This window comes from Chanodichthys erythropterus, chromosome 6 (genome assembly GCF_024489055.1).
Source record: "Chanodichthys erythropterus isolate Z2021 chromosome 6, ASM2448905v1, whole genome shotgun sequence".
Lineage (NCBI taxonomy): Eukaryota > Metazoa > Chordata > Actinopteri > Cypriniformes > Xenocyprididae > Chanodichthys > Chanodichthys erythropterus.
The window spans coordinates 28,882,207-28,954,295 of NC_090226.1; the positions used below are offsets into that span (position 1 = coordinate 28,882,207).

Here is a 72,089-nt window from a genome sequence, read left to right on the forward strand (position 1 = left end):
TTAACGATGTAAAAAGATTTGTGCTAACATTTTAAAAATATTATTAAAGAGCTGATAATTTTGAACAAAGTTTGTATTAATGTTGGATGAACATTTGTTCATAGCTTTGAGAGAACCTTGCCAGAATGTTAGCCAAAGTTCTTAATGTTCCCTGGAAGCTGCTGGGTCAGTAACTGGAACCCTTTGCATTTACATCTACACCAATAGGTGCCAGTATAAACCTGTAGACAACTTCCAAACCGGCCTGTGTAACATAAACAATTAAAGCCTGAGAGCATTTTGTTTGTAGAATGTCTGTGACAAAGCCGTATGTCGATGTTGTAAGGTTAGCGTCACTTTTTTCACATTCACATTCAGGGCGGTTGGACATTTTCAGGACAATATGTCATCAACGTATGCTTGTTCCACCAACAACTCTAAACTTGTTATTTGCGTCGTTCATGACTAAGGTGATAAGCAGGTTTTGTTGGCCTGTAGCCATGAGAACTTTTGCAAGTGCTCGGAAATGAATATTTAATAGTGTCGGCCAATGGCATGGACTATTACGATTCAGACTGCAACTTCTTGTGTGTGCAAGTTTCATTTTGGAAGAAAACTAACTTTGACCGATCTGCTCATTAATTATGTGTTCACTGAAGGGAGCAATCCCATGAGATAATTTCGCATTCAAGGGAGATTATAATTTTCTGAGTAATGATTGGTATATTTTCTCACGTTTTGCAGATTAGGTCATCCATATGACACACTGACACACACTGAGGATGAACAATCTCTCTTTGATAACAATGTTAATGAAACTAAAGGCCACTTAAGTGTACTTCAAGAGAGTATACTTTCATGACTTTGTTACTTGGCACACTTAAAATATAAAAAGTATATATATATATATATGCTATCTATACAACAGTTCTTTCTGGTTCTCAAATCTGATTGGCTGAGAGCCATGTGATATTTTAGTGATAACAGCACTCCTACATTTTCACCGTTTGTATCACTCCGCTTGAAGTGACTGCCATGGCAGCCGGGCAAATCCTGAAATTTTTAAAAAATACTACACTTGTACCAGGAACTGTAGTTTTAAGAGTTTTTTAGGAGAGAATGTAGTTGTTTAGACCTCAAATATATGACTCATATTTAATCATAGCGCCTATTTTACAATTTGTTTAGACATTTTCGGAGATGCAAGCTCCAGGCCGTCAGCGGCCGTTCAGTGCTCGTGTACCCGCATAGAACAGCTTCATCTCGGCCAGTGCTTCAGGGATTTGTCGCTGGCTCTTATAGTGATTAAACATGAGATATAATTAATTTTGGGTACATAAAACAGGCAATCTTTGGTGCTATTAATCTGTTACTTGTTCCTGAGCAAATCAAATTGGGCTATGTTAAATTTAATACTTTAATATTAGGCTATTCAATTTACATCCTGTAGAGCGCTGCTTTTGTACTTTTGACTGAATTGTGCAATTGTGTTTATTTCCTGTTGTCATTTATTATGGCTATTGTGAATTATGAATTTAAATATTGTTGTTCAATAAATATTTTATATAAATAATATGTTGTATTTGGTATTGAGAAAGGGTCCATTAGTGCATAATATGGAGTGAGTGAAAGTTACATAAATACGCCATTAGATGGCGGCAAACCTTACGAGTGAATGAGTCAGTCGCAAGAGACTTTTAAATTGAAAGGGACTTTGAAAACAAAGGATGTTGTTTTAGCGCTGTTATGGAAAATGTGTGGAGAATCATGGTATATCCATGATATTACCCACCCCATTCTAAAGGTCGCCAACATCATGGCCTGCTCTGTCCATGAGGAGCTGTGAAGGCTGGATTCAGGATGTCGTCTCGAACAACCAACAATCTTTCTGCAGGTGCCCATAGCCTTCGACAAGGTACTTGAGATGACCCCTACGGCACCAGGTAAAAAAAAAACTTGTAAAATCCTCTAGTCAAGTCAAGTCAAGTCAAATTTATTTATGTAGAGCTTTTACAATTGGTAATTGTTTCAAAGCAGCTTTACATATTAGAAGCACAGAAAAAAGGGAAGTGGTTGAAAATAAGCAGTACAAACAAGCTTGGTAATATGTAACATATACAAGATGGTGCTACATTAAGCCAATGTCGGCTGACTCCCAGGGGTGGAAAAAAAACCCTAGGAGAAAAACCCAGCATGCTAGCACTGGGAAAAAAGTCCTAGGAGGGAAAAAACCCCTTGGAAGATATATATAATATATGTAAATGGATATGGAGATCAAAATCTAAATTATGCATTTTTATTATAGAGATTAAAAATAGATTATATATAAATATATGCAAGCGGATACGGGGATTAAAAATCTGAATGATAGATGCAGCCAGAACTGGATCTGTAGGCCCATTGTCTCCTGAGCTACGTTGTAGTCAGGTCCAGACACAGGTTCTCCATCTGATCTGGATACGGCCTGGATCCAGCACCCGGCAAACCTCAGGTTAAGCAGAGAGACAGATATTAGCGTAGATGCCATTCTTATTCTGATGTACAGGTATATCTAGTGTTATAGGAAATGTTCTTGGTTCCGGCCGACCTAACTATTGCAGCGTAACAATCCTTTAACGGATTTGAAAAAATGTTAATGTATTGATAATGTGTTATGTGTATGCAAGAGCAACTCTAGGACCAGTGGCAAAGACTCGGCAGAGAGAGAGAGGAGACAGGAGGATGGTGAGGTTTGAACAGTGAGACACAGAAGGTAGGGTGAATACGGTAAAGTGAGACAATTTGTAACTGATACTTAAACAGGTTGACCTGCTTGACAGTGGTGAAGGGACCAATGTATCTGGGACTCAATTTCTTGATAGTTGAGTTGAGAGCCATACCTTCTGCCTGGATCTGATAGGTGGAGATCTCCAGGCATTGGCATGGCTGTTCTGATGGATCTCTGTTGCTGCAGACGGTGATGTGCAGCTTCCCAGACCCTCTTGCTCACTCAGAAACAATTATCTAACGCCACACTAAAACAGGGTCAAACCAGTGGCTGGCTGTTGCAGAGAGTTTTGCGTGTACTCGGCCTATGCAAGGAAGTGGAGGCTGTGAGAGAAGGTTCTCAGGAAGTGACTAATCTCTTGAATCTTTGTCTCCTTCTGCCCATTGCTCTGTGGGTGGTAACTAGAGGAGAGGCTTAAAGTTACACCTAGAAGAGATAAGAATTCTTTCCATATCCTGGAGATAAACTGTGGGCCTCTATCCCAAACTATGTCCTCGGGTAGACCAAAGTTTCTGGACATATGGTTGAATAGTAATTCTGCGATCTCCATGGCAGTTGGGAGATCTTTAAGTGGGACCAGATAACAGGCCTAGGAGAACCGGTCCACTACTACTAGGACACAGGTGAAGCCATCAAGAAGGGAAGGTGTTTAAGTCATGGCACATTCCTGACATCCTAGGACAAACCTTCTGACATTGTTGGTCATCTGGGGACACCAGAATCATTTCCTGGAGGAGTGAGAGAGTTAGACTGATGACCGGTGCCAAGAAGAATGAGTTGGCTCCATAATTAGGACTCTTTAGGAGGTGGTACATAACCGCCCAACTGTTAACCAAGTTAAAGCTGCAGTCCGTGAGTTGCCTCTTTGTCACCATCTCTGTTTTAAACCTGCAATTGCAGTCGTTTGTGGAATTATCATCTTAATGTGGGTTGTGCATCAGCATGACTCCTCAGCACGGATGAATCTAATGTTTGCTGTCGCGCCGATGGTGATTATATCGAACAATAGCTTAGCTCGGATCACGTCAAACCATGCAAATTATTATTACTATTATACTTTGTTCTCAAATTGTTAATGTTAACAACATCAGCATTGCGTGACTGTGTATTTAGTGTGTATTAGTGTTACCTGTAGATTTCAATTTCTTTAAGTGCAATCTCTAACGTTAATTTGTTATACCATACAATCCGCCATCAAAATGATAAGTTTGATTATTGCCTTATTATCCGCCTCACTACTACCTACTAGCTGGGACTCCTTTTTTATGTAAACAGACGTGACGCAATGACAAACGACAACATGCTCGAATTTCCTGCGAAAACCCAGCAGTACCACCCGAATTAGAAAACATTAAACAAGCTTACCGTTGTGAATCGCGCTACGGTAAGGAGATGGCTATATGTACTTGCTCAAAAACCGAAAAAGGTTACACACAGCAGCTTTAAAAAAAATAAATTCAAAATTAAGAATATGAGCTGCTAAGGAAGTTTATAAATATAAGGATTTTTTGTTGTTGTTGTTGTTGTTTATTTGCATCATAGCAATTCTGTTTGGCTGATGGCCTCACAGAGAGCCCAGAGTATACACAATATATATATATATATATATATATATATATATATATATATATATATATATATATATATATATATATATATATATATATATATATATATATATATATAATAAATACAGGAAACTATGTAAAGGTAAAATCTTCCAATTTTAGAGAGGGCGCCCTGTGTCAGTGAGGTGGTGGAACTACGGGTTCTGATGATACACATGTATTTGAACTTTCTTATTTTATGTTTTAAGATGTCCTATAATTTAGAAAAGCAGCTTATAAACGTTACTTTAAAGGGTGTATCTAAATGGGAAATGACAGACTACATAGCTGTTACTATTGTGAAATATACAGGTAGCATTTGGTATCAAAGTACATCAGTGATCTTGTGTGATCTTCACTAGTCATCGATTGTACACTTTGGTGCTAACACATGTGTGAACAAGTCTGGATTTATGGGACCAAGTGGAGTATTGCAAAATCCATATCAGTTTGTAAACTGACAGTCATTTTGAAGAAACTGTAAAGGCTGCAAGCAGGAACTAGTAGCACACAGGAAGAGCACAAGTATTGTGAAATTGTGGCCAAATGAAGTCACATGGGGATAAAAAGAAACAGTTCGTTCTGAGGACAGTAAATCTCTGCCATGCTTTGCACGTCTAAGAAGGATTTGAACAAATGTTTTCTCAAGCGTTCTGTTGCTGAATATTCATCAGGATAGGTTGTAATGGGAGATGTTTATGTTGAGTCTAAACCTTAAGTGCTTAGCAATAGCAGGAGAATTTTCAAAAATACAATAGATCTGTATTTTTGTGGTTCACTATGTCAATATATTAGTTGGCTTGAAAATTTTAGTACAGTTAATCCAGTCCCACAATTGTTTGCACTGGCTATCTTATTCAAATTGAGCAATTCTCAGGCTCCAGTAAAAAGAATAAACTTCTTTAATTTGTCATTTAACTGGATTCACTAATATACATATTTACTATTAATTTTGTCCGATTTCAAAATTTATAAGAAAAATATGTACTGGATTACATAAGAAAATAAATGACTCTGTGATCAAGTTTTTTGATCAGATGTTGCACAATGAGATGAAAAAAAAAATCATGGGTCTCAGGGAGGTTTTGTAATCTTCACAGCACTGAATCTGAAGCACGTTGATTTTTATGATACGCCTGTTTTCTGCATGCATTTTAAAGAGTATTAAAGCTTATAAACTTCAAAAATGAAAATGAAAGTCAAAATGAAAAGGTATATGTACTGTTTTCTTTTTTGTTTGTTTTTTACATTAGTCTATTATTATCTCGATCACAATTACACACATTTCCCTAAATTCTCATTATCATAATGCATTGGAACATTTTTTTTTTTCTGCTATGTAATAACAAAAAAATACACTGATGTATACTTTTTTTGTATAAATACTTAAATTATTTTTAGCATGAGAATGTCATTTTTTGCATTACAGTAATGAGAATTTGGGAGGAAAAATGATTTAATTTTCATTAAAATATACAAAAAATACAATACAATGTATTTGTCATGTTGTATCTGTAATTCATGTGACAAAGTGACATGAAATGTGATGAATCATATTAGCAAAGTACAATTTATTTGCCATGAATAAAAGCTTAAACACAAAACTGTTAATATTAACACACAATCATGCAACAATAAATCACATGCATTCCTTGACTGTAAGTTGATCATTAAAGCTGCAAATGATGCATAATAACAATTTCACATCTACAATATGATGCCAATAAGTAATATAAGGTTTAGCTATCTGAAAAGTTTTTCTAGGTATAATTTACAAGGTCAAAGGCATATGTGTGCAACTACAAAACTCTATCATGCCTGTAAAAACAGCGTCTTGGCAGATCTCCTCCATTCCTGATATGAATGTGCCAAGGCTCGTTTCCCTTTTCAGGGATAATTAAGGTGATTAATTCTATAGAATACAATGTCATGCCTGATACCACAAGCTTTTTATAAAGCACCACACTAATTAGGATTAACAGCTGATCAGAGATTAATCCTTTACGTCATTCGCAGTGTAAACCCTGCCTGAGAGTTCAGCGATTCAGCTAATTTAATGGAGACAGATGGCAGTTGAGGCCACCAAATCAGCATCAAATCCATCAGGCTTTTGTAAAGCTACATGTGAACTTTGTTACATAAGGCCAGAACAGCCAGTAACCCGTTTATTGCAAACATTTACTGTGTGACACTCAACACTCAGCCCAAAGCTGCGGCTCAGACTGTCAAACAAAAAACATTCAACCTTTCAGTGATACTAAAATGTATCAAATGTTTGCCTGACCACTCAGTACTGGGCACATTTCCATTTTCAACTTGGCAAAAGTAGCTGTCCACTTATGGATCGACTGCAAAACAATGTTTTAGTACAAACAGAAACATCCTTCTTTAGAATTACATGTATATGTTAAATCCAGTTGTGCATGCTAATTGTTCTGCTTATAAAAGATTGTTAAATGTAAAGCACCTGTATTAACATACGTCATTGAGGCCTGAAAGTCTGAGACCTCTTTGAAAGGACTTTATTGTTGTTAAACAAGTGACATAAAACCTAAGCATTTTCACTAGTCTCAGACCTTTGGACGCCACTGGACCCTATAGATTTTGTCAAATAGAATTTTAAAAAAACCTGTGCAATACAAATGATTCATTCTGATTCATTTGATTATATTTCGATTATAATGATTCAATCCAGTTATTCAATCAAGCTATTCAGACGTCATTAATTTCAGGAATCAAGCTACGCTGCTTGCGCAGTGTGTTATTGATGTGCTAAAAAGAACTGGCTCATAAGAGTAATTCATTTTGTCAATTGAACTACATGAACGCTCTACATGTTATTGATTCAACTGACTCATTAGAATCATTCGTTTCAAGAATCGGGCTACTTTTGTCGTGCTGTATGTTTTTGATTCACTAAAAAGAAATGGCTAGTAAGAGTTATTCATTTCAGGAATCAGGCTACACTGGTCGCCCTGTATGTTTTTGATTCACAAAAAAGAACCAGCTCATAAGAGCCATTAGTTTTGGGAATCGGGCTACACCAATCGCAATGTATAATTTTGATTAACTAAAGAACCAGATCTTAAACGGTTAGTTCACCCAGAATTACTACACCCGTACGACCTTTGTTCATCTTCAGAACACAAATTAAGATATTTTTGATAAAATCTGATGGCTCAGTGCCAGCAAGATAACGCTTTCAGATGCTAAAAACATATTTAAAACAGTTCATGTGACTACAGTGGTTCAACCTTAATGTTATGAAGTGACGAGAATACTTTTTGTGCACCAAAAAAAAAAAAAAATAACAACTTTATTCAACAATATCTAGTGATGGGCGATTTCAAAACACTGCTCCATGAAGCTTCGAAGCTTTATGAATCTTTTGTTCCGAATCAGTGGTTCGGAGCGTGTATCAAACTGCTAAAGTTTGAACATGAACGAAGGTCTTACAGGTGTGGAACGACGTGAGGGTGAGTAATTAATGACAAAATGTTCATTTTTGGGTGAACTAACCATTTAAGATAATCCGTTTCGGGAATGGAGCTACACTAGACACTAAAAAGAACCGGCTCATAAGACTCACACTTCATGTGCACTGAAGGTCTTAAGCCCAAAGTATACTTTAGCCCTCGCACCACCCGCATAGCATAATTTTCGCCATCGGGAGGGTCCGCGGACATCCGCACACCCCGTTGGCATGCAGCCCAATTTTTGTGCAAGTGACTTGAGCGCGAAACCAAAGTCCATTAGTGCGCACACTCCGAACGCATCTTTCACAGCCAAAGAAGTATACTGTGAAAAGCTTGCATGCTCAACTGTGCATGAGAATGTGAAAAATGTAGTATACCCAGGCTCGCGCGTACAGAAATTAGGCTGCATGCAGACGGGGTGTGCGGACGGCCGCGGACCCTCTGATGACAAAAATTACGTCGTGTGGACGGTGCGTGGACATGGACAGCCAAAGCATACTTTTAGGCCCAGTTATGCTTCATTTTTCACGTACCTCTCCGTCTCGCGCACAGTTCAAAGTATACTCCTTTGGAAGTGAGCGCGGAAAGATGCGTTCTGCGCATGCGCATGACATCATTTTCATCAATATGAGGGTCTGGGGACGTCCACACACCCTGTCATGATGTCGAAAATTACATTATGCCGACAGCCGAAGTATACTTTTTGTCTCATTTGTCATTTTAGGTTTTGAGTTGGTTGCTCACGAGCGCCACCTTTGTGGCGGATATGCAACTTCAATTTGCGCTTTACCAAGCCAGTACTGTAATTGAGCTCCACAGCAGATTTCTACCTGACTGTCAAAGTAGCGTTACATCACGAAATGTGAACTCATAGGAAGACCACAAAGTGCAATTAGGGACAGGCCCATTTGTCACGCTGTATGTTTTTAATTCACTAGAAAAAAACGGCTCTTAAGATTCATTCATTTCAGGAATCATGCTACACTGCTGTATGTTTTTGATTCGCTACAAAGAACCAACTCACGAGAGCAATTCATTGTATGTTTTTGCACTGTATGTTTTTGATTTGCTTAAGCTTTAAAGAACTGACTCTTGAGAGTATTTCATTTTGGGAATCAGCTACACTGGTCACGCTGCATGTTATTGACTCACTAAAAAGAATTGACCCTTCACCGGGAGTTTGATTGACAAGCGTTCTAACCAATCATAACGCCGAATCCGCCATTTTGTCTGACAAAGCAGTCAGGAGTTAGAAGATTAACCTTGGTGGACTTGAACTTGAAAAATGGTGTGTATTGACATCTTTCCGCATTTTAAACAACATTCCTTTTCATGTTCATTTATGTTTATTTGATGCTATAAATTAACTAGTAGTGACAATCAGTTCACGAGCCGCTTGAGCTGAGGCGCTACAGCAATCTGTCACAACACAGTAAAGAGCCACAAAATGTTTTTCATTGTTGTAATTTCTTAAAAAATTACACAGTTTGAAAGCTGGGACGTTGTTTAATAATCTGCTCTGTCTTGTCTGTCGACTTATTGTCGACTTTTTCACTGCGTGTGGCGTGTCAGAGCCATGACTTGTCGGACAAAGCAACAGTAACTAAGGGGGGCGGGTCTTTGCGAAGGGTCAAATTGACTCATAAGAGTCATTCATTTCAGGAATCAGGCTGTACTGGTTATCCTGTACTATATGTTTTTGATTCACTAAAAGAACCGGCTCGTAAGAGTCATTCATTTTGGGAATCAGGCTACACTTATTGCACTGTATGTTTTTTGATTTGCTAAAAAGAATCGGAAGAGTCATTTGTTTGTAAAACATTGAATCATTTATGAATCATTAAATCATCATTGATTTAGCAGCAGGTGAGAACCAAAGCACAGATAAAGGGAACTTTCTAGCTTGGTATATTATGAAAATATTAATGAAAGTAAAAGCTTAATTTTGGGATTGATGCTGGGATGCTATAGGTTTGCGATTAGAATTTCATACATGTAAATTCATTACTTCCTGAAGCATGGCATCAGACATATTATCCACACATGGACCATACAAATATGATCACAATTGTCTTCATAGAACATTACACACTGCAGAGGGATTGTGTTTAGCTGTTGCGCTGTTAGCCCAGTATTTCTTGTTACCAAAATCCTCTGGGCCGATCGCAGAATATCCCACTGCCTCCACAGATCTCCTCTTCTGGATGCGGTGCAGCAGGATACGATAAGTTCCGGTTATTGGGCTACGACAGTCAGTGCAGGTGTTATTCTGCAGATGTGTGGCACTGATACCCAGCTCACTCAGAGCTGACTTTACTTCCTGTTCCTCCACGCACAGGCTCTTTGCAGGGTCAGCTAGGAAATTGGGCGTCATGCTGAAAGCAGGATAGGGTTTGGGGTATTCGATGTTCTTCAGCCAGGAGCATATCATCAGCTGTGACACCGTGGTGCGGTCCACAGGTACGGGTCTCAGCATGCCTTTGATAGCCAGTTGGCAGGAGTCAGGGACATAGGGCGGGATGCTGTACGCCCCCTGCAGGATGCAACGTTTCAGTCTGCCTAAGTTGTCGCCATAGAAAGGCATGGTGGCGGTCACCATGAAGTAGAGCAGGACACCCAGCGCCCAGATGTCCACATAACGGCCCACGTAGCTTTTGTCTCTGAAGAGCTCAGGGGCCGCATACGGCGGGGAGCCACAAAACGTGGTCAGAGTTTCCATCGGCTCACTGACGCTACTGAAGCCGAAGTCGCCCACTTTGATGCAGTAGCATGTGGTGTAAAAAATATTTTCTGCTTTCAGGTCACGATGGATAATGTTATTTTCATGCTGAAAAATAAACAGATCCGTTATAGTTACACCAATTAAAAAAGATTATATAAATTATAAGTGTAATAAAAGGAAACTAACAAACTACTAAATAACAACTGAAAAAAAAAAATATATCATTTCACATAATTCATGGTGAATATTGCTGGTCAGTATTAATTAACAATAACAATATTTATGTTATAACAATATTTGTCTTTACTGCCAATATAATGCATAAAAATATTTTCAAAATAAATCTTACTGAGCCCAAACCTTTCATTTTCAGTTAAATTTCAGTTAAAAACAGTAAAAAAAAATAAAAAATAAAATTGTAATTCTCAACTAGATAAAAAAGTTTGTTGAGACAAACTTTAAGTTGGTTTAAAAAAGCTGAACCAGAAAGTTTAAAGTAGTTTTAAAAGCTTGAAGTTTGAAGGTTTTCAGTTTGAAAATTTTAGTTCAGTAGTTTTGATGATAGAGTGAGTGAGTGAGTTAGGGTACTCTGAGTGGTTACAGGAGTTTAAGTGGTTGCTAAGGTGTTGCTATGTGATTGCTAAGGTATTCTGGGTGGTTGCTAGGGTGTTGCTTTGTGGTTGCTAAGGTACTTGAGGTGGTTGCTAGGGTACTCAGGATGGTTGCTGGGTGTTGCTAGGGTGTTCTGGGTGGTTGCTAGGGTGTTGCTATGCGGTTGTTAAGATACTCACAATGGTTGCTATGGTATTGCCATGCACTTGCTAAGGTATTCTGGGTGGTTGCTAGGTGTTGCTATGCAGTTGCTAGGGTATTTTGGGGGTTTGTTATGGTGTTCTGGATGGATGCTATGCAGTTGCTAGGGTGTTCTAGGTGGTTGCTATGAGATAGATAGATAGATAGATAGATAGATAGATAGATAGATAGATAGATAGATAGATAGATAGATAGATAGATAGATAGATAGATAGATAGATAGATAGATAGATAGATAGATAGATAGATAGATGGATGGATGGATAGATCTGTAATTAATTTCTGTAATTACATTTATAATTACACTGTTATAATTACACATTAACCCACCCTTAAACCTACACCACCACCAAACTTTTCCCTAACTTTACACATATCCCACCTCAATAGCAGCATACAGTATGAACACAATAAGTATTTTTGGATGTAAGTACATAGTAGGTAAGGCCACCTAATATAAAATTCCTAAGTATGAGCAATATAAATAGTGACTCTTGCTGTTGGGGGACAAAGCCCTGCTGCTCTCACCATGTATTTGATGGCTGAGATGATCTGGGCAAATACAAGCTTGCTTTCCAGGTCTGACAGGCGCCCCCTGGTGGTGATGCGTGAGAACAGGTCTCCTCCACTGCCATACTCCATAGCGATGTACAAATGCTTACTGGTCTCAAGCACCTCATACAGACGCACAATGTTTGGATGGGAGAGTCTTTCCATACAGATGATCTCTGAGGCAAATATGTTCTGAGACTTCTTGTCGAGACGCGCCTTATTAAGAATCTTTACTGCAACACGCTCTGTGTGTGAGAGAAAGAGAGAAATCAAAGTGAGTTATATTTGGGAAAATCCATGTTATACAAACTTCGTGGGGGTGCTAGTGACATTTAAGTGACCTTGTTAACTTAACCCTAAAAAGCCTATACTGTATCATATTTAATGTGCACATTTACGGCCTCACATTCAAAACTGTGCTGAAATAGTACATATCTTCTGTCATACAATTGATAGTTTATACTTTTTTAGAAAGTAAAAGACCCTTTAGTATAGTTCTAAAAATGACTTGTGCCTTTTTGCTGTGAAATCATTACTGATTTTATTAAGTAAACATAAGAAAACATTTTATATTGATAGTAATACTTCTAGATGAACACATACTGGACTGAAGAATTGTATAGGTTTACTTAATTATCCATGCATTTTTATTTTTATTTTTTATTAATTTTTTTATTTTTTTAGAAAAATCATGTTAAAATGTGAGTATTAAATATAACACATCATCCTCGATATGAGCACCATATTTTACTATCATAATTTGAGCCATAAAAGCCTATGAGTCTATGAAAAAATGTTTTAATATTTTATATATCATATTTAATATAAAAAGTATCCCATTTTAATAACTATTATTTCATATGTCAGGCTTAAAATCTTATTAAAGATTTTTTATTTTTTTTTTATTTTTAAATACGTGGCAAAATTCTTGAGAGGCCTCCCTGCTGTGTTGTTTTTCAGGAGGCATCTCACCAGTCCCCCCCAAAATATTAGAGAGATTCACAGAGGGGGTGCTGTAAATCTGATGAGATTACATGAGCAGATCAACTCATGGTCACTGACATTTTTACAGACCCTGTTAAACTGTGCCGCCTGCCGTCAGGGCTGCAAACTACAGAATACAGCAATACATAGATCTTGCAAAGAAACAGAAGTAGTGACAGATGTTTTCTTCATTACTGTTAAGTAAATTTGTGTGCAACAGGTTTTCGCAAAAGAAAAATTGTGAAGCGGGGACTTGGTTCTGATCATTGGTTGTTGACCGGATTTTAAGATGTAAGTGTTGCACTATAAAACAGAGGCAGATTTATGCAAGCTTGGGTTTAGACTCAATTATTGGAGAAGTCAGACATATGTCACCAGAGAGAGTTTAAAGGTGTCCTTGATTATGATTTCACTTTTTTAACTTTAGTTAGTGTGTAATGTTGCAGCTTGAGCATAAACAACATCTACAAAGTTCAATGCAAAGGGAGATATTTTCTGTTGATGTTAAACTTGTTTCCACTTGGTTTTATTTGTGGCATGTGGCAATGTGGCCAAATACTTTGGGAGGCCATTGTATATACAGTACCGAACCCGAGTGTGATTGCTCCCCGTCCCCACTTCCCCGTTCCCCTGCACTCACACTGCACTTAACATTCCAGGCCGGAGCACATTTACGTCATATATGATACATCTTTTTGAATGGAAGAAAACAGGAAGAAATGCACTTTTGCTAAGATACTGCCTAATATATATTATTACTTATGCCGCGCAGCGATTTTCATTTGCATGTATCAGAGGATTATTACAGCAGCTGACGTTAATGGAGGAATTTGCAGCTTTACTCGCAAACTACAATTCCGGTTCATCAAAGGTGAGAAGCAGACGTGTTATAAACCCAAATACACTCGAATTATATACATGAATTGATAAGTGTGCTATCAAAGTAGTAATAAAGATGTATGCTGTCCTAATGTTGACAGTAATGCGTAAAAAATAGTAACTGTTCCATGCTCTGGCACGGTTAGCGCTCACACTGCATGTGAACCGTGCTCGAGCCCAACCGAACCACGCTCTGGCCCACCACGAACCGGGCTTTGAGGGTTAAACACGCTCGGGCACGGTTCAGAGCTCCTACCAGGGTTACTTTGAGGGTTAAACACGCTCGGGCACGGTTCAGAGCTCCTACCAGGGTTACTTTGAGGGTTAAACACGCTCGGGCACGGTTCAGAGCGCCTACCAGGGTTACTTTGAGGGTTAAACGCGCTCGGGCACGGTTCAGAGCTCCTACCAGGGTTACTTTGAGGGTTAAACACGCTCGGGCACGGTTCAGAGCTCCTACCAGGGTTACTTTGAGGGTTAAACACGCTCGGGCACGGTTCAGAGCGCCTACTAGGGTTACTTTGGGGGTTAAACGCGCTCGGGCACGGTTCAGAGCGCCTACCAGGGTTACTTTGAGGATTAAACGTGCTCGGGCACGGTTCAGAGCTCCTACCAGGGTTACTTTGAGGGTTAAACACGCTCGGGCATGGTTCAGAGCTCCTACCAGGGTTACTTTGAGGGTTAAACACGCTCGGGCACGGTTCAGAGCGCCTACCAGGGTTACTTTGAGGGTTAAACGCGCTCGGGCACAGTTCAAAGCTCCTACCAGGGTTACTTTGAGGGTTAAACACGCTCGGGCACGGTTCAGAGCTCCTACCAGGGTTACTTTGAGGGTTAAACGTGCTCGGGCACGGTTCAGAGCGCTTACCAGGGTTACTTTGAGGGTTAAACGTGCTCGGGCACGGTTCAGAGCGCCTACCATGGTTACTTTGAGGGTTAAACTTGCTCGTGCACGGTTCAGAGCGCCTACTAGGGTTACTTTGGGGGTTAAACATGCTCGGGCACGGTTCAGAGCACCTACCAGGGTTACTTTGAGGGTTAAATGTGCTCGGGCACGGTTCAGAGCACCTACCAGGGTTACTTTGAGGGTTAAACGTGCTCGTGCATGGTTCAGAGCGCCTACTAGGGTTACTTTGGGGGTTAAACGCGCTCGGGCACGGTTCAGAGCGCCTACCAGGGTTACTTTGAGGGTTAAACGCGCTCGGGCACGGTTCAGAGCGCCTACTAGGGTTACTTTGGGGGTTAAACGTGCTCGGGCACGGTTCAGAGCGCTTACCAGGGTTACTTTGAGGGTTAAACGTGCTCGGGCACGGTTCAGAGCGCCTACCATGGTTACTTTGAGGGTTAAACTTGCTCGTGCACGGTTCAGAGCGCCTACTAGGGTTACTTTGGGGGTTAAACATGCTCGGGCACGGTTCAGAGCACCTACCAGGGTTACTTTGAGGGTTAAATGTGCTCGGGCACGGTTCAGAGCACCTACCAGGGTTACTTTGAGGGTTAAACGTGCTCGTGCATGGTTCAGAGCGCCTACTAGGGTTACTTTGGGGGTTAAACGCGCTCGGGCACGGTTCAGAGCGCCTACCAGGGTTACTTTGAGGGTTAAACGCGCTCGGGCACGGTTCAGAGCGCCTACCAGGGTTACTTTGAGGGTTAAACGCGCTCGGGCACAGTTCAAAGCTCCTACCAGGGTTACTTTGAGGGTTAAACGTGCTCGTGCATGGTTCAGAGCGCCTACCAGGGTTACTTTGGGGGTTAAACGCGCTCGGGCACGGTTCAGAGCGCCTACCAGGGTTACTTTGAGGGTTAAACGCACTCGGGCACGGTTCAGAGCGCCTACTAGGGTTACTCTGAGGGTTAAAAGCGCTAGGCGCTCTGAACCGTGCCTGAGTGCCTGCGGTTCACATGCAGTGTGAGCGCTAACCGTGCCAGAGCACGGAACAGTTACTACTTTTGTGTGTACTACTGTCATCATTACAACGGCAAAGACCACTCGGTCATGCAGATTTGCACTATACAACATCAGGAAAATCAGGCCCTTTCTAACAGAACATGCAACACAACTTCTCGTCCAGGCCCTGGTCATTTCTAGGCCTGATTACTGCAATGCTCTTCTGGCTGGGCTGCCATCATGCACAATCAAGCCTCTACAAATGATTCAATACGCTGCAGCACGTCTTGTCTTTAACGAGCCCAAAAGAGCCCACATCACGCCTCTCTTCATCTCGTTGCACTGGCTACCACTTGCTGCTCGCATCAAATTCAAGGCGTTGCTTATAGATCTACCACAGGCTCAACACCCTCCTACTTCCACTCACTCTTACGAGTCTACACTCCTACCAGAAGCCTACGCTCATCAAATGAGCACAGAAAGGCATGAAATCACTCTCCAGGACATTCTTGTTCACTGTCCTTTGCTGGTGGAATGATCTTCCTGCCTTCATCCAGAATGCAGAATCCCTGGCTATATTCAGAAGACAGCTGAAAACTCATCTCTTTCGTGAGCACTAATCCTCATCCTAAAATAGAATTTTTTTAAAAAAAAATCCTATACCTATCCTTTCACTTCCTCTGTTGTAGCTTATGATACTCTGAGCACTGCCTAAAACTTGTATTGAGCACTTCTTGTGGCTTGTTGTATTCCTCACTTGTAAGTCGGTTTGGATAAAAGCATCTGCCAAATGAATAAATGTAAATGTAAATTCCACCATTAACGTCAGCTGCCTTTGTAATCCTCTGATACGTGCAAGTGAAAATCATTGTGCGGCATAAGTGATATTAGGCAGTATCTTAGCAAAAGTGCATTTCTTCCTGTTTTCTTCCATTCAAAAAGTTGCATCAAATATATGACGTAAGTGTGGAACGTTAAGTGCAGTGTGAGGGGGGACAATCACGCTCGGGCTCGGTTCAAGGTGCCTAGTGCGAGTACACCCTTAAAGTGCCCCTATTATGCTTTTTTTGGATAGTGTGTAATGTAACTATTTGTGAATGAAGGTCTGCAAAGATTCGAAGTGCACAATAACGAGTTATTGTCTCCCAAAAGAAAGAACCAATTTGGGGTCGTCAGTCATTCCAGTCTTACTTCCTGCACAACAATTTTCTGCTTTGACCCACTCCCAAACTCTGTAGTTAGCTGAAGCCTCGAAGTGTTTGGTTTGTTTTGTCAACATGTCGAGAAGACGCTGTTTTCTGTGCTGTGATAGCAAATCCACTTTGCATGCACTTCCAAAAGATGAGGACTTGATACTGAATTGATACTGTAAAATGGACATCATCGTTACTGTTCTTATAACTGTTTATACAAGTGTTGAGGAAGCCTCTGGAGCTGAAATTCAGATATGGTATTGGGTGTTTAATTTCTGACCTGGTAGACCAATCACAACAGACTGGGCCATCTGACCAATCAGAGCAGAGTAGGCTCACGGAAAGGAGGGGTTCAGACAGAGAGACTGAATCCTTTATTGAATCGTTTCAGACAATGTGAGAAAAAAGGGTGATGTGCAATGTTATAAGAAAATTAACTTCTTTTTTTTTACTTTGGATGCATGTAAACCTATGGTAGTAGACCTCCAAAACAAAACCTTTAAAATAGGAACCTTTAAAATAGCATAACAGGGGCACTTTAAGTAATCATCATACTGAAATTGATCACTGATTGTCTCACCTTTAGTCAAAGCATGAACAGCCAGTTTGACCTGGGAGAAATTTCCAGTCCCTATTTCTCCCCTGAGCTCATAGAAAGCAATCCTGCGGCCCAACATAATGTCATCGATGACCCGCTCATTGTGGGACATGTCATAGAGGACCCTCTCGAAGGCTGTTTGCTTCGCACGTTGCTCAGGTGTCAGTGCCGGAACTGTGCGTTTTTCTGGTTCTGTCCGTGCAGGTTGGGCCTCTGGCTCATTCTTTCCTTTTTTCCCATGTTGCTTCGCCCAGACGTTTAGTATTTTGGTACCTTGCATGAGACAAAGCAAAAGTAAAATTACTGAAATTAATAAACAAAGGTGGTTAAAAACTAATTCATGCAGCCTCTATGGTAGAGAATATGAAGAGTGTTTTAGGTTAATCTGGCAGTCACTGTGTCTATGGACATTTTGCACTGAAAAAAAAAAAAATAAAATCTAAATGAACTGGTTTTATTCAAGTCAAAATATTATTTCTCACAGAATTGTCATGTTTGGTTGAAGCAGGGAGAAATAAAAATGCAGGATTTAAACGCAGCAGTCTTCTCTTTATTTAACAGAACAAAATACTCATAAAACTCTATCAATATTACAGGAAACAGAACAACCAAACATAATGAGATGAGAACGGACCAAGAACTGAAAAAAATAAAACACAGGGCTTAAATACACAGAACAAACCAATGAAAAGAACAACAGGTGTGCACTTTAATTAAAGGGTTAGTTCACCCATAAATGAAATTCTGTCATTAATTACTCACCCTCATGTCTTTCCAGATCCGTAAGACCTTCGTTCATCTTCAGAACATAAATTAAGATATTTTTATGAAATCCGATGGCTCAGTGAGGCCTCTATTGCCAGCAAGATAATTAACACTTTCAGATGCCCAGAAAGCAACTAAAGACGTATTTAAAACAGTTCATGTGTGTTCATGAAGCTTAGTATTGCTGCTTTATAACATTAAGGTTGAACCACTGTAGTCGCATGAACTGTTTTAAATATGTTTTTAGTAGCTTTCTGGGCATCTGAAAGTGTTAATTATCTTGCTGGCAATAGAGGCCTCACTGAGCCATCGGATTTCATAAAAATATCTTAATTTATGTTCTGAAGATTAACGAAGGTCCTACGGGTGTGGAACTACATGAGGGTGAGAAATAAATGACAGAATTTAAATTTTTTGGGTGAACTAACCCTTTAAAAATGAAAAACCATAGAGACAAACTGAAAACTATAGGTCAGAGAAATTAAACATGTGACAAAACCCAACCTACACAGAAACAAAGGCAGACTATCCATAATAAGAATCAACTTAAATGGACTACATTCATTTATAATTTAATTTAATTTATTTAGAGTTACAGAAGCCCTCCTTTTGACTTAGTAATTGTTTACATACAAAATAATTTTAGTATAAAAATAAGTATAAGCCTTTAAATAAAGGTTTGTAATGACATGAGAAATATAAATCAATGTCCATGTCAGACTGGGACACTTCCTCCTAATGACCTTCCATGCTGGAGGAAAGGTTTACAGAGGCTTAACCTTTCATAGATGGGGTGAACAGGGTTCATGACACTGATATAGAAAATCTGCTTGTAATAGTCTAGACTCTATAGTCTAGAACAGAAAATTGAGGCCAATACAATATAGTCATTTTGATGCCATACAAAACTGCAATAATTCAATGTCTTATTATATATATATATATATTAAAAAACGTACTTAAAAATATCCTCAATTATGATCACTATTATCTTTGAGACATACAGTAAGTGGCCAAAAGTGAAAATTGACATCTGCACTCTTTTTTCAAATATTATTACAAATGTGTTAAAGATTTTTTTAGCATATTGCATAGTTGTGCTTGGAGTTGACTGAGTTGACTCAATTAAACATGCCAATAATATAATAATTTTGTGCCAGGCTTTCCTCATATTTAAAGGTGCCCTCGAATGAAAAATGTAATTTATCTTGGCATAGTTAAATAAGAGTTCAGTACATGGAAAAGACATACAGTGAGTCTCAAACTCCATTGTTTCCTCATTGTTTTCTTATATAAATCGCATTTGTTTAAAAGACCTCCGAAGAACAGGCGAATCTCAACATAACACCGACTGTTACGTAACAGTCGGGGTGTACGCTCCCAATATTTGTATATGCCAGCCCATGTTCCCAACATTATGAAAGGCATTACACAAGGGCAGCTAGTAACGTCTGGATCTGCACAGGTGAATCAACAGACTAGGTAAGCAAGCAAGAACAATAGTGAAAAATGGCAGATGGAGCAATAATAACTGACATGATCCATGATATAATGAAATTTTTAGTGATATTTGTAAACTGTCTTTCTAAATGTTTCGTTAGCATGTTGCTAATGTACTGTTAAATGTGGTTAAAGTTACCATCGTTTCTTACTGTATTCACGGAGACAAGAGCCGTCGCTATTTTCATTTTTTAAACACTTGCAGTCTGTATTATTCATAAACACAACTTCATTCTTTATAAATCTCTCCAACAGTGTAGCATTAGCCGTTAGCCACGGAGCACAGCCTCAAATTCATTCAGAATCAAATGTAAACAATATAACAGAATTTAATACTTACATAATCCGACACATACATGCAGCATGCATGACGAACACTTTGTAAAGATCCATTTGGGGGTTATATTAGCTGTGTAAACTTTGTTTAGGCACTGTTTAAGGCAAGCGCGAGCTCCGTGGGCGGGGGAGCATGAGATTTAAAGGGGCCGCACAGCATAAATCAGCTCATATTTAATGATGCCCCAAAATAGGCAGTTAAAAAAATTAATTTAAAAAATCTATGGGGTATTTTGAGCTGAAACTTCACAGACACATTCAGGGGACACCTTAGACTTATATTACATCTTGTAAAAAAACGTTCAATGGCACCTTTAAAATATTTAAAAAAAAACACTGAATATTTTCCTCAAATATTTTAATCAAAACCATCAACACTTTTGGCCACTACTGTATGAGAGGTTAAAGTTTAAAATTGACTAAAATTAGACTACAGTACAGTATAACCCTACACCTACTTATTCATTAAAGACCTAAACCTAAAATGAGACGTGCACGGCACCACCAGCATAATGAAATTACATGCTGAACACCCTTTTGAAATATCACAAAATTTAAATGTTATTTTTGAAGATCTCAAATTTAACTTGACATACTTAAGAGTCGCATCTCTCAAGATGTTCTTGTATAATCCTAATCCATGGCTGCATGTCCTTTCTATTTTAGTTCAAATGTCCAGTATGTCAGCACTGGAGGCAAGATCAGCCTTGTAAGTCTGAACAGGAAAGTCTTTAAGCAGGGTGGATTAGGAGCCTTTTTAAGACCATGCATCACAAGTTGCAGGCTCGACACACTTCTAAAAATACACAGAAAATCCACTGAACTACTTTCAATAACAGTAATACTAACTAAAACTACAGGAAGAACACAAATAGCTGGGAATGAATAAGACTTAATTGAACTACTTTTAATTAGTGGCTTTTGCTGCTTTTAATACAAAGTTTTTACATTATAATAGCATTAAGTGTTGTAAATTTCACTAAAATGATACAAAACTACAAAAAAATTTTCTTCTTGTCCACCAAATATAATAACATAAAAAATTATATACATCTTAATGTTTATTTACTGGACTCACTTTTGTACTGTAAGACGCTTCATCGTCTTTAACAAACCAATATCTGCAGATCAAAACAGTGTTTAGTGTTAAAATGAAAGATTTTTTATTTATCAATGAAATAGTGATTACATCTCAAGCACATGCACTGTATGCAGATGATAGAAGATCACATTTGTCTTGTAAAAATGTGATTTGTCATTATCTTTTTTCAGTTGTTCATAATCTATGCAACCTGTCCTAACGTGTACTACAGTACATAAAAGAGGTCTAACATGGCACAGAATAATTAAAACAGTGAGATGATGCCTTTCAAAAGAACATTTTAAAATGGCCAAGATCTTATATTTGCACTCCCTTGCTGTTTGATTAAAAACTCTCCATTAATGAAGAAATAAACCTTACCTGGTAGCTGTGGATCCTTCATGCTGGTGTCTATATGCATGAATGTAGAGAACAGTAGGACAACCTCTCATTCTAGCCTATAATCCTCCACCGATCACCAGTGTTCAATCCAATTAGAAGAATGTAATAATATCCAAACCTCAACACACCTCAATGAAGCTGTGCAAATGCTGCGTGCACACATCCTACTCATATAAAAAGTACTTTTGTGATGGTAAGATGGTAATAACATACTTGATATAGGGAAGACTAGTAAATGTGATTTTAAACATCTAGTTCAAAACTGCTAAAATTAAAACATTTTTAAAATAATCTTCCAATATCATCATATAAAAGTCTAGTTGGGGCAGGTTGTCACTTGGAGAAAGTCATATGTATTGTATTATTATTAGTTAAATTACACTTCACTAATAACAATTTTTCTTGGCCAAAACAATGGTCTTATTTTTATGAATGAACTCTACTTGTAATTGATATATATATATATATATATATATATATATATATATATATATATATATATATATATATATATATATATATATATATATCACTGTTTCATTTTAACTGAAAAGAAAAAAAAAAAAAAACATAATTAAACTGAAATAGACTGAAAAGACTGTTTAATGGCAGGTTACCATTTTGAAACAATTTATACTCCATAACTGTATCTTATTTCCTGGGCAATAATGGTGGAAAAGTTTAACTTCAAAATGCAGGCCGTGGCTTTTGAAAATATTTTATCAATAAAAACATTTATTTATTTACAAAAACTCCTCAAAAAAAAAAAAAAAAAAAAAAATCTTGGTCATATAGGAAACAAAAGAATGCATATAAGGGGGTCAAACTGAACCATTATTATTAAAGTCCCCCTGAAAACAAAATTTTAGTTTTTTAGCTTTTAGTATGAATATGTAAGCTGGTGTGTTCCAAAACAATGTGTTCAAAAACATTTAGGAGATGTAAGCATTCAAAACGTACAGTCTCTCATTTCTGCTAAAATGGATCACAGATTTTCATGACATCACATCACACTTCAGCTTCTCATCAAATCTTCTGTCCAATCAAATGCTCTCTAGAATCTTAAGTTCCACCCCTTCCTACACTATAAACAGACGTTGAAGCTGCGGCTGAAATCGGTCACTTGTTCACACATGTTAGGGTCAGACAGTTGCCTTTTAATGCTGCGTTCACACCGAACGTGTCTGGGGCATCTGATTTAATTGTTAAGTCAATGTAAACGCGCGTTTAGACGTCCTGCGGCATGAATCAAGCGTCTAGCGTGGCACAAATCGGCCGTTGACGCACGAATTGAGCGTTCATGTGCCTGACGCGCGATTCGAGTGTCTGATGCCCAAAAAATCTCAACTCCGGTGAAAATTTGCGGCGCGTTAACCAATCAGGGACTCTGCTTTGGTAGTAACATGTTTATGACGTGATCAACGGTGGAGACCAGAACACAGATAAAAGTCGCTGTGTGTGGCCAACCTGAACTCTGTGATGTGTCATCATATTTTTATCGAGACAGGAATAAAAAGGACCTTGCCTGGAAGAGGATAAGCAAAGAAATCAGACAATCGGTTAGTTTTAAAACGCTTTGCATGATTTTAGCCGTTGATACTAGCCCACCTGCTAGTTAGCAAAAGCCGGCCGGTGTTGTGCCGAATTCCGACCCCCTGCCAGATTATTACCCCCCTAGTATTGGTAGGTTTAGGAGTAGGTGTGGGGGAGGGGTTAGGATTAGGATTAGGCAATCAGGTAGCGTCTTCAACGAGGGGGGTAGTAATCTGGCAGGGGGTCAGAATTCGGAACAACACCTGGCATAACCGAGTTAAATTGCCGCTACTGGTTTCCAACTAACAAGATGATGTGTTTATTCAGAAGATCTGTGCAGAAAGAGATGGAAGCCCCTCCCATGATGTGAATTCGCATCTGAAGCATCTGACTTCAAAATGTTCAAGCGTCCAACTAGACGCGTCTGATATGAATTTGACGCCCCAGATGCGTTCGTTGTGAACGCAGCATTACAATCAGTATCCTATAAACACTTTAACAACTCAGAATGTCGGTGGAGAAAGGCATATAGTTCATCATAACATCGTAATATACATCACACACCCGTCATTTTATTAAATCTACATGATTTTTCATATCAACAGAACAATATACCGGGATAACCTGGGTTCTCTCGAGACTCCCCTGCTAGTTCGCTGTTCATGACATGCTAAATCCCGCCGGCACGTTGACGTGATTGGAAGGTAGTTTGTGACATCAGAAACACCAGTGATTTCAAACTGCGGGTTTGAGACTCTTTTTTTCACTGCAGTTTTAAGGAGAAAATACTCAGCAATGGTGTTGACTTATGAATTTGCACAAGGTTTGTCTTAAAGCATATTAAAAACACCTCATAGACATATAAACAACATTAAAACTTGATTTTCACCATGGGGGTCTTTAAGGAAAGTGGACAAATAAGCATGTTTGATATATTAAAATATCTGTGTATCATATTGAAGTCCCCCTGTAGTCAATTATTTTATCCCTTAAAACTCATCTTTGATCACCAAAATGACATATTTAAAAAAAAGTGAATTTTTTTTTTTCATGCTTGTACACCCTTGTCTCATTACACGGATCAATGAATATGGAAATTACTCCGCCTCCACTCGCTCAGCCATTTTCCTCTGAACATACGCTAAGCGGATGTTAGACAATTTCGTTGCTTTTAGTTTCCAGATTTAAAAAAAAAAACATTCAGTCCTGCAGGCGCCCGGGCCTTCTCCGTACATGAAACAGATGGACATCCATAGAGATTTTTTTTTTTTTTTTTTTTTTTTTTTTTGTAATTGTCTATTTAGCTTGTGCTAATGTTTTGTATAAGTGTTTATGATCTTGTGTTGTAAATTGTGTTTTATGTTTTATGTTCTGCAGAACAGGAACCTGCTGGAAACCAGTTTTTAAACTGAGTCAGGCCCGTTTAAATTGTACCTTAATGTTACTTTTTAACCTTTCCTGTATAATAAATGAAATGAATGAATGAATGAATCCTTGAATGAGCGCGGACTTCCAGCGTATTTTCTTGAACTTACCAGGCAGGCTAAAATTTATAATGGACTGAATAGCTCTCTCAGAACTAGACGTGTGAGGACACACTGACTGATTATGCACACGAATCACAGTCACACGCACACGCTCAGAGCAATATTGTTTTAGCTATGTTTTAATAGTAGGCTATTAAAATATTTCTAAGGACAAAACATGAACTTTCTTGGCTTTACTTCAAGTCAGCTATATGCCTATATGCGCTTGCACACTTGGCACAGCCCTTGCGACGGTTCTGTCATTAATATGAAATAATATGATTAGCCCTTTGCTTGACTACGTTATCAAACAGCTAATAATGTGTTGCTAATGTTACACACACCGTTCCTGTTCTTCATCTCAAAGTCAGACAGCCTTACAATCAGTATCCTTACAAACGCTTATTTGAACAACTCAGAACGTCAGTGGAGGAAGGCATATAGTTCATCATAACATCGTAATAGACTCGCTATATTGATAATAGACTCTTTTTTTCACTGCAGTTTTAAGGAGAAAATACTCAGCAATGGTGCTGACTTATGAATGTGCACATGGTTTGTCTTAAAGCATATTAAAAACACTACATAGACATATAAACAATATTAAAAACTTGATTTTCACCACAGGGGGTCTTTAAATATTTCATTATAGGACACCTTTTTTAAGAAAATAATTTATACCAATATGGTTCATTTTGACCCAGGTACATTTGTCTTTGTCTTACGCATTCTAGGGTCAATAGCTGTTTTGTAACCCAGACTCTAGTATGTGTCTATGCACAAACTGACTTTCAAAAATAAACCTAATGTACCAAAAGAAACATTCAGTGGAATAAAATAGTGTGACAACTACACTGCAAAAAATGTTGTTCTTACTTAGAGTTTTTGTCTTGTTTCTAGTCAAGATATCTTAAAGTTCTTAAATCAAGAAGCATTTTCTTGACAAGTAAAAATTATTTTCTTGTTTTGGGGAAAAAATAAGTTTTCAGTTTGTATTAAGATCATTTTGCTTACCCCATTGGCAGATTATTTTGCTTGTTTTAAGGAAAAACAACTTAAATTTGACTTTTTTTTTCCTTAAAACAAGAAAATAATTTTTACTTGTCAAGAAAAATGCTTCTTGATCTAGGAATTTTTAGATATTGGACTGGGAGAACAGCATTTTTTGCAGTGTAGCCCCATTTTCCATGGTACTGAATAGTTACCATATATTCATTGAAAAAAATATATACACCATGGTATTCTTTCATTGTGCCATGGTAATATTTGATGACAAATCAATTAACATGAATTCTGACATACAATGAGAAATGACATGAAACGATTTTATAGCCTATTTTTTAAATAAATAAATAAGCAATTACTTTAAGCATTAAACCAATTATTTACTAAAAGATTTACATTTTATTTAGAAAGTGCCTCATCAAATCCCAAATTTTTCCTCAGTAACCATCAGCTGAGGTAAGATTTGAAGTAGTGGTGCTCTTTCTCTGGTGTTTCAAACATGTCATCTCTGATTAATTCAAAATCAACATTCGTTCAAATAAAGTGCGTCAACACCACTTGTTAATGGACTTTATCTGACCTTTACTGAATGGAATGATTTGACCCGCTAAAATGACGTCGTGCTGTGACGTCTGTTCCGCCGTTCGCCTCGCGGTTGTGTTTACAGTCAGATTTGGCGGGAGAAGATTAGACGACCGCTTTCGTTTTACAGAGAGCCGCTTGCGTCAATGGCGACGACTGCGTCCGCAGCTCCCGTGGAGTCGGATTTGGACCGCAGCGTAGCTGAAGACGAGCCCCGAGGCAACGAGCCGGAGGAGGACGGAGGGAATGGGCAAGCTGGGCCCACGACGGGCGCGCAGCAGCAGCACCGTCTCGCCAAGTTACCGCTGTCCCGCATCAAAACGCTGATGAAAGCAGATCCGGATGTGAGTCTGGCGAGTCAAGAGTCCGTGTTCATCATAGCTAAGGCCACGGTAAGACACTCACATATGTCCACGTGCTGAATACATCTCCCCCTCACTTCTCCTGGCTCTCTATCTGCGTTATCTTGTTCATTTTAGCTCCGTGTGTCTGTCTGTGATGTCCATTTGTGTTTCTGTGTTTGTCCGTCTGTCTGTAATTTGATATCTATCTACAGTACTGTGCTAAAGGCACGTTAGTATTTTAACTAAAAAAAAAATGCTTTTAAGACAGTAGTGTGTCAGTGGGAAATATCAGTTTACATTTCCAATCATTCATTTTGCTATTAATTGTAGGGGAGAGCGGGGTAAGTTGTCACATATCTTCATAACTCCAAAACTAGAGACTCTATCTCAAAAAACAAATAGCCACTTTGTTTGACTTCCAGTCAACTTCCTGTTCACATGTGGTCAAGATCGCTCTAATCTGAGGTTAGCAAAATTTTCTTATTTTTTGGCTTAAAAAGTTGCACTTTAAATTTTATGCAATACAACTTTGTTAGATATGAATGTTAAAAATTATTATTTTGCACAACATGGAGGAGACAATAACGTGTCTTTTGTTACTTTAGCTGACGTGCTATGTTGAGCTCACCTTGAGTTTAGCCAACATTAGCACACATGTCAGTTTGGGGCAAGTTGTCTCAATGACTTTGGGGTAAGTTGTCACGTGTGACAACTTGCCCCAGTACAAATAAACACATGAAACATGCTCAAAAAAGAGGTTCAACATAAGTCAGCTATGTTCAGAGATTAAACATGTTAAGTTAAGCGAGTTATCTGCAGTATTCCATTCAGTTATCACGGATCTATGTGCAAGCCAGAGGAAGTTTGAGTTTAAAGTTCAAAGTAAAGTGGTCTTGCCACTCAATGTGTTTTGATTGAAATGTGTATTGTTTGGATTGAAATAATTGTTTTTCCAAATTCTCTAGGCATGATTGTTTATATTTCCAGTTCTGGTTTGAATTTAAAAATTAAAATCAAGAACAATTAAGTAGTTCTTAGTTTAAGTGTTCTTATTTTTAGATAATCTAGTGTGACAATTTACCCGCTGATGGGGCAAATTGCACATTCTCTATTCAACAGTACAACTCCGTAATGAGATAAGATATGAAAATGTAATGAATACAACATATGTGCCCAAGACTTCCTTCTTTCATTTGGTATGCCATTTATACCATTGTGATGTATGGTGCTGATCAAATGTTAGACAGTGTATAGAGTGTGACAACTTACCCCGCTCTCCCCTAATAATCCAGTCAGATTTTTGTAAGCACAAAGAGTCTTGACAACAGTTGGTGTGATCTGATCTCACCATCGAGTCCATCTTGATTTCATGAAAAAACATAAACTGAGAATGACTAAATCCATACCTTTACTGAATGGAATGATTTGACCTGCTAAAATTAAAACTAGGTCAGAGTGTGGCACTGTCTCCAAGGCACTTGAAGAAACTTACCTTCAAAGCTACCTGAAAAACTGTGTGTAAGTGTACCTGGACAAAAGCTGTTTTAAACGCACACCAAATATTGATTTGATTCAGTTAATAGAAGTTAATTGATAAATAATTTCTATTTATCACATCCTCATATTAGAGCATTTTTTACACAAGTGCCTAAAACTTTTCACAGTACTGTAGCTTTGCAGGTAAGTTTCTTCAAGCGTCTTGGAGACTGTGCTGCAGTTCTTCTGGATTTTGTCTGTCTCTGTTTTTTTTTTTTTTCTGTTTCTTCATGTAATCACAGATGGACTCAATGATGGTGAGATCAGATCTTCGTGTGGAGCATACTGACTGTTGTCAGACTCCTTGTGCATACAGAAATCTCATTGGATTATAATAATTAATGGCAAAAGGAATGTTTGGAAATGTAAAGTGAAATATCCTATTGACACACTACACCAAACGATATAAATAACTGACTTAAAACCATTTTTGGGGTGAAAATGCTAATGTGCCTAATACTTTTGCATATATATATATATATATATATATATATATATATATATATATATATATATATATATATATATATATATATATATATAATATATACACACACACACACACATACAGTCTGACCAAAAATTATTCAGACAGTAGATATAATTTATGTTTTACTAGTGGGACACTATAGCTCATTTGTGTAAGTGAGGATAGCAAAATAAAGTAAACTGTGACACATTATACCCAAAAATTTGTGGACTACCAGTAAAATTGATGATAATTTGGAACCACAAATTATTCAGACACTTTGACTTGACCTTTTTTTGATTAAGTGTTATCTGACATAATTAAGATTATTTTTTTCTGACACGGTTTAACTCTGAGATCTTGTCATATTTTATTACCATTTTTTAACTATAGTGAATGAACAGTATTAATGAATGAAATGTTCAAGGTGTCTGAATAAATTTTGGTTTTACTGTATATATACACGCATTCATACACCGATCAGGCATAAAATTATGACCACCTTCCTAATATTGTGTTGGTCCAACTTATGCTGCCAAAACAGCCCTGACCCATTGAGGCATGGACTCCACTAGACCCCTGAAGGTGTGCTGTGGTATCTGCACCAAGATGTTAGCAGCAGATCCTTTAAGTCCTGCAAGTTGCTAGTTGGAGCCTCCATGGATCGGACTTGTTTGTTCAGCACATCCCACAGATGCTCGATTGGATTGAGATCTGGGGAATTTGGAGGCCAAGTCAACACCTCAAACTCGTTGTTGTGCTCCTCAAACCATTCCTGAACCATTTTGCTTTGTGGCAGAATGCATTATCCTGCTGAAAGAGACCACAGCCCACAGGGAATACCATTTCCATGAAAGGGTGTACATGGTCTGCAACAATGCTTAGGTAGGTGGTACGTGTCACAGTAACATCCACATGGATGGCAGGACCCAACATTGCCCAAAGCATCACGCCGCCTCCGCCAGCTCTCCTTCTTCACATAGTGCATCCTGGTGCCATGTGTTCCCCAAGTAAGCGACGCACATGTACCCGTCCATCCACGTGATGTAAAAGAAAACTTGATTCATCAGACCAGGCCACCTTCTTCCATTGCTCCGTGGTCCAGTTCTGATGCTCACATGCTCACTGTTGGCTCTTTCAGCGGTGGACAGGGGTCAGCATGGGCACCCTGACTGGTCTGCGGCTATGCAGCCCCATACGCAACAAACTGTCATGCACTGTGTATTCTGACACCTTTCTATCAGAACCAGCATTAACTTCTTGAGCAATTTGAGCTACAGTAGCTCGTCTGTTGGATTGGACCACATTGGCCAGTCTTCGCTCCCCACGTGCATCACTGAGCCTTGGCCGCCCATGACCCTGTCGCCGGTTCACCACTGTTCCTTCCTTGGAGCACTTTTGATAGATACTGACCACTGCAGACTGGGAACATCCCACAAGAGCTGCAGTTTTGGAGATGTTCTGACCCAGTCATCTAGCCATCACTATTAGGCCCGCTCAAATCCTTACACTTGCCCATTTTTCCTGCTTCTAACACATCAACTTTGAGGACAAAATGTTTACTTCCTGCCTAATATACCAACCCACTAAAAGGTGCCGTGAGGAAGAGATGATCAGTGTTATTCACTTCACCTGTCAGTGCTCATAATGTTATGCCTGATCGGTGTGTATTTTATTTATATAAAAAAAAACATAAAGCTGGAAATTAAGCAGCCATAATACAACTCCATAAATTCTGAAACACTTTACTGATTGGTTTGTTGTTTATACTTTCTTATTGATATATTAAAGACAATCACAAGTCATTTCTGCAATTTCAATAAAACCATTTGTATGTTAGCCAGCTAGATCATGATCTTGGTAAAAATATTGAATACATCAGATGTTTTTAAAGCATAAAAAAATGGTTGTACAAGATCAGTGAATGTAAGATTTTTTTTTCTCTCTCTCTTTCTCTGTTTGACTGTCATTTCAATTTGAGATCATTTCTATCAATTTATCTGCCAATTTCCTATCAGTCTATCTGCCTAGTGCACATTATATGTTTTTGCCAAACACTGTTTTCTTGTATGTAGCTTGTAGATTATAAAAAGAAAAGACAAAATATAGTAAGACAGTCTCAGTTCACATTTAAGCAATATCCCATGAGCAAGTGTAATATAAATAAATACTAATAACTAAGCATTAATGCTACTCATACAATCAAATTTGAGGACCACAACTAACTGCTTTGTAAAGTGTGATATGCTCAGTGAAAGCTAATTACTGTAATTGCCTTACCATGGCAGAAGTTCTCATAGTGTCACAAAAGTACTGTGTGACTGTTCCTGACACAGTAACTGATAAAATGAATGAAAGAGGAGAGATGATCTGTTAAAAATATTTTAATACTAGTTCTTCTATGAGCCTGTCATCGCATTGCATTCATGGATACAATGCTTGTCTGTTTGAATATTCTGAATTTTGGGTCATACTAGGGTGGATTTGTTGTCTTGATGGACCCGTTTGTGCCTAACTACCGCCAGGGCCACGCTTCAGTTCACAGGGCACAGAACAACTTTTATGGATGGCTCCCACCAATACACATATCTCGTATCTGAGTTAACCTATTTGTTTTCTGCCTGCAGGAGCTTTTTGTTGAAATGATTGCAAAGGACGCTCTTGTTTACGCACAACAGGGAAAGAGAAAAACTCTTCAACGCAAAGACTTGGGTAAGTTGAAATGTTAAATTCTAAAATGGTTAGTATAGCACATTTAACTAGAAACATCAGTGGTATTAATGCAGTAATTGTTGGTGCTTTTTTTCTCTTGGCAGATAATGCTATTGAAGCAATAGATGAATTCGCATTTTTGGAAGGTAAGGGAGGCGTAATTTAATGTTATTTCCTGCTGGCAATGGTCTAAAGCAGTGGGGACGAGTTTTATGGATTATTCTGATTGCCTATATTTCTTTCCTCCCTTCAAACCTCATTTTCCAAGAACGGCAAGAACCATGCAGAACATTGATTCTAGGAAATAAAAAACTAAGGCAGTTGGTAGTAACATAACTCTTTCATTAAAGATATTCTGCTTTGTTGTTGGTGGTTCCGCTTGGTTTTGTGAAAGCCCATCAGTAACCCGCACCGAAGCAGCTCGAAAAGGTGGTCTGCGTACAGCTCATGTGGACTATTCCCAGTTTAAATGCAATCTGTCCTTAATCGCAGTTCTTGTCCTTAATCATTAGTTACAATAGGGATTTCGTACCGTAGGAACATTTCCATAGTTACTATAACTATTGGCGGAAGTACCCTCTTTTTGCCGTGTTTGCACCGCAGGAACTGGGAACGATTTTAGTTATAGGAACTCTTTTTAGGGGGACTAAATTAGCTTCCACTTCCACTGTGTTATATGATCAAGCTCTTAATCATACAAATGCTTTTAAACCATTCAAGCGTGACAAGACAAATGAGAACGTGCTGTCTTTGAATGTCCTGCCTATGTGACACACCCACAACGCGCGTCAGTATCAAGTTCTCTTCCGGTCTTGAACGACCATAACGCACACACATTATGCCAAAATGTCTGTTTTGTTGTGTTTCCTCATAAAAGCAGTCTTAAATTAGTTAAATTAAGTCTTAAATGAACAAAGATTTGTGAGAAAATGGGACACGTGTCAGATCCGTGTCGTGTGCAGCAGCGGCAGATCTTAAAGTGTCATTAATGTTAATCAAACAACAAAGGAACGAGAGCAGATAACTGCTCTTGACTAATAAACTTAAACGTTCTGTTCCTTATTTGGTTCCACAGTTTCCACGGTTTCAGTTTTTTATATAAACTTTGTGTAAGTTAGCCTATTTGTTATATTATATTAGGCCTAGCATGGTGTATTCTTATTTGTTTTGTTAATAAACGTTCTGTTTAATATAAGCGAGTTTGTCATTGTACTGTTTTTCAGTAAGAATAATAACCCACCATTCAAGCAATTGCCGCTAATTCATAAGCGAAAAAAAAAAAGAAAAGAGGTGCAGGCCTCGCCCCCTGGTGACACCGGTATTACCGGTATTGTCACGTCATCGATTAACGGTGTGATTAATTGATGACACAAATTTTCTCATCATGCACATACCCCCTTAAATTTTTGAGTCAAATGGATTTGCAGTGTAAACACGTGGTTTTCAGTACTTACTCCACAAACTAACTCCACGATTATGGAAAACGTCAATAAAACAAACATACATAAAGTTAACAGTATTTACCTGTCACCTTTTTCTGCAGCATTATGTTCTTTTCTCATCACCAATGATATGTGGCAATGCAATTGTCTTAAATTTCTTCTCTTAGCCTTCTTTTTTGCTCTTTCAATCGCATAAATTCTACATTCCATCTCCAATATTACGGAACACAAAACAAAAACTGCTCTGATCACGGCATCCTCCAGTTGTTGACGTTGTTGAATTATGCACTTAAATGACATTGCTGTTGGCCAGCTTAGATCACTTCAGAGTTCCTACTGGCGGTGCGATTACAACCAGGAAAATGGCCTTAGGGGTATTTTTTTTTTTCTCTGGGGGACTGCCCTGGTGGCTAGTTCTTATAACTGAGTTCTTATAACTACCTGGTGCAAAAACGCCAAATGGTAAAAAGTTGCAGCTTGTATATACAGTGTTACTTAGGTCAATGATGTGAACTTACCATGGTTCAGAACCAAAAGTACAATGTAACAAAAGAACTGTGGAGGGATATGGAACCAAACTTTAAATCAACTTTGTTTTCTGTATCACTCTTGTATAGGTACTCTGGACTGACTGAAAAGATGCATTGATATGAATATAAAGACGGTCAACAAGTTCTGAAGGTCCCTTTCAGATTTGCGAAATCAAGAGAGGCAAACTGGTGTTTTTAATGATGATGATGATGATGATGATGTTGGTATGCTTGGGCAGTTTGATTAATATTGTATAGTTGTCAAAGTTGTAAAATGCCAATTGTATTTTTCTATGTTATATGAAACCGTGTTTGGTGTTTAAATAAAGTGAAGTTCTTTTATCTGTTCTGGGTGTTGTGTGTTTCTTGTGCGAGTGGGATAAAATGATTTGCATGAATTTATGCTTTTTTGAGTGTTTCTTGTGTTGCTGGACTTGATTATCAGCAGAAAGTCTGGTCTGCAGATTATTCTGGCCATGAACTATTCTGCTCACTACAACCAGAAGAGACCTTTTGACCAACCTGTGAGGAACCAGCAACAGTTTTTGTTTTTATATGCCATAAATCTGAAATCGATCATATTACTGACTAGAAATGGACACACACAAATTATGGCTTCTCTATGATTAATTGTATGAAATGGATTTGAATCCAGCTTCCAAAAGACAAAACTAAATCACATTTGATAATTAACCCTTTGAAGCATACATCATACCTGTGATTATAATGTTCAGTGCGTCATGTTATTAACTGCTACATTCAAATCTTCGTTCACGTTTTGGATGGCGATGAGCCAGGGATGGGCACGTTCAGTGCTCATCATATATCACAACTGTTCAGTGTTTTCAACCATATGTTTCTGACATTTAAATACAGATCAGTACTAGCAAAAAAAAAAAAAAAAAACATTTATAGTTGGTAAAATATACACTGTCTATGGAAGCTGCAATAATCCTTTCAAATATAACTACATATATGCCATAAATCTGAAATCGATCGTATTACTAGAAATGGACGAACACAAATTATGGCTTCTCTGTGATTAATTGTATAAAAAAATACCTAAGAAATTGGTAGAAAATGCATGTAGACTTAAGATATTATAGAATTTATGACAGTCCAAAATTAATTGGTACCGATTAATTCACAGGCAGACAATATATCAGAAAATGCTGTAGTGCTCATGAACATCTTGTTCGCTGGTTACTAAGTACCTGAAATGGTGTTTTTTGATATGGTGCAAATTTTGACAGTGATCATTTTTTCCTTGAAAGTTTTCAAAGGCCTTTTCTTACTGCAAAAACTACTGGTTTCAAGAGTTTCGCTGTTTTGAGGAGTCCACTCGCCTCAGGGATCGTGGGATGCACTCATCAAGGGTGCAAAGTTGGTGTTCGTCAGCAACCTTTGGAAACCTAAAATGACAAATGCCCTACAGTCTTGTGGACAGACCATTGAGAAAGAAGAAAAGTCCACAGCTGTCCACAACTGCCTTTTGAAACAATTGTTTCTTATCGGGCTGTGCTTCCGATAGTTGTAAAATCAATTCTGATTGAAGTTTGTGATTTTTCACAAGCGCTTTCCAGTTTTATTGTTCATCAGAAGGTCAGTGAAAGGACTATGAGCAGTGTGTCATCTGCATAATCAGACTACCAGTCTACCTCAATATCCAGGATGAGATAGGCATCACTGTTTCTCTCTTAATATATGGGACTTTGTCTTCAGGCACGGAGCTTAAAGACAAAAGTTTACATGGCAACTAATCCAAAGATTTTTATGATCACCAGTTCAGGAGGAGCTGAGCAGAATGTGCATGATCATCTCCGCATAGCATGTGTCTTTCCTGAGATTTAACTAAAGCATGTCTCCAGGGGAAAACAGTCTGCCTTGAATGGATAGTCCTACTGGTCTCGCAGTGTGAGAGATGCTGTAGATCCAGCAGAAATAAAAACATTGCCAAAAAATTGAAAACCAATATTTTACGTTAGTTAAGTTGGCTTTATGTTTTGATCCAGGACATAAAGTTAATTAATTTTTGATGAAGGCACGCAAATAATGTGAGTCATTACATGGGCAATTTAAGAACTGAAGAACTCTAGTATGCATGCTGAGAATTCTTTGCATAGTTGTCTTTGTGTGGATGTGCTATTGAACATGCTTCAATGACAAGTTAACAGAAGATGCTTAAAGGGTTAGTTCACCCAAAAAGGAAAATTCTGTCATTAATTACTCACTCTTGTGTTGTTCCACACCCGTAAGTTTATCTTTAGAACACAAGTGAAGATATTTTTAATAAAATCCGAGAGGTTTCTGTCCCTCTATAGAGATCCAACGCAACTACCACTTTTAAGGTCCAGAAAAAACATCATTAAAGTACAACATGTGACTCCAGTGGTTTATTCTCAGTTTTACGAAGTGACCTGAGTGTTTTGTTTGTGCAAAAACATAATCCAAAGAGTGTTCACGCAACAATGTCAGCTCCCGCATGAACATAAAATGCATGTGTCGTGATCAATATTTTCGTAAATAAAGTGATAAATTATGTGGTTTTGTGCAAACAAAGCACTTGTGTTGCTTCATAAAATTGAGGTTAAACCACTGGAGTCACATTGAGTACTTTAATGGTGTCTTTCCTACCTTTCTGGACCTCGAAAGTGGTAGTTACATCGAATCTATCTATATGGAGGGACAGGAAGCTTTCAGATTTCATTAAAAATATCTTCACTTGTGTTCTGAAGATGAACGAAGGTCTTATGGGTGTGGAGCGACATGAGGGTGAGTAATTAATGACAGAATTTTCATTTTTGGGTCAACTAACACTTGAAAGGGAACCAATGGTATTAAGACTTGTATGGCTTAATATAACGTAAATGATGTCTCTTGTTGAAATATGTAGTAGAAAACCCATGAATTTATGTTATTTAAAACATCCATTACATTTTGTTTAGCTGCACAGTGCGTTCTACGTCGATGACGTCAAATGGTGGCACTCGGTGAGCTACTGATGCTGCCCTGTTGCTATTTTTACCACAACACTGCTCGGATTACAATATACGATGCTTTTGGATTTCATTTTCAGTCGATGGGCAACAACAGAAGAGATGTATTGTACGTCTTCACTGCTTTACTAGCGATAAGAGGAAAAAAGAATGGGAAGTTGTGAAGAAAGTGGACAAATAAAACTTTCTAAAGAACCACGTCTTTGTTCTCTCCAATTTAGCCCTGATGCCTTTGATAATTTTTCATCTGTATGTTTTGGTGCAATGGTAATCTAGTAATGCATACAAGTCTTAATACCTGTGGGGTTTTTTTAAAACACAATCAGCCTTTTTGATTTGAGCCAGAGCGCAAAATTAGTGAGAATTAAAACATCGAAGATGTGCAATGTCTCTGTGGCTATTTGATCTACTGTTGTATGACTGACAGTTAAACGTGCTGAGAAGATGCTATATTTTATGTGATGACAGCGCACACAAGCTTTGAGGCAGTCTGTCTCAATCGAGATGTGTCGATAGGCTGCCTTGTCAGGCTCCACTACAGGTACGGCATTTGGTTAAAGCATACACTTATATCCATCGCCAACTGTAAGCTCTTTCAGTAGCTGTGGTCTACTAAATGCCTCAAAGGCATCAGGTCTAAAGTGAAGAGAACAAAGATCTTTAGGAAGTTTTATTCGCCCACATTCTTCACAACTTCCCATTCTCCTCTTATCACTAGTAAAGCAGTGAAGACTTACATCGCTTCTCTTGTTGCACATAGACTGATCACTAAATCCAAAAGCTGCACTAAAGTTCAAATTGTACCACTTTTGAGAAATTATGTGCTATCACTTCTACGATTAACACTTCTACACTTCTTAGTATCCACATAGAAGCATGCTGAAATACACGGCATAGGCATTAGCAAAGACCACTTACATTTGATTTTGAACATGTATAAATGTACTTTGACATGTTAAGTCATTTATAGAATCGTTCATTTTTACCAATCCATAACCGGGGATGATTCAGTTGGTTTAACTTAAACTTTAATTCAACTTTCATGTTAACTGACAAGGACTGCTAATCAGGCTCAAATGTCTGGCTCAAGTCACAATGGGCATTGGGTTCAAACTTGCCACCTCTCAGTGACTATCCTCAATTTTTTTTCCATTAGGAGTACTCCAATAAATAAAACAAACAATTTTGTTTGTTTTGTTTTCCCAGATAATCAAGCAGCTGATGCCATTTTTTTAATGTAAAAGCTGTGTTTATTGTCAACGGTCCATTAAGCTGTTCTTCAAAATGAACAGAGGTTTCTTTGAGCCGCGGCTGGCATGTTTTGTTCGGCATGCTGTACAGCGATACCTTAATTGCTAAAGAGATATGCGGGAAAGACGACTGGCCCATGGACTCAGTGAGGTCATGGGCAGGGTATGTTTTCGCATGCCTTCCACAACCACCTTGGACGCGCAGATGGCATATTTTCGATCTAATGATCCCAGGTATGCCAAAACCATAAAGTCCCAAAACAGTTTCTCCACAAGAACTTGACATGAGGACAGGCTCTAAATGTCTGCACATGAGTTTCCATATTGATTCCTGATGTTTTGTTCATTCAAATGTTTTCTCACTCTCCTCCCTGCAGACCCCAGGACTGCATTTTATCCAACGCCAACATTTTTGACTGCAATATATCATAAGTTTACCAAAAAAAAAAAAAGAAAGTTGGGCAGTTTAATGTAAGATGTTTCCTTTCCTTCAGCATTCAACTTCAGGCCCATATTTCATTGCAGACTGCTGTTTTTAATCTTGTTTCTTCAAATGTTTGGAAGAATTTTGTACTGATTTATTACGAGAGGTTTTCAGTTGTAAATTCTCAAGCAAACAAGGATGATGGGTTCAGAACTACAGTAATTATGCCACGCATCGCACCATCGCTCGCACAGCTCAATGTGTTAATTGAAGAGAGTTGTGCTTTTCTCAACAGTGAGGGGAGATGCTACGACTGTGAAAACAGCACACGAGGGGGGGAGCGAGGGAGATTGTGGGTGTGTTAGCGCGTGAGAGAAAAAATAGGGGAAGGGAGGGAGAGAGGAGAGAAATAAAAACAGCACAAGAGGACAGCAGACAGAACGGAGGAAAAAATCCCTCTGAGGTTCCACCATGTTCCTGCAGACTGTCTCCATCCTCTTCCTCTCGGCCGTCCTCTTCGGCTGCCTGGAAGGTAAGGTGAAACTCTCCCTCGCATCTGATTGTGATGTCGGAATGGGGCGGTTGGGACCAGATCTCTGTGGGAGGGAAAGAGGCATAATGCTATGATAGCCAGACTGGTTCAGAAGCTTCGGATGCTGGAGTTTCACGCATGTCTGAGAATATGAGGTGTGTTAAAGCATGATGGGAGGCTGTGCCTGCCACAGGAAGCTCCAAAAAGGACGAAAAGGAGTCCAAATCTGATTATGACATGCAATTTCCTCTGCAAACTGTTGAACATGCCAGTTTCTATGCATAATTTCATCAGTTATGATACTTGTCGATGGGTGTGAATCTTTGTTGAATTCTGCTGCTGGTTTGTGACTTCTCTCTATGCCAGGGAAGGGTGTGCAAATGCAGCGAGATGTTCAGTGCTGCATGCAGTACTCTCAAGGCAAAGTCCGGACCAAAGATGTCCTGAGCTATGAGAGGCAGACGGAGGGGCCGGATTGCAGCATAAGAGCCATCATGCAAGTATTCCAGGCATCCTGGAACAATCACAGACATGGAAAATATGCCCTATTAAAGCTCACAGGCATTGCCGTCTAAGCAGGTCAGATTTTTATTACTGAGAGCAGTAATTGTCAGGCAAGTAGAGCAAAAGAATGCACTCAGGCTTGGTGGACAATGCCCAAACTGTTTCTTCACCGGGGCCAATTTGGCCTGCGCTGACTTGAAGCGTAGCAGATTAAGAGATTTGGGATTTGCTGTATGTAAAGAGAGAGGTTTTGGAGGGAGCTCTTGAAATCTTGGCGCTCATGTTCTCGATTGTTTGAATCACAACAGACTGTACACCAAAAAGGCGGTGAAGTGCGCTGATCCAAGAGACAGGAAGGTGAAGAGGTTACTACGGAAACTGAACCAGAGGACGGCAGCCAAAGCCCACAGGACCATGTGGCCACATCGGCATATGAATCTGCCCGTTATGTCGGAGGTAAGATCTCCATGGATTAAAGAGAGTAACGGCAGTATCGCTGTCCGAATAAAACTTATGCTCTGTGGTCCAGAAATTGAGTGTCTTTAAGTATCGTTTTCTCTTTGTTGACAGGTCGATGTTGTTAACTCCCAAAAGATGAACAAGGTAAACAAGATCTGCAGCACGCCATTTCAATACAGTGCAAAAGTAGGGTTCTGGAAGTAAGACTCCCATTCATTTTTTCCATTGATACACTGATTTTTGATATCAACCTTTCACGATGGACCTACCATGAGCACAGGGGTTAAGAGATGGTACATGATTCTGTAGAAGCCACAAGTCAGTGTGATTTCAGCTTTATCTGAAACAAAACTGCATTTAACTGGTAAATTCCCTGTAAAGAACTACACTAACTATAATCCTGAAGAGAAATCCACCAATTATGTATATATAATATTTTATGTAAATATCACATATACATAAAATAGATATTTATTTTATGTGTATATGTATATTTTATGGAAGCTTGTTTTCGCCATGAAATAAAAAAAAAAAAAAAATATTTGCGACTTTTTCTTTCAATTCTCACTTTTTTTTCAGAATTGAGAGATTAAACATGCAATGAGATGTTATGTGATAAACTCGCATATAACTTGCAATTGACCGTTCACAAAGACCCACCCCCTTTAGTTACTGTTGCTATATCATCTCTTCTTACAAGTTAATATCATCAAATAAACATGAATTAACCACATTTCAACCACTGAAGGATGTCAGTACATATCAGTTTTCAAGTTGAAGTCCACCAATGTTAATCTACTAACTCCCCGACTGCTTTGTCAGACAAAATGGCGGATTCGGCATTATGATTGGTTAGATTGCCTGTCAATCAAACTCCCAGCGAAGGGTCAATTGCAAGATTATATCTTGCAATTCTGACGACTTTTCTCAGAATTGCGAAGGTATAAACTCACAATTGCAAGTTATAAAGTCCAGTTCTGAGGAGAAAAGTCTAACTTTATAACTTGCAATATATAAAGATATAAACTCGCAGTTAAGAGAAAAACAAAGTAGTAACTCTTTATTTTAGGGTCTTTTAACTAGTTGCTTATTAGCATGCATATTACTAAAATATTGGCTGTTTATTTGTACTTATTAAGCAAATTTTAATGCCTTATTCTACATTCTTAATCCTACCCAATAACTAAACTTAACAACTACCTTACTAACTATTTAATAAGCTAAATTAGGGATTTATTGAGGGAAAAGTCATAATTAACAGTGAATATGTGTTCCCCATAGTAAAATATTACCAAAAAAATCAGAATTGTGAGTTTATATCTCACAATAAAAGTCAGAATTGTGAGATAAAAAGTCGCAGTTACCTTTTTTATTTTTTATTCAGTGGCAGAAACAATACTGTTAAAATAATAAAATCTCTAATAATGGCAGATTTTCTACTAAAATGTGACTTAATCAAGTCTACCTACACTTTCAATCAACATATATTTCATATACTTTGCAATAAACCTCAAATATATGGCACTACTGAAATATTTAAATATTTCAGTAGGTAACTAACTTTTTTTTAGTCTTCACTTTGACGATACTTACCTTGGCAATCTCTGTGAAAATTAAAGTAATCAGAGTTGTTGTTGTTTTGTTTTTGTTTGTTTTTTTCAGACCAAGTGAAATTTGAGGGAAGACAGGTGATTGATGAAACTCCAGCCTTCTCGTGTGTCGCTGTTTTCTTATATATGTATAAGGAAATATATGTAGACTCACTACACAAATATATGTAGATTCACTACCAAACAGTATGTTATCCAGATATATTGTGATATTTAGATGTCCTCTCAAATGACTGTTAATCTATATGCCAAAGTATTCTTCTCTGAGACTTGTTTAAGGTTGTTTATAATCTCTGCAGCTATGTATAGTCTCTATAACTTATACAAGCTCTTCTATAGAGTCCAGTAAGCTGGTATGACTGTTCTCAAACAATTTATAGTGCAATTACAGAATCTCTTGTGTATGTTAAACACAACTGATTTTTATATATAAAAATAAAAGAAAAATATTGAAAATCATTTTGTTTTTATTGTAACAGACTTTCCCCCCTCTCCCAGTGGATGATTTATATGAAAAATTAAATGTATATTTCACAAAAGGTTTGAGTACCCAGTTTATTTTAAGATGATATTAGATGATCTTATATTACTTCAGTCAAATTCTCTCTAAAATTTTAGACTTGTAGGTCTGCACCATTTTTGCCTTTTGGATGTCTTTGTTCTTCATGAAAATCTACACTTTTATACATTTCCAAACCTAATTTTGATATAAAAAAGATATTACACTATAATCACTGCATGGCCTGAGATGCTGGGATAGGCTCCAGCATCCTTGTGACCTTACATAGGACAAGAATTTTGGAAAATGAATGGATGGATTATAGTATCAACAACTTATTTGAAAATAAAAATATAAATACTTGTGTTTTTTAAAGGCACATTATGTAAGATTATCCCCTAGAGGTCGCTTATTCAAAACAATAATTAAGGTGTGGAATCATGGGAGTTGATGGAAAGCAATCCGATGGGAAATCATGTTTGTGGATGAGCTAATGTATAAACTTTTATTAACGTTATTGTGGTTTAAAGCAGGTGCGATCAAGAGCCTGGGACATTTTACCTTGCTGTTTTTAGGCTTATATGCCACACTCAGCCACTGGCGCTCCTTTTGCTTTGTTGTTTATGCATATTTTACGGTTAAAATTACAATTAAAGTTACATTTAACATTCTCCTTCTTTCCTAAATTTGAACTTTTTTAAAATTATTTTATTTCATTCTAATGAAACAGCTGTTTTACTTGGTCAAAACAATCATACTAAAAATTCGTTAAAAAAAAATCTTACAAAAACATTTTAGTGTTGAAAGTTATGTTATAATGTTACTCTCTGCGTTTGTTCGGTGGCTAGTATGACACACATTTGTTGTACATTGCAGTAAGTTACATCGATATTAGAATATATTAATAAAAGCTGGATAGCTTGAGTTTCTAAATGGTGTGCAGTTGGTTTATAATAGTATGCAATTCATTTTAAAACATTGTATGGTGGAGAAAATGTCATATTACTGTTACTACAAATAAAGCTCTTTCTGATTATGTTATGTTAGCTGCTTGACAAAATATTGTTGTCTGATTTACATTTTGGATACAAACATGTTTCTTGTGGTAAATCAAGAAAACAAGATTTAAACAATAAGACTATTATTAGGCTCACCTGTCTAATAAAACACATTTTATTAAAGCTTCTTTAACGTTTACATAGTTTCTATGGAAGTAAAACCGGAAATCGAGGGTAATGCAGATATTACATCACTGACAGGCAACACAATGACACGGCCCGTTACACTCATTAAAATAGCGTATTTCTCTCGATTTAAACATTATTGGAAACATTTGGGATAACCTAAGTACACAAGTCAACAAAATAACATAGTTCTAGTGGTTTTTGGATATTTCAAAAGAAGAAAACAAATGATGTTACAAAGACCAAGGAAGTGCAGAAGTCACACATCATCATCATTCTCAGACTCTATAAAAAGACACCTGTTCTCAAAGTGACTATTTGTTCATTTCTATTAGCATGATATACACTGATTAGGCTTAACATTATGTCCACCTTCCTCATATTGTGTTGGTCCCTTTTGCTGCCAAAACAGCCCTGACCTGTCGAGGCATGGACTCCACTAGACCCCTGAAGGTGTGCTGTGGTATCTGCACCAAGATGTTAGCAGCAGATCCTTTAAGTCCTGTAAGTTGTGAGGTGGAGCCTCCATGGATCGGACTTGTTTGTTCAGCACATCCCACAGATGCTCGATTGGATTGAGATCTGGGGAATTTGGAGGTTAAGTCAGCACCTCAAACTTGTTGTTGTGCTCCTCAAACCATTCCTGAACCATTTTTGCTTTGTGGCAGGAGCATTATCCTGCTGAAAGAGAAACAGCCACAAGGGAATACCGTTTCCATGAAAGAGTGTACATGGTCTGTAACAATGCTTAGGTAGGTGGTACATGTCACATTAACATCCACATGGATAGCAGGTTTCCCAGCAGAACATTGCCCAAAGCATCACACTGCTTCCTCCAGCTCTCCTTCTTCCTTTAGTGCATCCTGGTGCCATGTGTTCCCCAAGTAAGCGACGCACATGCACCCGTCCATCCAAGTGATGTAAAAGAAAACTTGATTCATCAGACCAGGCCACCTTCTTCCATTGCTCTGTGGTCCAGTTCTGATGCTCACATGCTCACTGTTGGTGCTTTCAGCGGTGGACAGGGGTCAGCATGGGCTCCCTGACTGGCCATACACAACAAACTGTGATGCTCTGTGTATTCTGACACCTTTCTATCAGAACCAGCATTAACTTCTTGAGCAATTTGAGCTACAGGAGCTCGTCTGTTGGATCGGACCACACGGGCCAGCCTTCGCTCCCCACCTGCATCAATGAGCCTCGGCCGCCCATGACCCTGTCGCCGGCTCACCACTGTTCCTTCCTTGGAGCACTTTTGATAGATACTGACCACTGCAGACCGGGAACATCCCACAAGAGCTGCAGTTTTGGAGATGTTCTGACCCAGTCATCTAGCCATCACAATTTGGCCCTTGTCAAACTCGTTCAAATCATTACGCTTGACCATTTTTCCTGCTTCTAACAAATCAACTTTGAGGACAAAATGTTCACATGCTGCTTAATATAACCACCCACTAGCAGGTGCCGTGATGAAGAGATAATCAGTTTTATTTACTTAACCTGTCAGTGTTCATAATGTTATGCCTGATCGGTGTATATGTGCCAGTAGTTTTCAAAATGACTGAATCCTACCACTACACACCACTAGAGGATGCTGTTTTGTGAATGTCATTTACTGGCATTTGCTAACAGTGGGGAACTGTGTGCTGTGGTTTGTTGTGACAAGACAAACACTGTAAAATGAAAATTTTTATTCCTGAGACATTTATTCATCTTAACACATTCCAGAATCCATAATACCAAATAACTCAAACCAAAAATGTGCCCACACTATACCGTTACCTCAAAAAAGCAAACTCAAAATAAATTAATAAATACAACAAACAAAATCGTAGCATTTATGGTTATATAAATACCATAAGAAATATTAAACAACATAACACCATTTTCACATACTGTAGTTTGCATTTAAAGATAATCTCTATTAAAAGTATATACTGTTTATCAAAACCCAGAGATGATTGTGAAGTGAATGAACTCTTGTGTGAGAGTAAACTGTTTGGGGACTGTGGTAAATTCAAGTATTTCACACAGACACAGCTGCAATATGGGCTGCACAATCTGGGCATATTTATAAAGCAGGCTTCAAATATAAATAAAACAACTGTCACTTCACAATACAAACTTGCTGGAGAACCAGAAAACACTAAATAATCCTAGAATAACAGCCATATTCCACCACAAAACAAAAATCATTCACCTGCTGATATGTGCTATCAAGGATTGATTCAAAACAAATAATGTTACTAAAAGCCACTCTTAATGGGGGAATTATATACTTCACACAGTCCATCACGTAACAGTGAGTAAAGCAAAAGCTAAATCCATCAAAGAAACATTACGGCCTGGTTTCACAGACAGGGCTTAGCCTAAACCAGGATTAGGCAATAGGATATTTAAGTAGCTTTTATAAACGTACCCTAGAAAAAAAAAACATTACTGGTATGCATCTTGGCAGTGACATACTTTAAGATTTGTCAGTACGAGTTGCTTTCAGTTAAAACAGCTCAAACATGCATTTTAGTCTAGGACTAGCTAAAGCCTTGTCTGTGAAACCGGGGGTAAATTACATAAATAACTGATTACAATATCATATAAACATCTACAAAAATGACCTCAATGATATGTTAGATAACAAAAACACAATAAGAACATCAAAGTAACTCAAAAAGGTTCCCTTTGTCTCTATATCTATGAGTTTGGCATTGTGTGTATGAGGTAATATAGCTCAAACATCTGAAAGACATTGGGAAATAATGCTGGTTCAATGACATCAACCAACTCTATAACAATATTTATACAAATTACAAAGACGTGTTTTTAACAGTCTCAAATCAGCATTATAAAACTAGCATAGTGTTATTTTAATTGGGTGCTACTTTGCCTTGGATGTAATTGTAAATGAAAAAAGTAAATGAAAATACTGACGGATAAAACGTTGGATTGGCATGTTACATTCTCAACATACTCATATGGCTGTCTTCTTTCCAACATTTTATTCTGCAAGTTCTGATTTTCAGAATATAACAGTGCTGAAGGTGTGAACTATAACTATATGAGAATTATTACATGGTGGTTTCACTGTTACGATGCTTGAGAGAGTCATTCTCTTGACAGATCAGCTGATATGGCTTTTCATTTTCCTCAATCACAGAGTTGCTGATTTCTACATCTTGGTTCTGAAGTTCCTGTCGTGACAGATGCTCAACAATCCCGGCACCAAACGAATCTCCCAGCACGTTGGTGGTGGTCCTGAGTCGATCCCTGAAGAACCACACAAAATATTTACATTATATTTACATTTACACCTTTTTGTATTTTCTGAAATTTTCTGTATTTTGCTTGCTGAGCAAAACTCGCCAACACAATGCTGGAGTGTTGCAGGCGGTTGCCACGGTGTTGCTAGCGTGTAGCCATGTTAGTCTTTATGGTGCTGCAATGCAAATGCTAAAGTATTCTGAGTGACTTTCATAATGTTGTTGTGGGTGACTGGAAAGGCGTTGACTTGCTGTACTTAGTGTTTAGTACTGACTGTTACTGCTAAGGTGTTGTGGTTGGTTGCCTTGGTCTTGCTACACAGTAGCTAGTGTATTTTGGGTGATTGCGTGTGCTATGCAAATGGGATTCTGAGTGTTTTTTGCATGTTGTTAGGGTATTGGGGTGGTTGCCAGGGTGTTGCTATGCAGGTGCTATGGTTTTCTGGGTAGTTATTGGCATGATGTTATACACTAGGGTGTTGTGGATGGTTGCCAAGACGTTACCTAGGTGGTTTCTAGGGTGATAAAGATGAGTGTTTCATGTGGTCTCTATGAATCTCTGGACTCTAGAAATGCAATGCAAATGGCAATTTTTAGCCTTTTTTTTTTTTGCAACTGTAAAAAAGTAATATCACACCTCTTCTCAACAAACTGCATGATTTGAGGAATCATTCATGTCTGGTGCACAGAAGCCTGACTAGTTATGTGACAATACCTGAATCAGTCGCTGAAGAGGAACATTGAATGTTTTCAATTCAGTGTTTAGTATTAGTTGCTTTGGATAAAAGCGTTTGCCAAATTAATATGTAAATGTAAATGTAGTATTATGGAAGCACAATATGAAAGCAGAATGTGTCAACATTGCTAACACTCCTTCAGATTAGCATTCTGCATTATGTATCAATAACCTTTGAGAGAGTGCGCTCTACTGGAGCCGCATGCTTCAACGTGACATTTGAGAGAGACTCACAGGAACCAGTCCACTGCGATGATCAGTGTAATGTCCTCTGTGGGCAGTCCCACCGATGTCAATACTATCACCATGGTAACCAGCCCAGCCTGAGGGATGCCTGCTGCTCCAATGCTAGCGGCAGTCGCCGTAATACTGAAAGAAACATGAGAGCTTTTTAATTTGGAAAAAGCTGAGTTTTATGGAAATTGGCCCACAGGAGTCAAGGAGAAAACTGGCAAAGTAAAGCTGTTTTGCTAAATGAATGAGAAGAGATAAACACTCCTTCAGTACCTGTACTTGTGCTTGCCAAAACTAACCTGATGGTCAGGATCTGGCCAAAGTTCAGGTCCATGTCATTGACCTGGGCAATAAAAATGGCTGCCACTGCCTCATACAGAGCTGTGCCATCCATGTTGATTGTGGCTCCAACTGGTAGCACAAAACGTGTCACTCGTTTGTCCACATGGTTGTTCTCTTCAAGACAACGGAAAGTAATAGGCAGGGTGGCAGAGCTGAGGAAGAAAAGAAAATAATAATGCCATAGAATCACGTGCTGTTAAAACAAAAGGTGGCAATTCACATCTGTTCAGGAGTGTATAGTTAGCAAAATACCAGTGAAACCAGTAAATGGAACCTATTAACACACTGTCAGGACACGTGTTCACAGTTATTAACATTGTAAAGTCAGTTTTTTATATTTTATTATAAAAAAAATTACATTTATAACTCAAGGGTTATGTATGTTCGTCTTTACGTCAATGTCACCGATGTATTGGGATCTCTAGGAAAATGCCACTGTTGCTGCTACTTCCAGCGCTCTGCGTAAGCCTCCTACTCCTCCCACACCTTAGAGCAGACGATGGAACAGGGCTTACACAGAGGAAGTCAGGCACTGCTGTTCCACATAACCCAAGCAGTAAGACTTATTGGATAACACAGAGTCCACATCATGCCCATAGGGAGGTAACATGTGGAGGTTACACATATGGACTGGCCAATAGGGGGTGGCTCCAGCCTTGTTATGGGAGAGACTACACCAGCAGAGACGGCAGAGTGGACTCTGCCAAGAGAAAGACACAGGCGCACCATACATAGCCATACTGTGGAAGAATATACATATGGGAATACTGTAGCTCAGGGTGCAGCACTTGGTTGCAATTACCAGAGCTAGACCTGGGATCAGAAGCTCCGCTATGTCCAACCACCAGAAGAGGTGATGGAGGAACTTCAAGGTTCACCAAACGGGGAACTCTACTGGAGCAATTAGCACACGTATCTGGTCCCTAAGGAGGGGGATGGTGCAGCAAGCCGACAATGAGCGGGTTCTTCAGTGTCACTGGCTGGTTGAAGCGAGCACACAGGAAGAAAACGGCTCTACACGAATGCTATAAAACCTAGGAAATGTGTTGGATGTCACCCAGCCCACAGCTCTACATATATCTGTCAATAAGGCTCCTTGTGCCAATGCCCAGGAAGAAGCAACACTTCCTTGTAGAGTGAGCCTTCAACCTGAGGGGAAATATGAGACCGAAAATGCATGCAGGCCCCCTACCCTCTTGATAGAAGCCAGTGCAATTGGAGGAACTGTCTTCATGGACAGAATTTTTAAGTCTACCGAAAGCAGAGGCTCGAAAGTTGCTCTCTGAAGTGCTGTTAACACCAGAGTTAAATCCCAAGAGGGTATGGGGTGTGAACAAGGAGAATTTAACCTTCTTGCACCCCTCAGGAACCTGACAGCTAGGTCATGCTTTCCCAAGGACTTACCATCAACTGCATTGTGATGTGCAGCAATAGCAGCAGCAACATACAATTTGAGGGTGGAGGTCTTCGCTCCAACTTATCTTGCAGCAAGAAAAGCACAGCTCTGACAAAAATTCTTCAGGGGTCTTCCCGGTGAGAAGAGCACCACTCAATGAATAGGTTCCACTTGAAAGCATAGAGGCGCCTCGTTGAGGGGGCTCTAGCTGAAGTGATGGTGTCTATTACTGCTTGTGGTACCTAAGTCCTCCACGTCCTGTCCAGAGAACAGATGTGGAGATTCCAAAGGTCTGGACGTGGGTACCATAGAGTGCCCCATTTTTATGAAAACAGGTCCTTCCTTAGAGAAAGGAGGGGCAGAGTCTGTAAACCAGGTCTGGTTGGGCCAATGGACACCACAGCATGCCTGGACACTTGTTCTAGAGGAACTCCTGCTCATAGAAACCCAGGGTCCAACCACGGGCTGAAGGTTTGGCAAAACGGCAACGCCCATCTAGGCCGTGAAGCCAGTGTTCATAATGGCCTCATATGAAGCAATCCGAGCTGTGTTTCTGTGGCTGTGGATGCGATATGCCGATAGGTTTACTGACTCCAACTCCATACTGAGAAAAGAGATCCTCTGCACAGGGGAAAGTTTGCTCTTTTCCCAGTTGACCCAAAGCCCCAACAGGCTGAGATGACGAAGCACCATGTCCTTGTGCTCACAAATCTGCTCTGGTGACTAGGCCAGTATGAGCCAGTCATTGAGAATGCGAACATCATGTTCTCTTAGGGGAACAAGGGCTGCCTCTGTGACTTTCGTGAAGACATGTAGCGACAAGGCCAGCCTAAAGAGAAGGACCTTGTACTGATATGCCTGTCCCTCCAAAGCAGGTCTAAGATTGGACGTAACCCACTGCCTTTCTTGGGTACAATGAATGAGGGGCTGTAGAACCCTGTCTTCTTATCGCCAGAGGGACCATCTCCATCGCGTGGGCTGACCACTGGCTGTGGGGCCAGTTGCAGAACCAAAACAAAAGGAAACACAAGATTCTCCGCCCAGCCCTCCACTGGGGGAGGGAGTGGTGCAGTCATCATCTCCTGGAGAGCAGTGTCCTCCACCTGTGGGTTGCCCGTCTCAGGGCCGCTTCCCCTTATGTTTTCCTGCAGGTTTGGCAGCTGCCTGGATGGGCTGGGTGACCTGCCTGCGACTGGCTCCACGCTGTGGCCTGGGTGGTGACTGCTGCTTTGGCTGAGCAGGAGTGGCGAGGTGGAGACAGCAGCTGGCCATCAGGGCAGAATATGTTTAATTACCTTCGTCTGCTTCTGGACAGCTGAGAACTGTTGGGCGAAGTTCTCCACCGCATTTCTATCAGCCTCCGCCAGGTTAAGCAAGTGGTGGCGCTCCTGGACCACAAGTGTGGACATCGTCTGACCCAGGGAGCACACAGTGACTTTCGTTGTTAAGAGAGCAAGGTCCGCCGCTGTGTGCAATTACAGCAGAAGCCCTGGGTCACTACTGTCCTTGTGTAACTCCTTCAACACCTTAGCCTGGTAGACCTGCAGGAGGGCCATGGTGTGGATTGCGGAAGCCGCTTGTCCAGCGGCTTTGTAAGCCTTACCATTTAGAGTGAACAAGAGCTTACAAGCCTTGGATGGGTGATGGGGATTACCCCTCCATGAAGTGCCCTTAGGACACAGCTGCATCAATACAGCTCCACACCAGGAATCTGCTTGTACACTTTGACTACCCTGCCATCAAGAGTAGTGAGAGGGGAAGAGGAACCAGACTGGTTTATAGCAAAAAAAGGTGCCTTCCACGATCTAGTTAACTCTTCATGCACCTCCAGAAAGAAAGGTACTGGGGCAGGACGCTGAGAACCAGCATGGGCTGCCCCAAGCCTCAAGGGTTCAGGACACAGTGGAGGCCTCCACTCGAGCCCAACTCTCTCTACAGCATGGAAAAGCATATCGGTCATTTCTGGGTCAGGCTTGTGCAACGCTACAGACCACCTCCTTGGAGGTAATGGAGTCTTGACCATAACACTGCAACACCGTAACAAGCCCAAACATGTAAGAAAGTGTCTATGGCCATCAGCTGGGATCAGATATTGACCGCATCCAGAAACGCACAGGTGGAATGACATCTTTAAAAAGAGTGTTGCTCTCTCACAATGTTGAAGCACACAGGGGAAATGGCCACGACACACACACACAGGTAATAGTGCAGCCTGTGGTGTGCACTCATTATTTTAGGCTGTAAAAACAGCTAATTCTTAGAAGACGCAACTCTCTGTGCCCAAAAGAAGCCTCGATCCCGCTAAAGTGCTGTCACACCAACACAGGACACAGAGAGGTTTCTTCCCGAAGATGGCTCGACTTTTAACAGTACTTTCAGGAGACAGGAACATACAGCTCGGCTCCAAAACGAAAGACAAATGTGCATTGCATCTGCTTCCTATTTATACCCGTGCTGTGGGGCGGAGCGCGAGATGCAAATCTTGCATGCCAATCTCCATTGGCTCATTTAGTTTACACTCAAAGGTGACAGGGCTGGTGATATCCCAATACAACAGTGACGTCGATGTAATGTCGAACATAACCGACTGAAAGGGAGCACTATGTTGTCGGCGCCGATGGCCTCATGGGCAGCATGTAGCGCAATGCGCTTCGGGTGACCCGAGTTCAAGTCCCGGCTCGTGGTCCTTTCCCGATCCTGTCCCCTCTCACCTACTTTGCTTCCTGTCTAATCACTGTCCTATAATAATAAAAGGCAAAAACACCAAAAATAAAAAAAAAAAATAAAAAAGAAAGAAAGGGAGCGCTATCCCAGTTTCTCTTGCGCTGAATTAAAGGTCACTACATAATAAAAGATTGTTTAACACAGAATTGCCAGGCTTTTAGCAATGGTTATTATTATAAATATTTGATATGATTTATGTAATTACTATACACTCAATCCATTACACATGATCAATTTTAGTTTATCAATTATTATTACACATTTAGTTTAAATGTGTATAAATATATACAGATAATACGTGACATACATAAGATCTGGAATCGATACATCTGACTACCAATAGATATAGCAAATATTTTATTTACAAAGGTGGTTACCTGGATGAGGTGCCTAGAGCTGTGATGAGAGCCTGTAGCAGCCCACCGATAAAGGTGAAAGGGTTCTTCTTGGTCACCACAAAGAAGAGCAGAGGCAGAACGAACAGGCCGTGGATGAGTAGCCCGACAATGACAGATACCGTGTACATCCCTAATTGTCCGCCCACCTGAGCAAGGTCTTTCATCTCAACAATCTTCCCTGCAATCAGGAAGAGGATACCCACTGGAGCATACCTGCTCAACAGAGGCCAAATGGGACAGACATTCAATAATAGTGGATTCAGCATACATGCATCCATAAATAAAGCATTTATTTGTATGTTGTATTTCAATTGAAATTTCACCACAATAGCTTGAATTTAAAGACTTTTATTTCAATGTTACAATAATTTCTCTACTCGAGCCAATGTCAAATACTGTATCTTGAAGCTCATTTCCACCACAGTTTGTTTTGTTTAGTTTTTTTTTTTCTTAATTTCTTAATTTTCTTTTAGTAAAGTAAAGAATTTATTGTTTGTTAAGCTGCATCATGTGTTTAATTACTACCTCCATATACATACCAATAGAAAGAAGTCACAATAAAAAAGTAATCTGTACTGTCTCAAAATTAACATATTACATTGAGATTACATTTCTCATAATAATCTTACAACCTTTCAGATACTCATTTGGTACAAGTAACAGATATTACTAACCACCTATTCTTACTTAACTGTGGTGGGGGGGAAAAAATCTATATACCAAAGTTCTTTGAAAACTGAATTCATGTTTCAGGTTTTTAAAAAACTTCTATACCATTTCAAGAAATGTTCCTTGAATATACAGCAGTGGCCAAAAGTGAAGAATGGCCTAGTAAAATTGACATCTTCACCCTTTATTCAAATCTTATTACAAATATGTTAAAGATTTTATAAGCATATTGCGTAGTTGAGCTTGGAGTCAATTGTTTTATTTGTGATAACGCAATGAAACATGCCAAATTATGCGGACATAATTTTTGACATATAAAGTAATTATGAACACTTGCAAAAACAGGTTGTAGATAATCAAAGTTAATCAAGATAATCAAAGAAACATTAATAACTGATTATGATTATATAGTCAATGCATGTTTTTTGTCCTGTAAGCTTTTTGTTTTTCTTTGCAGGTTTTAGAGTAAAATAAAAAGGTTATATCAGTACAAGGTCCTTCCTTTTGGGCTGGCCCTGTCACTACGTGTCTTCTTTCTTTTTTTTTTTTCTTTTTTTGACAAATAATTTTGTCAGATAAATACCTTAACCAAGTTCAGTGTTTAGTTATTTTCTCATATTTAAATATTTTTAAAAATATGAAATATTTTCCTCATATTTTGATGGTTTAATTGAACTTGTAGGGAGATTAAAAACAAATATCCCCTCCAGACATCACTTTTGGCCACTACTGCCAAATTACTTGATAGGCCTAAGATTTTCTTTCAAGACTTTCATTTTTTTTATGTGACTTTTTCATTGTGATATAAAGATAGTATCACTGACATTTTTACTTTATGACCCCCTGTTTATAAACTGTAACAAAGAAATTAAAAATATAACCTTTGAAGAGGTGTATTCCAGTCATTATATGTATGAATTCCATTTTTAATGTATTCTTGAATAAATTAATAGCATCATGTCATTGACTCTTAAATGACTGCCTCACTGTCATCAGGGCCTCTGGATTATCATAACATCATAATTGGACACTAACCAGATAATGATGGCCACCAAGCGCATTATGGCTTCATTCAAGCAGTCAAAGAAGTCCCGGAGAGCCTGGCCCTGCTGTTTCATGTTTCCAATCACTAATCCAAAGCACATGGAGAAGACCACCAACCCCAAGGCGTTCACCCCATTCGAGGAACCTGAGACAGGAACCACATCTTCCACTGTCTCCTGAATGGTCTGCAGGATTGTGCTTAAGTTGGATAATTGGCTGAGATCTGTAGAGTTGATGTTGTCTGTCGCATTGACGATGATGGTGACATTTTTTGTCAACACATTTTTCTTGTATATTGTTTTGTACTGCAAGAAAAATGAGTGGTTAGTAATATCTGTTACTTGTGTCAAATGAGTAGAAGCACTTTAATGTTATGGAAATGCATTAGAAGAGAATTTACAAACCTGTTTAAAGCAGGCTTCAACTAAATTTGGTGGAAACATATTTCTGTAGGAACAAGAAAAAATCAGATCCCATAACATCTAAAAAATTAACAGTCAAACGAAAATTTCTCCCCACCTTATCAGGTCCAGAAAAGCATCAGCAGCCTGCACTGGCTCAATGCTGCCACTAGAGGCCACTGGACTATCCCTGCTGCCTTTACCCGGCCTAATAATAATCACCATGACAATACCGATGAAAACTGCTATAAATGTAGTCACCATGTAGTAGATAATGGCCCGGATTCCCATTTTCCCAGAAGCCTTGCTGTCCAAAGAGGAAATTCCTGCACAAAAACATGAAGAACCAAGACAAAGGCAATTCTTTGATGAATAGGAAGTTCAAACAACAGCATTTATTTTAAATAGAATTGTTTAGTAACATTATAATTGTCTTTATTGTCCTTTTTGATCAACTATTCATTTCTTAAAAAAAACCTTCTGACCACAAACTTTTGAACAGTAGTCTATATTATAAAATTGTGTAAGTTGTAGCCTATATATTAACAGTAGTAAATGTATTATGAATAAACAAATAAACAATGAACAATTAACCTAAATTAATAAATGCTATGTTTTTCAGGCATACCTGTGACAAGGCTGGAGACAATGAGGGGTAGAACAAGCATTTGAAGCATCCTCATCAGCAGCTCTCCAGGGAAAGAGAAATACTTCACCTCCCTGATGGACAGGTTATGAGGTCTCAGGGCAAAACCCAGCACCACCCCTACATACAGTGAAACAGATAGAAATTTAATGTGAAACTTGAGTTAGCTAGTCTGTAAACTCTTTTGGACTTCACACTTCCTAAACAGTGCCACTATTAACAAAAAACAATTACAACTTCATGTGCTTTTCCTGTTGTTTTGCCAACTGATTTACTGCTTTACCTAAAGCCACAGCAGCCACTGTGAAGATCACAAATGTGTTCCTCCGCAGGAACATCTTCACGCTGTCTCGTGTGATGCAGCCCATCTTTCGCCTACTTCCTGACATCTGCTTCTGTAATACTCGGCACAGATGGTGGAGCCCCTCCTCAGCACGCTGTGGCTTCTCAGAGTCTTCACTCAGAAACAGGCTGGTGCTGTTTGGAGGCTTCTCATTCATAATCAGCTCTAATACATGGTCCAAGAGTGTTTCATGGGAAACTGTGGCAAAACATTGAGGAAAATTATGTCAAGGCTAAAATTCATTTTTTGTTACTTGCAATGTTTCATGATTTAAAGTTCACCATCTCTCAAAGAGAATCTTGGCGTGCATCTCAATCAGCCCCCTAGTTCAGTAGTCAGGGCACTGATCAGGGAATCGTCCATATTCATTTACATGATATACTGATTCATGACCTAGGGAGTTAGGGAGTTGATTGAGAAGCCGGGATAGTTACTATTGTAAGCTCTCTTCCCTGATGGAGGGAACAAGACATTGTGTCAAGGCACTGACACTAGGGGTTGCACTTGAGAGCCCCAAACACCTCTGATCCTTCAAAAAAGGCCAATGAGAATTGTCAAGTGGAATTTGCATGCCACTCCCCCAGACACACAGGTATAAAAGGAGGTGGCTTACATCCACTCATTTAGGTTTGTGCTGAAGAGCCGAGATAGTGTCCTGGCCATTTCAGTGGTAGTTCAGTTTTGTCGCGGGAGGGACACAACATCTCCTTCCCTCCACCATAAAGGAATGGAGGTAAAAACAGTAACCAAGACATTCCCACTTTGACGTTGTGTCGATGCGATGACACTAGGGGTCCCTATAAGAAACACCACAATTAGCTGAACTGTTACGAGGATGGCCGGTTCATATACAGGCAGGCTGCTGTGTGCCTAATAACAAGTGCACCAGGTCATGTTGTAACCTTCTCAAAGCCCCATGTAAGCAGCATAGTCCCCCACACCACATTGCATACAGCGCCCCAGCCTGTCTTGGGCATGTCCGTTGTAACAACAACATGCCCTGAAATTGTTCTAAGGAACACCAAAAGATCTGTGTGATAGCCACGTGCTGTGTGCTGCGGTGCCATGCCCATCTTGGGTGAATCTGAAGCCAGTGCTGAAGCGGTCTCATATGCATCAACCCTAGTGGTGTTACTGCTGCCGAAGATGCCATATGCCCCAGGAGTCTCTAAAACTGTTTCAGTAGAAACACTGTTTCCCCCCTGAAAGAGTTCAGGCAGTTCAGCACGGACTGAGCGTACTCTCTCATGAGACACACTGTCATAGTGACTATAGAGTCCAACCACATTCTGAGAAAAGAGAGGCTCTGCACTGAGGAGAGCTTTCTCTTTTCCCAGATGACCTAACATCCCAAAAGGCTGAGGTGTCTGAACACCAGGTCCCTGTGCACACACAACAGATCTTGAGAGTGAGCTAGAATTAGCCAGTCGTCAAGATAATTAAGAATGTGAATACCCACTTCCCTTAGCAGGGCAAGAGCTGCCTCTGTGACTTTTGTAAAGATGCAAGGTGACAGGGACCTTGTACTGGTATGCCTGACCCATGAAGGAAAACTAAAGAAATGGTCTGTGTCAAGGTAGAATTAGGACTTGAAATTATGCGTCCTTCAGATCTATTGTCATGAACCAGTCTTCATTACACATAGGGGGAAGTCGTCGCCAAGAGCAGTTCCTACATTAATCCTAGGATTACCAGGTCAGGACTATCTTCTGCAGCTCTTTTAGTGCTTTGGCCTGATGTACTTGCAGGATGTCCATAGCATGCAAGGTGGAGGCGGCCTGTCCAGCATCACTGTAAGCCTTCACCGTCATTGACAAAGTGAACTTACAGGCCCTGGATGGAAGTCTTAGACTAGATGCACCGTGATCACCTGCTCAACCTTTGGAACCTCTGTGAACCCCCTGGCCGCCCCACCATTGAGGGTAGTGAGCAAGGAAGAGCTTGTGAAGCACGCCCTGGCAGTGAAAGGTGCCTTCCACGACTTTGTGAGCTCCTCATGCACTTCCGGGAAGAAAGGAACTGGGGCGGAGCATGACTGTGAGAGGTGCTCAGAACCCAGGAACCTATCATCCAACCACAAATGCTCAGGGCAAGGCTGACGGTTCCACTTGAGCCAGAAGTTCGCAGCAGCCCAGGCAAGCATGGCCGCCAACTATGCATCGGTCTCAGACTGGGCAACCACACCAGATTGTGAGGGTCCAACTGAGTCCTCAGCCCTCCGATGCTGCATTCAACAACTCATATTCTACTTAAGCCCCGAGTTAAAAATGAAATTTGCCCTCACCCATGAACTCAACCAGGGGAACCTAATGGAAGTTACGTGGGGATTGACCCAGTGGAAATGCTTCCATTGAAACCCCCAAATCACCTCCAGCACTTGCTGCAGCACTTGTCGGCATGCAAATTCCACTCACCAATTCTCATTGGCCTTTTCTTAAGTATCAGAGGTACTTGGGGCTCCCAGGTGCGACCCCTAGTATCATCACATTAACGCAACGTCGAAATGACTGAAAGATAGGGAATAATAATTAATGAAACCATGATGTAATATTCATAGTAAGTAATATTACCATAATAATATTATCTTGAATTGATTAAATGCCGAAATATGCATTGTCCATTACAAGGTATGTATTTAAAGTGTTTTAGTTACCAAAAGTGAAGATTTGTTGTTTTTTGTAGCAAAACTAGAACTCTTTTCCATACAACAAAAGCATATAGTTACCATACATTTTAACCACTGATTCTTCAGTTCCTCTGCCTTTTGAAGTCCATGTAATGATGTTATGCCCATGCAGTGAAAAAAAATGTATAAACTTATCCTGGCCTTATAACTACCTTTGTTTGAGGTCGAGCCAAAGAAGCCGGCAGGAGGACATAATGCAAACTTGTTACATAGTGACATATAGGGCTTTCACACTGAATAGTTCTAGGAACTAGCCACTAGGATAGTTCCCCGAGAACTAATTTTCCCCGGGCCATGTCACTGGTTACATTCGCACTCGGAAAAGGAACTGCGAAGTCCGACAGCGGCATCTTTAAGCGCGGCATTTACATTTATGCTAAACCGATGAATAGAGGATGCCGCGATCGGGGCTGTTTGTTGTGTGTCGTGGATGTCATGATAACAAAGAATGGAATGTAAATGCATAATCTACATGACTGAAAAAGCAAAAAGTAGGGCTAAGAGATGAAATGTCCTATGACAACTTTCAGTATCAAGGCGGAGAAAAGACCACAACCCTGCAGATAACAGGTAAATGCCGTTATCACTGTTTTCACCATGTTTGTGAGGTAAATACACTATATCGGCAAAAGTATTGGGACACCTCTCCAAATCATTGAATTCAGGTGTTCCAATCACTTCCATGGCCACAGGTGTATAAAATCAAGCACCAAGGCATGCAGATTGCTTCTACAAACATTTGTGAAAAAAAGGGTCGCTCTCAGGAGCTCAGTGAATTCAAGCGTGGTACCGTGATAGGTTGCCACCTGTGCAATTAGTCCATTCCTTAAATTTCCTCACTATTAAATATTCCACGGTCAACTGTTAGTGGTATCATAACAAAGTGGAAGCAATTGGGAACAACAGCGACTCATGAAGTGGTAGGCCACGTAAAATCACAGAGTGGGGTCAGCACATGCTGAGGCGCACAGTGCCCAGAAGTCGCCAACTTTCTGCAGAGTCAATAGCTACAGACCTCCAAACTTCATGTGGCCTTCAGATTAGCTCAAGAACAGTGTGTAAAGAGCTTCGTGGAATGGGTTTCCATGGCCAAGCAGCTGCATCCAAGCCTTACATCACCAAGTGCAATGCAAAGTGTCGGATGCAGTGGTGTAAAGCACTGGACTCTAGAGCAGTGGAGATGTGTTATCTGGAGTGGCGAATCACGCTTCTCTGTCTGGCAATCTGATGGACGAGTCTGGGTTTGGTGGTTGCCATGGTACTTGCCTGACTGCATTGTGCCAAGTGTAAAGTTTGGTGGAGGGGGGATTATGGTGTGGGGTTGTTTTTCAGGGGTTGGGCTTGTTCCAGTGAAAGGAACTCTTAATGCTTCAGCATACCAAGACATTTTGGACAATTTCATGCTCCCAACTTTGTTGGAACAGTTTGGGGATGGCCCCTTCCTGTTCCAACATGACTGCGCACAAGTGTACAAAGCAAGGTCCATAAAGACTTGGATGAGTTTGGTGTGGAGGAAGTTGACTGGCCTGCACAGAGTCCTGACCTCAACCCGACAGAATGCCTCTGGGATGAATTAGAGCGGAGACTGTGAGCCAGGCCTTCTCGCCGACATCACTGACCTCACAAATGTGCTTCTAGAAGAATGGTCAAACATTCCCATAAACACACTCCAAAACCTTGTGGAAAGCCTTCCCAGAAGAGTTGAAGCTGTTATAGCTGCAAAGGGTCGGCCAACTCCATATTAAACACTACAGATTAAGAATGGGATGTCATTAAAGTTCATGTGCACGTAAAGGCAGGTGTTCCAAAACGTTTGGCAATATACTGTATGTTTACATGGCTTTTTAAAAATTCCGGGTACCAGTGTTTGACATGCGTTTGACCAATCAATGTGGACTTTGCATTATAGGTCCCCTTTAAACTTAGTATATCACGAACAGTCACAAGAACAACATTGGTTACGTGACAAAAAAAAACATCTTTAAAAAAAAATTCAAGGTTACGGTGAGACTTATAATGGAAGTGAATAGAGTCCATTTTTAAAAACTTAAAAGCTGAAATGTAAAATAATTTTTAATAAGCTCTAATATTAATTAATTTGTGTTCTGTTGTTATGCAACAACATTTAAAATTAGATATAACTTTAGACTGAAAGGTTAGTATAAGTGATGTTTTTTTCACAATAAATTCATGTTAACATTATACTTCCATACTTCTAAAACACTGAGTATTTTAAATCCTATGAAATTGGCCCCATTCACTTATTGTAAGTGCCTCACTGTAACACAGGAGTTTGCTTTTTAAAGAAAAGATAAATTGGAAAGATAAATTCTGTACTGCATCCTGTAAAACTTTTCTTCATCATGTGAGAATACAGTACTGCTCCTGTAGGGGGCATGGACAAACTGTTAATTCACTTCTCTTTAAGCAACATCAATGGGCCACACATTTTAGTCCCTCAGAACATAATTTTCTCACTGCTTTAAAGGTCATTTTCAAGTGATTGAGAGCAGTTAATTAAATGAGAAATGGTCAGCAAGTGCATTAAAATTCACCACCTGCTCTTGCAGTTAAGCACCAACTTCAATCTCAGCTCGTGTTTAATGACATGCTGACGCCATGTTGATGAGAAGCTACAGTAATGACATGCTTATTGATTATTTAAACTGTATATACAAAATAAATGTCATATTGAGGCACTTATCCCGAAAACAACAAACAAATATCATGTGACTTTCAGATAAGCAGTACACAGTGTCTCAGCTGAGACTGTCATTGTATATTCTGTTTCAGATGCAGACAGGATGGAACTGAAGGTGTGTAAGCTCAGGGTTGTTCTGGAGTCAGCTGTGAATGTGAATAACCTGCTGAGAGCACAGGGTTACCCACAGCAACAGATGTGAGCACATATATGTTAGGATTTATGTTAAGGCAGAACTGAATAATTTTAAATAAATCACCAATTATAGGGTATAAGCAGTAATTCAACCAATCCAACTGATACTGACGGTTTTTAGGGAGCTGGGGTTTTTTTTCTTTTTGTGATCATTTTGCAATTTTGTCTGCAAGAACATATAGCTTTCTATAATACATAAAATACATTATTAAAGGTACTCTAAGCGATGTCACACGTTTTTTAGGCCAAAACATTTTTTGTCACATACAGCAAACATCTCCTCACTATCCACTAGCTGCCTGTCCCCTGAACAACGCGGTCTCTGTAGTCACCACAAGCTCCAAAAACGGCAACAAAAACTACCTGGTGCAGCCTGGACCACGAAACATAATAAACATGCTCCAGCCAATAACCGACAAGAATGATTTTAAATGCGCGTTCATGACTGTTTCTGGAAGCACGGAGGGGAGGGGGAGGGGGAGGAGGAGGAGGAGGAGGGAGGGTCTAGCTAGCCTCTGTTTTGTTTAACAACACTTCGAACATCAACAGGAAGTTACTCCACCCAGGATCGCTTAGAGCACCTTTAATATTCCATGATGCTTTTAGTAAAATAATACAGACTACTGCCACCTACTGGTATGGAAGAGTTATGTCCTCTCACACAGGCGCAGAACGTCCATGCAAGTTGGCTGTCAGCTGTAGTCTGTGCAGTGTGTTCAAGCCAGTGTTGCCAAGTCCGCGATTTTCCCGTTTTTCATGTCTGCGGGTTGAAGCGACCCCACATAATATGATATTTAGCCTCTGGAATGCGAACGGGGGAGCCCCCAGAAACGCGATTGGGCTAGTTTTGAGTAGCAATTGGGCAGGTTTTGTTGTAAAAACCTGGCAAACCTGGTTCAAGCGAAAGCAAACTTTTTAGCCTCGATGTGAGGTGACTAGGGTTGGGAACCGAGAACATGGTATGTGGTGTTTTTTGAAAAGAACCGGAACCGTGCAAGATTTCTAAGTTTCTGTTCCGAAAACAGTTCTGGTGTGATGGGTGGGCGAAGTGCAGGAAGCATATTCTGTAATAGAAACATCTCACCTCATGAATATTATAGCAATGAATGCACTGAAAAGCCCTCGTACTACTCAAATACATCAGATATCAATAGAGAGAGAGAGAGAGAAACACACAAAGCTGCACGATTAATCTTTAAAAGATTGTGTTCTCGATTTCATCACCCACATGATCTAATTCCTAAATGACAACAATTCGCCCATGTATATTAAACCTCTGACAAAAATAAAATCGTGACATTCAAATCTGCATTGGCGCTGCCGCTAATCTAGAGAGAGCAGTTGTCATGTTTAGATATAAAGAGCTTCATAAATAATCTTTTCAAACACACGGTATCACTATTTCTGTGTTACAAGTATTCCAATTATCACAGAAGTATACAAAAGTTTATTATTCAGATAGAAACGCTGATGTTACCGATCAAAATAGAATAAATCACCTTCTGTAAGTAACTGGACTTCAAAAAATGACTGTATCGATTGCATTGTTATGCCACTAGGTGGCAACAAATTACTGTTAAATGTATATATCACTGAATCATTCTTTCAGAAACAAGTGAAGTCTTTATGAATCCAATTTACAAATATATTCAGCTTCACCTGTCTGGATCTTACATGTGTGTTCAAGCATCTTATTTGTGTTGAATTTGTGGTAACACTTTACAATAAGGTCCAGTTGTTATGAACTAACCATATTTGTTAACGTTAGTTAATAAAAATCCAGCTGTTCATGTTACTTCATAGTTCATTTACTAATGTTAACAAATACAACTCTTGATTTTAATAATGTATTAGTAAATGTTGAAATCAACATTAACAAAGATTAATAAATGCTGTAGAAATGCAGTTCATTATTAGTTCATGTTAATGTGGATAACTGATGTTATCTAATGAACCTTACTGTAATTTAGCTAATTGAATTGTTGTATTATTAGTGAACTTGTTAAGATTAGCAGTATGTTAAATTCATTTTACAAGAATAGTAAACACAAAAAAGACTGTTTGAGTACTGTGCATTTTTTCCCTTGCTACTTTTTTTTTTTTTTTTTTATTGGTTGTTTAATTATTTTAATGGAACCGGAATCGGAACCGGAAATCGCTAGGTAGAACCGGAACCGGAAAATTTCTTACGATTCCCAACCTTATAGGCGACGCCACAAGCGTTTCAAATTACCCTTCAAATTATGCAAATTAATTTTGCAAACTGAAAATACGCCAAACGAAAACACGTAAATTTCGCAAAAACTACCATATATATTGAAAAAAAAAAAAAAAAAACTTTACACTTACCAGTGGTGGTTTTTCAATCAATCAAATTCTGTTATCGTTTACTCACCTTTGACATTCCAAACCCATATGAACCCATTTTTCCCCCAGTGGAACACAGTATGAGATGTTTATAAGAATATAAACATCTCTTTTCCATACAATAGAAGGGAATGGATATTTGATGGATATCAAAAAAGCATAAGGGCAAAATAAATGATATGGGTTTGAAACAACATAAGTAAGCAATGACAGACTTTTCATTTATTGCTTCACAACTCTTACCCTTGTGTTTCTAGTAAAAAATATTTTGAAATTATGGACTGGCTAACAAAAAATCAACCATCATACAGACAACTGACACAAATGACTGTTTGTCTAATGTCAAAATATGTTAAAAAATAAGAATAAACTTCATAATACACCAAGAAGAAAAAAATAAGAACGAGACAAATTTTATTAGTAAGATTGTCACCCAGCATGTCACCCAATATTTTCCAAACTAATCTACAGTATAAAACCTTGACATGGGTTCACTCACCACTCATGATTGCTCTGCAGTGGGTTAGTGCTGGAGATGAAGGACTGAAGTGGCCACAGGTAAAGCTCAACTTGTGCCAAACACACATGAAACAGTTTATTATATGGCCTGACTCTCTCACCCTCCATGTGACCCCATACTGAGTGACACTAGAGGTGAACAACATACCTTTTGGCCTGATCTAGGGCCAGTTTTCCCTCCATTGATCCCTACTTGATGGTCTGATCACTGATCTTAAATCAGCATAAATACTCAAATCAACAAACACCCCATGTGAGCACTACAAAGCTGACCCACACCGTAATCTTGCGCTCATCCTTTCCACTTTCCAATAGTCAACCAAAAGATCATCACCAGAAAACACACAAAAAAAAAACAGAGAACTGTATTTGTGAACTGAACATGATGCTTTTTTAAAGAAAGAAAAAAAGAAATTATTTGATGCCTCATCCAAAGTACCAGCTCAGTTAAATATTCTAAATGTTTAATTTTTTTATTATAATATATTTAGACACTTTACATTTTAAAACAACACAGCACGACTTACCATTTCTCAGCAGCTCTGTTCTGTTCTCCCGCGCGCGCTGTGGTAACGTCGCGTGCGGCAGAAGCTGGAGACTCCGCGATATTCTGCCCTCACAACAGTTTAAAGAAAAGAAAGCGTGGGAAGAGGAGGTAAGAAAAAAAACGACCTACTGCCCGATAGCGCGAAGAATCAACACGTTAATAAAGTCTCACTGGGGGAGGCGTTATACTGTGTGCATTCAGCGACAACACCCACTGCGCGTTTACTGATGGATTCATTTAATGACTGTGACTGTTCAATATCAGTAGCACATTGTCATTTAATAGGCTAGTATCTAAAAGTATTGTTTGAGAAATATGATCTTCATTAAATGATAAAGTTGCATTTTAAGTGACATTGATTTGTTGCACTGTGCATGAGCAAGAGACAAATATTCAGCGTATCTCATTACCAAGACAACGTGATTGCTCGCACTGGTTCAGGTCCAGCCTTGAGATCTGTGTGTGTGACCTTCTGCTCCGATCTACCCACTCACCACCTACACAGTGTCTTAGGTCTGCTCTGCTGTATAAATTCATCCCGCTCTTTTCCTTGCTTTCCCCAAGGAGACTCTAAGGAATCTGATATTTAATGCAGCACATGCATTAACTTCATTATATTTTACTTGTTGCATTAGTTTTCTTTCATAATAAGTTGTGGTATGGAACACAGTTAAACCCAGTTGTTCAGGAATATCAGTGGATATAAGGTCGTTTTTTTTTTTAATTCTGCAAGAGTCACAAAAATTATTTGTATACAGAATACAGGTTTTTAGGAGCTATAACCAATTGACCATTCGCAAAGACCCACCCCCCTTAGTTACTGTTGCTTTGTCCAACAAGCAATGGCTCTGTCACACCACACGCAGTGAAAAATACATCGTGAAGCAAAGAGGATACTGACAACACATCAACAGTCAAGACAGAGCAGGTTACTTATGATATTAAACAAAGTCCCAGCTTTCAAATTGTGTAGTTTTTTTTTTTTAAAGAAATTCAAACAATAAAAACCATTTTGTGGCTCTTTAAAGGATTAGTTCACTTTCAAATTAAAATTTCCTGATAATTTAATCACCCCCATGTCATCCAAGATGTCCATGTCTTTCTTTCTTCAGTCGAAAAGAAATTAAGGTTTTTGATGAAAACATTCCAGGATTATTCTCCTTATAGTGGACTTCAATGGAGCCCAAACGGTTGAAGGTCAAAATTACAGTTGCCTTTCGATACTTCACTCGTACTACGTATGGGGAAAGGTCTCCTTTTTCCCCATTACTGAAGCCATTTTCAATAACGCAGTGTAACTGCATCATCATTGGTTCACTCATAGACAAGTTGTTGAACCAGTGACGGTGCGGCGTAGCTGCGCGAGCCTATGGCGACAAAGTGCGCGAAGAAGCCCGCCAAAACGGGTGGGGCTTATAGCTATATAAGCGGGCATTTCGCCATGGGATTTTAGTTCTCTCTCCTTCAGTGACGACGACGCATCTCTTCGCTGGACTCCTTCGCCGCCTTCCTGCTTCCGGCCGCCTCTCAGCGCGTCTCCTGCCATCATCCGCCGTTGATAAAAGAGCACATTTCCGCGGAGGCTACTCACTGCAGTTCGCCCGAAGGCCCCCGCACTTCAGTGGGGTGCTTCCCACTTCGGTCAACACGGACGACGCTCATGTCCTCTGAGCCGAAGTTATGTCTCTGCTGAGAGCGAATCAGGGTTCTTCAGCCGTTACTTCCTCGTCCCCAAGAAAGATGGCGGTCTCAGACCCATCTTAGACCTCAGACTCTTGAACCTCTCCCTCATGAGACGGAAGTTCAAGATGTTAACACTGAAGCAGATCCTCGCGCAGGTTTGTCTCGAGGACTGGTTCTGCTCACTGGACCTGAAAGATGCCTACTTTCAGATCCAGATAGCCCCCCATCACAGGCGAATCTTGAGATTCGCATTCGAGGGCGTGGCTTACCAATATACAGTCCTTCCCTTCGGGCTGTCTCTAGCTCCTCGCACTTTTACCAAGTGCATGAACGCGGCGCTTTCCCCACTGAGACAGATAGGAATCCGGGCTCTGAATTATCTCGACGACTCTGTCATTCTGGCCCAGTCGCAAACTGATCTAGAACGTCACAGATCCGTGCTCCTCAGCCACTTGGAGTGCCTGGGACTCAGGGTCAACTTTGCCAAGAGCTCACTACTCCCCAGCCAACGTATCACATTGCTGGGTGCAGTTTTCAACTCAGTACGTATGACAGCTGTAGTCTCGCCAGAGTGCGCCCTGGCCATTCAGCAGCTCGCGGCTTCAGTCAGGAACAAAGCCTACCTCCCTCTGAAGTTCTTCCAGAGGATGCTAGGCTTCTGCCTCCCCCAGTTCTGCAGCTCGGCCTTCTATGGATGCGGCCTCTGAAACACTGGTTGAAGTATCGGGTCTGTCCTCACGCTTGGCGGCATGGCCGCCTGCGTATCAGGGTCAATCAGGCCTGTCTGGCAGCTCTGAAACCCTGGACGAATCCTGTTTGGTTCAGTCATGGAGTACCCCTGCAGGCGGCGTTCAGAAGGACGGTGCTCTCAACAGATGCGTCCAACCTAGGTTGGGGTGCTCTTTGCGAGGACAGACCAGCCTTCTGCTCGTGGTCTCACAAGGAGAGCCATCTCCACATCAGCTGCCTCGAGATGCTGGCAGTGGTTCGAGCCCTTCACGCTTTTCAGGCCTACCTGACGGGACGCCACGTCCTAGTCCAGTTGGACAGCATGACAGAGGTGTTTTAAATAAACCACCAGGGCGGTCTTTCGTCCGCCATTGGTGATGCACTTATTCGCACTGGCGAAGCACCTTCTGGAATGGGCACTACCGAGGCTGCAGTCGCTCAGGGCGAAGCACATACCCGAGAGAACAAATTTGCAGTGTTGGGGAAGCTACTCTGAAACTGTAGTTTGACAAACTACAAGCTACTCATGAATTAAAGTAGTTAAACTACAGTCAAGCTACCCTTTTGAAAAAGTAGTTAGCTACACTACAAGTTACTATCAAAAAGTAGCTAGCTACATTGAAACTACTTTGATTTTTTTTTTTTTTTTTTTAAATGACACTGTTAATGAAGAATGTTTAAGTAAGATGTTTGGGGTTTAAAACAAAGCAATGCACTACAATTATGATTTCAAAGTATACTGTTTTATTTTGTAAACTATATCAAAAGATACAACACTCAAATGTAGCCTATATCTCACACTGACTTTCTTTGCAAGCTTTATATATAATACATTCAGAATTTTAATATAAGTTATGTTATGTGTAATATAATATGTTCATGCTTTGAGAGGACCGACCACCAATTGCACTCTGCAGTTTCAGAAGCGATATCTACATATAAATGCAGAATTCATGCTCAAAATTGCTACCATGACCATAACACGGGACTAAAATATGCAATAATAAGAATAATAATAAGCAATGTAAATGCAGACTAGAAAAATATTAGAATTTTTGTATCAATATTTTTGAAATTCTATTCCAATTATTTGTAAAATTACTTAAAATCTTAAATGTCTCACTACATTGCTATTCTTATTATGGTGGAGCCGTTGTTTACACATTACATCTGCACTTTACTATAGCATCCTCACTTATTTCAGAAGCACCCTCAATGATTTGATTCTGGAACCGGACCTGCACTTAAACCGAACCGGAACTTAAATTGGATGCACAGAAAAATGCAGGTTAAACTCACAGCACATGCAGTGATAAAACATTGAGACGTGAATCATGCGCTTCTCGCGTGAACATTCTTATACCCGAGCAACTGATTTTATTAGATCAGCCTTTGCCGTGTGATAAGTGCACTAAGCTATGTCGCGATTTTGTTTTCTGTTCAATTGGCGGATGCTTTGCCAATGCAATGACTCAAAACACCGCGTTAGTGATCTTATGTTCATCATAAAACGGCGGGACATATTAGACTAAGGCGGGTCACCACTGTAATAAAATAGTTTGCATACATTTGATATAGACTGCAATAAAGCAGGACAATCAATTTAAAAAGGCTATTATTCACCTGTATGTGCTTGAAGTCTTCGACACAGACAGAGTTTTAATCATTTGTTTATAAATTAAGGGTAACCTTTACTAATCGATTAGTGCGCTGTGAAACCCACTCCTGTCCTTTACATAATCAGAAGATCTCTTCTTCATGAAGTGCTGATGAACTGATAAAGCCGCAAGATGCGTTGTATAACAATAGATGGCGGTATAATGCACGGTTTTAGTTCGTGATCTGAAGACGCTGTGCTGCTTCAATGCATCGCAGGCTCATCAGAACGCAAAATGGAATGTAGCTTTTGGCTGCGCTACACTGCTGGTAAAAGTAGTTAACTACTGGAAAAGCTACTCTGTTTTAAAAGTAGCTGAACTACATACAAGCTACTGAAAAATGTAGTTAAACTAGTAGCGCCGCTACATGTAGTTAACTACTCCCCAACACTGCAAATTTGGGAGCAGATATGCTATCTTGGAGCAATGTTCCCTCAGACGAGTGGATGCTCCACCCCCAGACGGTTCTCACTATCTGGGAGTTCTTTGGGAGGGCAGAGATAGACCTCTTCGCCTCAGAAGACAACTCTCACTGCCCAATCTATTTTTCAAAGGAGGAAGATGGCTCATGACTGGTCCAGCCGCCTCTTTTATGCATTTCCCCCGCTCTGATCCTTCAGGTTATCAGATGAGTCAGGGAAGACAAGCACAGAGTCCTCCTGGTGGCCCCGCTCTGGAGGAGCCAAGTTTGGTCCTGAGATACCCCTTTTCCACCAAGGCAGTTTGAGTGCTGGTTCGGAGCCAGAGTCTAGTTTCAAATCAGTTCTTTGTATTTCGACACACAAAGCACCAGCTCCGAACCAGGAAAAGTGGTTTGTAAGTAGTACCAAAATATTGCTGGGCTAGAAGTAAGAACCGCTCAGGGGCTGGGGGCGGGGTTACTGTGACCAAGAAACTTGTGACCACCATTTTTGAAATAGCAGCTAATTGAGCCAATAGCAGCTCGATTGTAATCTCCGTTTATATACAAATTACGGCAAGCCTACGGCAATCTAGCGATGTAGTTTTGCAAAGTCATGAGCATCAGCAGTAGTGAAATATCCGTGATTGTTGATGGAAGGCTTGTTTGATATGCATCGGAGCAGCGCAGACCGATTCGGCGGGTGACATCAGATCCATGGGAGCGTTTGTAGAGCATACGACTCCTTGTGCTTTTGGATCGTTCTCGCAGAGCTTTGATGTCATGCGCCGATCGCTATGCGATGCCGATGCATCTCAAACGAGCCTGGTGTATTTGTGTTTGGCGCTTCGGCGCTAGCTTTGCTGTGAAAAAATGAAACGTATACAGTGACGTAAGTCCTGGCTCTCTGCTGGCTCTCTAGCCTGTGGAAAGGCAAACCGGTTCTTAGATGGCTCGTCAGTTGAACCAACTCGAACTGGCACTAGCACTAGCTCTGAACTAACACCTGGTTCGTGCTGGTGGAAAGGGGGTAAGAGCTGTTCAGGCTTTCCACGAAAGCCTCGTGGCCGATTCCCCTGAGACAGGACCTCCTCTATCAGGCAGACAGGACGATCTGGCACCTTCAGCCAGAACTCTGGGCTCTGCACCTCTGGTCCCTCGATAGAAGCCTGTAAACCTCCCAGGGGACGTGCTAAATACCCATCCACGAGACGCCTCTACGCCCAGAAATGGTCGGTCTTTGTTGACTGGTGCTCAGCACGCAACATAGACCCTGTGGAGTGTGACGTATCCCCGATACTGTCATTCCTCCAGGAGCTTTTGGATAAGGGTCTCACCCCTTCAACGCTCAAGGTGTATGTAGCAGCCATCGCAGAGTTCCACGATCCCGTCACTGGCCAGTCAGTGGGTTGAAACAGCCTCCTTGTGCATTTCCTGAGAGGTTCTAGGCGATTGAATCCCCCTCGTCCTCTCACTATTCCCACCTGGGACCTCTTCTTGGTCCTCAGAGCTCTCAAAGGGCCCCCCTTTGAGCCACTGCATTCAGCTGACCTCAGGCTCCTGATGCTCAAAACCGCTCTACTACTTGCTCTAGAATCGGTCAAGCATGTTGGCGACTTGCAGGCCCTCTCCGTGAGCCCTGAATGCCTCGAATTTGGGCACAACGACTCCAAGGTCGTCTTGAAACCCAGGCATGGTCTTTGGTCTCAAAGCAACGTCTTTCGCGTTGGATAGTCTATTGCTCTCTGCTACTCCTCTATGGGCCTTAACTGCCCCATATGAGTCAGAGCCCACTCCTCTAGAGGAATGGCTTCCTCGTGGGCTTGGTCCAGTGGAGTCTCTATTAAAGACATCTGTGAGGCGGCGGCTGGTCCTCGCCGTCCACTTTTGTCAGATTTGATCATTTGGATATCCCGACCTTACAAGCTCGGGTCCTCTCGGTATGATACAGCAGCCTCTGTCGAGCTCCGCATCAATGCATGAATTCATTCCCCATACGCAGTACGAGTGAAGTATCAAAAGGGAACGTACTCAGTTACTAACATAACCTCGGTTTTCTGAGTTACGGAACGAGTACTGTGTTACTTGCCGTGCCACGAGGCTGCGGCTTCAGTGTCGTCGCTTCAGTCGAATGACCTGAAATCCTATGCCGAAATGCCCGCTTATATAGCTATAAGACCCGCGGGCAGGCTTCTTCGCGTGCTTTGTCGCCATAGGCTCGCACAGCTACGCCGCGCCATCATTGGTTCAACAACTTTTCTATGAGTGAACCAATGACGATGCAGTTACACTGCGTTATTTAAAAAAGCTTCAGTAACGGGGGAAAAAGGAGACCTTTCCCCATACGCAGTACTCGTTCCGTATTATCAAGAGGAAGATGAGAGACACCAGACCCAACAAGGCAGATGACCTGAAGGCCGCTATCAAAGCAACCTGGATTTCCATTACACCTGAGCAGTGCCACAGGCTGATTGCCTCCATGCCACGCTGCATTGATGCAGTAATTGATGCAAAAGGAGGCCCAACCAAGTATTGAGTGCATAGAAATGAACATACTTTTCAGAAGCCTGACATTTCTGTTTAAAATATCTTTTTTTTATTGATCTTATGAAGTATTCTAATTTATTGAGACAGTGAATTGGTGAGTTTTTGTTAAATGTGAGCCAAAATCATCACAATTAAAAGAACCAAAGACTTAAAGTACTTCAGTCTGTGTGCATTGAATTCAGTTAATACATGAGTTCCACAATTTGAGTTGAATTACTGAAATAAATGAACTTTTCCATGACATTCTAATTTATTGAGATGCACCTGTATGTCCACAGACTTTCTCCTCCTGCTGGAGCAAGGGGATCGCTCTTTCAAGGATCACACAAGGGACTTTCTCGATCTGGTGTGCAGTTGAAGGCATGCATGCCCGTGAATGGTCCTCCAGGGAGCTTTGCCAAATATAAGTGACTACTGGATCAAAACAACTCACCGTTTACAGTCTGCATTCCGAATGAGGACATCACCAGCTACACTCGAGACCCAGAGCCCAGCCAGCCAACAGCCAGGCCTGCCATGGACATGCCAGAGCCCACAGCTGACTCAGAGCTCGAGCTGCCATGAAAACTGAGCTGGAGCGATTGCCAGAAACTAATTTCATCCTGGAGCCCAAGCCCAATGCAAAGTCTGTCAAGGTTTGTGAGCCAGCATTAGCATCTGTCACTGAGGGCATTTCAGTGGAGTTAGAGCAGTGGTCTCAAACTGCCGGCCCGCGGGCCATTTACGGCCCACCCTCCCCCTCTACCCGGCCCGCAACTAATCTCAAAAATAAAACATAATCCGGCCCGCTAAATTATTATTATTCCCTAGGTGCTACCTGACTGATACGTTCTATCATAAGGGGCGCCGTTCTATGGGGGCATTCACATATCGCGTAACATAAGCGGCCGCGCCTTTTCCAATGCGCTTTTGCTCCAGTGGCGTCTGTCGTTGCTATGCAACCATGAGCCGCGCTCTCAACGGCGTCGCTTCTATTATGAGTGCGCTTGCCTAAATCACAGTAAAAGCACTCGACTTTAAGTCACGAGCGTCAATTTAAAACCACCGAAAAGCGTCCGATGCAACCATTAAACGTTACCGATGCTCAAACGGCATCTTGGACAAATGCGCTGCCAGGTGTCTGTCAAGAAACAGAAGAGAGTACAAATGTATTCAGGGATTGTATTTGTTCAGTACAGTGTTGTTCAG

General features: G+C 40.0%; 4 protein-coding genes across 4 annotated transcripts; 2 read left to right on the forward strand and 2 right to left on the reverse strand.

Moving 5' to 3' along the window:
* Window positions 1-9,823: 9,823 nt before the first annotated feature.
* On the reverse strand, window positions 9,824-21,543 carry LOC137021198 (serine/threonine-protein kinase NIM1). The gene is made up of 4 exons (XM_067387447.1): window positions 21,522-21,543; window positions 17,441-17,731; window positions 11,893-12,161; window positions 9,824-10,656 (listed from the first exon to the last, which is right to left on the reverse strand). The coding sequence occupies exons 1-4, from the start codon at window positions 21,541-21,543 to the stop codon at window positions 9,904-9,906; spliced, it is 1,335 nt and encodes a 444-aa protein (XP_067243548.1). The 3' UTR covers window positions 9,824-9,903.
* A 4,677-nt stretch (window positions 21,544-26,220) lies between these two features.
* On the forward strand, window positions 26,221-33,549 carry pole4 (polymerase (DNA-directed), epsilon 4, accessory subunit). Its single transcript, XM_067387448.1, has 4 exons — window positions 26,221-26,580; window positions 31,165-31,249; window positions 31,354-31,395; window positions 33,309-33,549. Exons 1-4 carry the CDS (start codon window positions 26,335-26,337, stop codon window positions 33,320-33,322), a joined length of 387 nt encoding a protein of 128 aa, XP_067243549.1. The 5' UTR covers window positions 26,221-26,334; the 3' UTR covers window positions 33,323-33,549.
* A 4,777-nt stretch (window positions 33,550-38,326) lies between these two features.
* Window positions 38,327-41,355, forward strand: ccl44 (chemokine (C-C motif) ligand 44). Its single transcript, XM_067387449.1, has 5 exons — window positions 38,327-38,423; window positions 38,790-38,873; window positions 39,238-39,383; window positions 39,498-39,530; window positions 41,296-41,355. The coding sequence occupies exons 1-5, from the start codon at window positions 38,363-38,365 to the stop codon at window positions 41,353-41,355; spliced, it is 384 nt and encodes a 127-aa protein (XP_067243550.1). The 5' UTR covers window positions 38,327-38,362.
* Window positions 41,356-45,744: 4,389 nt separating this feature from the next.
* Window positions 45,745-55,065, reverse strand: slc1a6 (solute carrier family 1 member 6). The gene is made up of 9 exons (XM_067387450.1): window positions 54,810-55,065; window positions 54,509-54,646; window positions 53,999-54,206; window positions 53,884-53,926; window positions 53,471-53,784; window positions 51,746-51,979; window positions 47,206-47,400; window positions 46,907-47,041; window positions 45,745-45,943 (listed from the first exon to the last, which is right to left on the reverse strand). Exons 1-9 carry the CDS (start codon window positions 55,024-55,026, stop codon window positions 45,745-45,747), a joined length of 1,683 nt encoding a protein of 560 aa, XP_067243551.1. The 5' UTR covers window positions 55,027-55,065.
* Between the last annotated feature and the right edge of the window lie 17,024 nt (window positions 55,066-72,089).

What these genes read in the sequence shown, in the direction of transcription:
- LOC137021198 (XM_067387447.1), bottom strand. Translation starts at nt 21,543, where the DNA reads ATGAAGGATCCACAGCTACCAG. An exon ending in GAAGGATCCACAGCTACCAG is followed by an intron (nt 17,732 to 21,521) that starts GTAAGGTTTATT and finishes GTCTCATGCAAG; the next exon opens with GTACCAAAATACTAAACGTC. An exon ending in TGTTCATGCTTTGACTAAAG is followed by an intron (nt 12,162 to 17,440) that starts GTGAGACAATCA and finishes TCTCACACACAG; the next exon opens with AGCGTGTTGCAGTAAAGATT.
- slc1a6 (XM_067387450.1), bottom strand. Translation starts at nt 55,026, where the DNA reads ATGAATGAGAAGCCTCCAAACAGCACCAGCCTGTTTCTGAGTGAAGAC. An exon ending in TGTCTCCAGCCTTGTCACAG is followed by an intron (nt 54,207 to 54,508) that starts GTATGCCTGAAA and finishes GTTTTTGTGCAG; the next exon opens with GAATTTCCTCTTTGGACAGC. An exon ending in GGCCAGATCCTGACCATCAG is followed by an intron (nt 47,042 to 47,205) that starts GTTAGTTTTGGC and finishes TGTTTCTTTCAG; the next exon opens with TATTACGGCGACTGCCGCTA.
- pole4 (XM_067387448.1), top strand. Translation starts at nt 26,335, where the DNA reads ATGGCGACGACTGCGTCCGCAGCTCCCGTGGAGTCGGATTTGGACCGC. An exon ending in TCATCATAGCTAAGGCCACG is followed by an intron (nt 26,581 to 31,164) that starts GTAAGACACTCA and finishes TTCTGCCTGCAG; the next exon opens with GAGCTTTTTGTTGAAATGAT. An exon ending in TCTTCAACGCAAAGACTTGG is followed by an intron (nt 31,250 to 31,353) that starts GTAAGTTGAAAT and finishes TTCTCTTGGCAG; the next exon opens with ATAATGCTATTGAAGCAATA.
- ccl44 (XM_067387449.1), top strand. Translation starts at nt 38,363, where the DNA reads ATGTTCCTGCAGACTGTCTCCATCCTCTTCCTCTCGGCCGTCCTCTTC. An exon ending in CCTCTTCGGCTGCCTGGAAG is followed by an intron (nt 38,424 to 38,789) that starts GTAAGGTGAAAC and finishes TCTCTATGCCAG; the next exon opens with GGAAGGGTGTGCAAATGCAG. An exon ending in GACCAAAGATGTCCTGAGCT is followed by an intron (nt 38,874 to 39,237) that starts ATGAGAGGCAGA and finishes ATCACAACAGAC; the next exon opens with TGTACACCAAAAAGGCGGTG.